Here is a 64,865-nt window from a genome sequence, read left to right as displayed (position 1 = left end):
TCGAAATTGAGCTCAGGTTCATCCTGTTTCCATTCATCATCCTTGAGATGTTTCTACAACTTGATTGGAGTCCCCTGTAATAAATTCAATTGATTGGACATGATTTGGAAAGGCACACACCTGTCTATAAAAGGTCCCACAGTTGACAGTGCATATCAGAGCATAAACCAAGCCATGAGGTTGAAGGATTTGTCCGTAGAGCTCCGAGACAGGATTGTGTCGAGGCACAGATCTGGGGAAGGGTACCAAAAAATGGAAGAAGTTTAGAACCAACAAGACTCTTCCTAGAGCCTAGGGTTTCAATGCCCCAATTACATGTTCATTATTGAACCCTCTGTTCCCCCATGTTTGTTTGTGAGTGGTTGTTTTTATGTAATATGGTCCGTTTATGTGGGCTCGCTTAGTTTGTATTGTGTTTGTTTATTTTGAGTAAAATACGTTTATTTACTCATGTCTACTGTCCTGCGCCTGACTCCTCTACACCAGCTACACACAGACCACATTACAGCTGGTTGACTTGACTAACATATAAGACGAACTGGCACAGAGAGACAGGGATAAATACACTGGGGAAAATAAGCGACACCTGAAGGGGGTGGAGATAATAACAGGAACAGGTGAAACAGATCAGGGCGTGACAGAAACAAGATTGCAAGAAACCAAGATTGCACTCTGGCCTGAATGCCAAGTGTTACTTCTGGAGGGAACCTGGCCCCATCCCTACGGTGAAGCATGGTGGTGGCAGCATCATGCTGTGGGGAAAATGTTCAGCAGCAGGGACTGGGAGACTAGTCAGGATCGAGGGAAAGATGTGCAGAGAGATCTGTGATGAAAACAAAGCTCTGAGTAAAGGGACTGAATACTTATGTAAATGTGATATTTCAGTTTTACATTTTTGTATAAAAACCTGTTTTTGCCCTGTCATTATGGGGTATTGTGTGTCGATTGATGAGGGGGGAAATGGTTTCATCCGTTTTACAATAAGGCTGTAATGTAACAAAATGTGGAAAAAGGTCAAGGGATCTGAATACTTTCCAAATGCACTGTATGAACCCTCCCTTTATCACCTCTCCACCTCCATGACCCTCTACCACCTCTCTCCCGCCAGGCGTGCTCCGATGCCCCTTGGGATGCGCTCAGGTCGCAGGGCGTTGGTGGATGATCTGTCGTGTGAGAACTCTGACTCGGAGGAGCCCCCCCCCTCCCCGACTCCTTCTTCTGGTACTGGCCCCGGAACTGGCCCCGGCACCCCCACACCCCCCTCTGAAAACAACAGTCTGGGCCCCCCCCCACCATACAGCCTCAACGACACTGAGTAACACACACACAAACACACACGCATACATACAGATACATACTCACACAGACGCATTGGCCTGCATACATGTATATGTACACATAGGCCTGCATACATGTATATGTACACATAGACCTGCATACATGTATATGTACACATAGGCCTGCATACATGTATATGTACATACAAATACACCCTCACATAGACTGACCTACTGATCCTGCACTTCTTTAAACTCTTTCCTCTGCAGTCCAAACTAGAACAGGGAGCAAACACACTCACACACACTCTCTCTCTCTCACACACACACACACACACACAATTTAAGGGGGGAAGAGGATTTGTTGATGATTCGTGAGCAAGAATATGGACTGTAATCTCACTGGGGGAAACTTCATCTCCCAGACATCTGAGGGAAAGTGAATTATATCAGCATAGCCATGTTCTATTATTATGATACTGTATTATGCTTCAAATGGCAGAAATAAGATGGCTACTGGCCACTCAATGTAAGGCCATGTTTAACCCTTTGAGGAACTCTGACAATATTCCACTTGTGTTTAGCATTCTAGTTGAGGACATCGCAAAGGGCTGCTAATTGTTCTAGAATGCTGTAGAATCCTGGAATAAAATGTTCCACTCCTCAAAGGGTTAATGACAATCTGCATGTTTGGGAAGACATTTTGCAAGACTAGAGAAACACACACACACACATGCACACACACACACACACACACACACACACACACACACACACACACACACACACACACACACAGGGGACTGATTCATGTTTCTATGTATGTAGTCCCTCTGTCAGTGTGTGTCTTGGAAAAGGTAATCGCTCATTGACTGCTAGTGTGAAAGACAGCTGATATGCTCTTCTGTCTTTTAACAAGCCTGGGAGAAGCTCCCATGAGTTGTTCATCTTTCTCTCTCTCACTTCAATTTCAATTTAAGGCCAAGTTGTTATTTTAAAATGTATTTTAGAAAACAAACACAGAATGTCTGTGAAGTATTTTAGGATATATTACTAATTTGTTTGTAGTTTGAATTAGGTCATTTATGGGGGAAATATCAATCAGGGAAGAGGGTTAATAAGTGAGAGAGAAATGAAAAATGAAAATCAACCTTGCTGTTGTATGCACAACGAAGAATGAAGCCAGCGTCAAGTTTCTATAGAAAAAGACTGATGATATTTCACTCCATCATCACACATACTGGTGAAACTGGCTAGGGCATAAACACCGGCATCATCGTAGACCTTATCAATCCATCTTATGATTGTCATAAGATGATGAAATGTTTCTATCTTTTGTCATGAGAAGCGATGACAACCAAACATGTTGTTGCAGTTGCATCAAACACTATTGCAAAACAAACCATGCAGTCTGTCTTCAGGTGCTGTGCTCTGATCTGGGTTATCTAGACATTCATTGACTTTTTTGGATTGAGACAGATAGGTAGTTACTGTAGTTAGGCCAATGGATTGCATAGGTAGGTATACAGTAGGTAGATAGATACTGTAGGTAGATATACAGTAAGTAGATAGTTTCTTTAAGTCTTTAACATATCGCTTCTTATAAATACAGGCAGTTGAATCTATGTCATTTATATCAGTCTGAATATGAGCAAAATCCTCCCATTATTTATTGCCGCTGGTTGTTTTTTGTATTGTTTCCAGTCTGTTCAGACATATCATTGGTAGATGACATACTGGTATGGTGTCACTGGCACTGATGGAAAGGAAGGCAGGGCCTCACACATACTGCAACCATGGCAATAGAGAGAGGTTAAGAACAGAATCACAATTACTAGGTAGATTGTGGTTAACAACATCTGTCTATCTATGTAGACTTGTGTTGTTGAATAATTCCTGGATGGGGTATTGGTTGTTCTATTTGACAGTGTATCAGGATGTTAGGGAAGTTTGTAGGTCTTGGTTAGTAGGGAATGCACTGGAAATATATTGGACAGAGAGATGACAGACATTTAAGACAGTAACCAACACTACATCAGAACTCACCTGTGGAGCAGGACACTGGAATCTCTTACACAGAACAGGAACATGTGAAAGTTGAAGACGTAATGTTGGTGTTTTAAGACTGCTAGTCATTCTCAACATATCATAAGCATCCATATCTTTTGTGTTTATCAAACAGACATATTGTACATTGTAATATTGTTTTTTTTTATTCATTCATTGTGTAATATATTTATGGAACAAAGCTTTTGTGTTTAACCAAATGGTGGGCGTATGGATGAGAAAAGGGACTTATTGTATACGTAGTAGAATAGAATAGATTCAAGTAGAGTAGTATGGCGGAGACGGGTGTTGGAGGAATTTCCACTGTCATCCATAGAATTACCCTCTGGAATAACAGACCAAAGTGGAGGACTTTTTCCAGCAACTTCCGTTGAGTTCATTGTCTTCAGATCTGTCGTATGAAGCACCAAGAAAACCCTGTTTCTACCCGGAATTTCTGTATAGATCATTCTAGAACAGTAACGCTCTAGGCTTCCCTCCCCTTGTATCATAATAGTGTTTTTGCGGAAGTCATAAGGGGTCGAATCTTCCAAAGTGTTGTCTTTTCTTTAAAGTGACAGACAGGGAGATTTCTAGCCAGTTAGAAGATATGGTTTTAGAGGATACATGCCCCGCCCCCTTTAATCTCCAACAACATTCACCATTCATTCAAGTTTAACAAGTGCAAAACCTTTTGTTAGTGTATATTGTTTATATTTGAACTCCTCTCAGCCCCAGAACCTCTCTGCCTGACACAGCAGAAGTCTGTACAGAGAATAAATATCCTGTCCACATACTGTTCTTACAGACACACGACACCTTGACATAGGGACGTTTCGCTGCTCAGTCTAGTTAAACACTATGTATTTGCATGGCGGTGCATTCCATTGATTATAGCATTGGCCGCATAGTCTCCCGGTTGTCTGCTCTTGTACAAGGAAGAGTATTTATCTCCCTCCACATAAGACTAGGACATTCCCATTGAAAAGCATGCAGGGTTGAACAACTAAAAGGTTGTTTAAAGAGCAAAGTTACAGTTCCCCATCATTATCTCATGTCAAGCTTGACACAGTGGAGAGCAAAGTTACAGTTCCCCATCATTATCTCATGTCAAGCTTGACACAGTGGAGAGCAAAGTTACAGTTCCCCATCATTATCTCATGTCAAGCTTGACGCAGTGGAGAGCAAAGTTACAGTTCCCCATCATTATCTCATGTCAAGCTTGACACAGTGGAGAGCAAAGTTACAGTTCCCCATCATTATCTCATGTCAAGCTTGACACAGTGGAGAGCAAAGTTACAGTTCCCCATCATTATCTCATGTCAAGCTTGACGCAGTGGAGAGCAAAGTTAGAGTTCCCCATCATTATCTCATGTCAAGCTTGACACAGTGGAGAGCAAAGCCAAGATCCCTTTGGATCATTTTCATGACAGTACTATAGAAACAGTCAGATCTTCAGAACTAGCAGCCTAATGAGGACATGGGATCTTTGAATTAACAATGAGTTCTATTAGTATTTTGATTACAGAAAAAATGACGACATGTATTTGGTCTTTTTTTTCTTCCTCTTCATGTGATTTATTTGGCAAAATGTACTTTTTTTGTAAGTTACTGTAAATGCTGCACTTTACATATGCACCAATAGAGGGCAGACTCCGGCAGTATCAGTGGCTGGCATTGGTTCACAGTCAGTCCCATCTCTCTGGAGATGATGCAGATTTTATATGTAAATCTAACTGATTTGTCAAAGATCTGAGCAGATGTTTTAAATGTTATTTGGATGCAAACTGTCACTTTAAAGTTGTGAAAATTAAGATCACTACATTTTAAACTATCTAGGTTTGGTCTTCAGGGGAAGTAGTAGGAAGGTTGGTTTGAGGTTAAAGGTTAAAGGCTGACCCCTGGAATGAAGTGTCTGTGCCGCTGTAGAGAGACCAGTGCTTTTTCAAAGGTGTTATAATTATTATATTATTTTGTTTTCTTTCTTTTATGGCTTCTGTGGAAATTGATCATTTTGGAAATGTGTTGTTTATTATCATTTTTTGTTGATGATGCTGTAATTATAAAACTTATCTGACTGGGGTGAACTTTAATATATGTTGTTGGTTTTGACATTTTGTGTGTTTCAATTTGTGAACACTCAGTTACATGTACACATTTACTGTAATTTAATGTAAGGAGAGACTAACACTGACTTATTTAATACGTTTCACCATTTATCAATAAGTTAACATGACACACATAAAGAAGTGAATACAGTAATACAGTCAAACCACAATATATCATTTATAAGGTGAAGTATCATTCCCCCTTGTTAGTGGCACTGCAGCGAATTTGGGCAGTAGCGCGACCCACTACTCACACTGATGGGCCCCCATGATATCAGTGAACAGCCAATCATCTTCCAGGAGCGGGGTCAGAACCTGATGTGGATGAAAGGTGTGAACTGGGGCCGGGAAGGATCTGGCCACTCCCTCAAAGGGAATACACCTCTGATTCATATCATCATTCACCAATGAGAAGGTACCATCTTGTTGGGGACAAGACCTCTGAAGGATGTTGGGGTCTGGGAAGTCACAAGGGTAGCCTACAGAGGTGGACAGTTGGTTTGGGTTCATATTTAAACAGGTGAACTGCCTATCTGTACCTTGTCTTCCCACAGCACTCTCCAACATACACTGTGAGCTGCCCTGGCCACTAATGAAGTCTCTTATGGCTGTTACTGGATCGATAGAACATCCGTATCCAGATCCGTATTCATACTGCCCTCCATCACAGTCAATCCTCTCCATCTCAGATCTACCGTCACTCCTACTGCTGCTGGTGTGGAGCATCAACTTCTCTATGAAACTTTCGGATTGGTTCAGAAACGTGATGTCATCAACGTGCGCCTTATCACCTAGGCTCCTCTCATCACCAGGATACCCCCAGATGGTCTCTAGATGGGCCAGAGGGTCCCCATCATTCTGTGGTTCAACCTCTGAGACCCACAGGCTCAACATGTCCATTCTCTGGCTCTCCACTGTGTCACTGTCTGACATATTGTTTTGGGACTGGGAGCAAGCGGAGTTGTCTGCGACCGTTGTGACCCCAAAGTCACAGGAATCTAGGGACAGAGGGGAGAGTCCGGGAGAGAGGGGTGTTGGGTTGAAAGTTGAGGTATCCAAGTTTAGAGGTAGGGCCCTCTGGTTTTGAGTTAGGGCCGTGATATTTGAATTTGAGTCGCGTCTGAGTTGTGTTTCATATTTCTCTCTAATGCTGTCTATCCAGCTATAAAGGCTCTCCTCTGAAGTGACATCACAACTGAAGGGTTCTTTGTGAAAGTGTTCCTCCTCTTGTTCTAAGACAATGGTTTTCTCTGATGTTATGGATGATCTATAGTCAGTTGGATTTTCTGTTCTGCCCCACTGTTTATGAGTCGTTTGGTATGTTCCTTTACTTGGAGTGTTGCTGTTGGGCTGGTCCATTTGGAGATGTTTGGGGTTGAGTCTCCTCCATTGGGCTCCAGGGTTTTTCTGTTCTGTTGCAAGGGCTTCAGTTTCATGTGAACAAAGGGAAAGGTTTGCTTCTGCACTTACAGGAGCTGGAGGGGAGTCTGAGTCAACATGGGGGTTCATTCAGAGGGAGGAGAAAGAACAAAAGGTGAAGATAAGTATAAACATCATAGGAGCCCAGTTTGCTTAATTTATGCATCAAGTCACCTGGATAATTAAAGAGAGAATACCTTCTTTAGAGGTGCTGTTAGATTGGTCAGTGGTAATTGGCTGTCGTGATGGGGAAGGTGTGTCGCTATTCGCTACCTCCGTTGAGAAGAGGACAGACACAAGCTGGTGATTGGCTGCCTCTATCTCTGCAAACTTCCTGTTTGAGAGAAGGGGCAGTATAACATTTCAGTTTAAGGCATCTTATAATGGCACTCACTCTCACCAGAAACACATACGGTACACACACACCTCTGGATCATGTTGTGTAGGAAGCGCCGGTGGTTGACTTGACGTTTGGATGGCCTGTTCTTCCTTGGTCTCTGGAGTGTCCGCATCATGTGGCCTGCTGCTGATGTTACAAAGGTAAAGAGGTCGCGACCCCAGGGAACACCTCGCTCCACCCTGGGTTCAAAGGTCACAGAGTTGGATGGACGCATGGCTGGAAGGAGGAGAAGGGAAGAGAGGAGTAACAGGTCTGGGGTGTTAATCGGGGATGTGGTGAGAGAGAAGGATGAGGTGGGAGGGGTAACAGAGGTATCAACATTAGGAGAGGGGGATCAAGTCAAATATGAGTTTCCCTAAGTCCAAAGACATCTCTTGTGAGCTTCCCACCATATGGGAGCATATACCACTAGAAGTGGCAGCAGATATGACTTGTAACAGAACCATTGAAATGTGGGAAACTCATTGTGTAATCTTGAAGGCCTATCTACAATGTCTAAGTTAGAATGATTCACTTTCACATTTTCAGAACACCAGAATGCAACAACAACAACAAAAATGTCAACCTGCAATGAGACATGAAATCTGTTGCCACAATTGTGAAACTACAACTTCACTGAGTCTTAAACTGAACCAACAGGACCTACAGAAACAAAACCCACACAAGTGGGCTGGGCACTCCTGTAACATATTAGGGTATCCCATAATTGTTCAGATATTACATTGGTTTAAAACAATAACCAAAACCCTCTAATAATTGGTCCAGCCGACTCTTTTCAGGGAAGATTCTGTCCAAGGTGTAATTGGAATGATGAAATAATGGTCATTTAGCAGACAGAATAACGGTCCATTCAAGAATCAAACCCATAACATTAGGGATGCCAGCGTCATGCTCCAACAAGCTGGACCATCAAAACCACTTATTAAACAAAAACTATTCTACAATATAGAACAATACAAAGAAAACTCACCTTGGCACTGCTGTGTCTATTTCTAGCTCTGTAGACTGACTCCCAATAATGTGTCAGAAAGACAGGTTGAGGTACAGATGGAGAGAGAGGTGGGGTTTCGTGGCTGATTGTGTGTGTGTATGTGTCTCAACGAGTCAATGCTGAACGTCACACATCAATCCCCTGCTCTGAGACAGAGCAGCCCGACAAATGAAGAGTGGCTGGGGAAGTGAGGGATGAGAGACAGAGACAAGAAAGAGGGCAATTATCTGAGAAGTCAACTGCTTGTAGAAGCGTAGGCGCACATCTCCATTGTGAGGAACACTAAAGGCAGCTTGTTAACTACTGAAAGACACAACGCACCAGTTGAGGTACTTAACAAGCTGTTCATTATCACATTTTCTGAGCTCAGAGCTGAGGTGGTTGCTAATGGCACATTGCCCTTGAGGGTCTGCAGAGGTCTGTCCTAGCACTCTATTTTACATATCTATGGCAGCACAGCGAATGAATAGACTATCCTCACCGCATAACTGAATAACGGGTAGTGTGTGTGTGTGTGTGTTATTTCAAATAGGAAAATCTATAGGCTTCCATCCCAAAGTGGGAGCGGAAATGATTGCCACCATCTTATTCCATGTAATTGGGAGTTTGGGGTGAACTATTCCTTTAAATATATACACTGTGCTTATCATTGTAAATTCAACTTACCACATGTAACCAAAGGAGGGAAGTGTGGTTTCAGGAGTGGCATCTATTTTTAGTGCAGCCACATGCGTGAGACCAGGGTCGACTCTGCCTTTGGGAAACGGCCTGTTGGTATAGATTTGCTGACTTATACTGTGGACCATTACTTTGGTAAGTGACATCACCCATAACCCTTTTCCAGCAGTAAAGAGTAGGAGTGTGGATCTTTGTTGTCACTATTGGCAGTTTTGCAGCAAGTAGCCACATACACATGGCTGTGGCAATGAATGGGAATGTGTTGAGAAACGTAATACCATTCTCCCACCAAAGTCAGTTATAAACACACACGATCTGAGTGCATCAGTCAAATGTCCTGCATTTAATAGGCTAGTACAGTAGGCTACTTTAGAAGAATAGTTGTAGTTGCACTGTAGTAATACTGTATTTAGGTTGATTGGTGGTATTGTACCAGTATGACAACACTTGCTATTCATCAGATCTGTCTAATTCATGTTCTGAACACTACATTCTGTATCCCTCTAGCTATTTTCCTCCATGTATCCATTCACTCTCCCTCCTGCTTTCCCCATCTGTGCTTTTCTCACATGCTTTCATTGCAAAAGAAGGCTACTAGGTAAAGCCTTATCACACTCCCTCTGACAGAACTTTGACCAGCCAAGCAGACCTCTCTGACCTCTGAGAACCTGCCTCTTATTGGCTGAGAATTCCATTGACCCCACCCTTCCTTGTCCTCCAGCAGCAAGCACTGTGAATCTTGTGCCTCTGCCACTGCTGTGTTCCAAGCGGTGGATGAGACAGCTAAGTTGTAAGGTAAGTTGTCTCTCTCTTTGCCTAAAGAAAGGAGTCAGAGCTCAATTTGACAAGGCAAAACGACAAGGTTATTTTGTTTAATTTATCTATCATAGCCCACTGGCTTTGAGGGTGGGACCTTATGGTGTAATGAAACTTTTATCCAAAATAAAATGATCATTGAATCTAGCTTGTGATGCTGATAGCCTATAAGTAAGTGAAATATAATTCATTAGTCATAAGGAATGTTTTCTTTCTTATTCCATAATGTTAACACTTTGTTTCTCCCCTGAATTCACCAGTAACCATGAGTCGAGCCTGGGCCTTGTTTAAGGCCCACCCCTACATCAGCAATGTGGTCGGATACACAACCCTGTTCGCATCCGCGGACCTCATACAGCAAAGCATGCTTGGAGGGAAACAGAGTGGAGGATTAAACACAGACAAGGGAACACACATCATCCATGACTCAGAGGGGGCCAAGCTTAACATGGAGGGAACCAATATTTCCACTGGTACTAAAAGTGTCACAACATGGGCTGATATTGACTGGTCCCAGACCGCACGAGTGGCCTTTGTTGGGTTCTGTTTCCATGCCAATTTCAACTACCATTGGCTGAAGGGGCTGGAGAGGATGTTGCCAGGGGGAGGGGCCAAAAGGGTGTCAGGGAAGGTAGTGCTGGATCAACTGGTTGCTGCCCCCGCTACTATCAGTGCCTTCTTCATAGGTGTGTGTGTGTGTGTGTGTGTGTGTGTGTGTGTGTGTGTGTGTGTGTGTGTGTGTGTGTGTGTGTGTGTGTGTGTGTGTGTGTGTGTGTGTGTGTGTGTGTGTGTGTGTGTGTGTGTGTGTGTGTGTGTGTGTGCGTGCGTGCGTGCGTGCGTGCATGTGTGGCTGAGGAGTAAGTTTCACACATCCCCAAGTGCTACACGTGCATGTATGTGTGTGTGTATCTGTTGGTGTGATATAACTTTCAATGTGTAAGACTTAAACATTGTTCTATAATATGAGTTACTCTTTTTAAGGTCTTAGTGTATTAGAAAACAAAGAGGACCCATTGGAAAACTGGAGGGAGAAATTCTGGACTTCATACAAGGTAAGGATGCAGAGCATGAATTAGTTGCTGAAGGAAGAGAGGAATGTCTAGGTCACCACAACCACATTAATGGTCTCTCTGTCTCCCTCTCTTTTGTTGTGTATGACAGACTGGAGTGGTGTACTGGTCAACAATGCAGGTAGAAACAATAACAACACATTATATGCATACACACACACACACACTGATCTCTCTCTCTCTCTCTCTCTCTCTCTCTCTCTCTCTCTCTCTCTCTCTCTCTCTCTCTCTCTCTCTCTCTCTCTCTCTCAGGCATTGAATTTCTCCCTGGTTCCCCCAGTTGCTCGTACAGTGTTTGTGGGTGGCATCACGCTGGTGTGGACAGTATTCCTGTGCCATTTCAGACAGCAGAAAGATGATACACAAACCAAACCCCCCTCTCACTGATATGGATGTTATTGGATGAGCTGTGTGATGACAAAATTGTGACTATTATTTAATTGAATAGCTTTTATGTGCTGCACGCTTATAACTTGATTAAAGTAGTTATTTTAAAGAATGTGTTTTTCATCTTTGCATGATGGCCTAGCAGTTAAGAGTGTTGGGCCACTAACTGGAAGGTCGCTGGTTCGAATCCCCGAGCCTACTAGGTGATGCACCTGTTGATGTGCCCTTGAGCAAGGCACTTAATTGCTCCTGTCCCTCTGGATGAGAGCATCTGCTAAATGAAAGCAAAAAATATATATATTTACACAGTTGAAGTCGGAGCCAAATACATTTAAAGTTTTTCACAGTTCCTGACATTTAATAAGAGTAAAAATTATCTGTCTTAGGTCAGTTAGGATCACCACTTTATTTTAAGAATGTGAAATGTCAGAATAATAGTAGAGATAATAATTTATTTCAGCTTTTATTTCTTTCATCACATTCCTAGTGATTCAGAAGTATACATACACTCAATTAGTATTTGGTAGCGTTGCCTTTAAATTGTTTAACTTGGGTCAAATGTTTTGGGTAGCCTTCCACAAGCTTCCCACAATAAGTTGGTGAATTTTGGCCCATTCCTCCTGACAGAGCTGGTGTCACTGAGTCAGGTTTGTAGGCCTCCTTGCTCGCACACGCTTTTTCAGTTCTGCCCACAAAGGTTCTATAGGATCGAGGTCAGGGCTTTGTAATGGCCACTCCAATACCTTGACTTTGTTGTCCTTAAGCCATTTTGCCACAACTTTGGAAGTATGCTTGGGGTCATTGTCCATTTGGAAGACCCATTTGCGACCAAGCTTTAACTTCCTGACTGATGTCTTGAGATGTTGCTTCAATATATCCACATACTTTTCCCCCTCATGATGCCATCTATTTTGTGAAGTGCACCACACCCTCCTGCAGCAAAGCACCCCCACAACATGATGCTGCCACCCCCGTGCTTCACAGTTGGGATGGTATTCTTCGGCTTGCAAGCCTCCCCCTTTTTCCTCCAAACATAAAGATTGTCATTATGGCCAAACAGTTATATTTTTGTTTCATCAGACCAGAGGACATTTCTCCAAAAGGTACGATGTTTGTCCCCACGTGCAGTTGCAAACCGTAGTCTAGCTTTTTTATTGTGGTTTTGGAGCAGTGGCTTATTCCTTGCTGATGTCGATATAGGACTTTTACAGTTGATATAGATACTTTTGTACCTGTTTCCTCCAGCATCTTCACAAGGTCCTTTGCTGTTGTTCTGGGATTGATTTGCACTTTTCGCACCAAAGTACTTTCATATCTAGGAGACAGAACGCGTCTCCTTCCTCAGCAGAAATACATCCACAGGTACACCTCCAATTGATGTAAATTAGCCTATCAGAAACTTCTAAAGCCATGACATAGTTTTCTGGAATTTTCCAAACTGTTTAAAGGCACAGTCAACTTAGTGTATGTAAACTTCTGACCCACTGGAATTGTGATACAGTGAATTATAAGTGAAATAATCTGTCTGTAAATTGTTGGAAATATTACTTGTGTCATGCCCAAAGTAGATGTCCTAACCGACTTGCCAAAACTATAGTTTGTTAACAAGAAATTTGTGGAGTGGTTGAAAAACGAGTTTTAATGACTCCAACCTAAGTCAAATCAAATCACCCCTATTACTAGCCTGTTCAACCTCTCTTTCGTGTCGTCTGAGATTCCCAAAGATTGGAAAGCAGCTGCGGTCATCCCCCTCTTCAAAGGGGGGGACACTCTTGACCCAAACTGCTACAGACCTATATCTATCCTACCGTGCCTTTCTAAGGTCTTCGAAAGCCAAGTCAACAAACAGATTACCGACCATTTCGAATCTCACCATACCTTCTCTGCTATGCAATCCGGTTTCAGAGCTGGTCATGGGTGCACCTCAGCCACGCTCAAGGTCCTAAACGATATCTTAACCGCCATCGATAAGAAACATTACTGTGCAGCCGTATTCATTGATCTGGCCAAGGCTTTCGACTCTGTCAATCACCATATCCTCATCGGCAGACTCGACAGCCTTGGTTTCTCAAATGATTGCCTCGCCTGGTTCACCAACTACTTCTCTGATAGAGTTCAGTGTGTCAAATCGGAGGGTCTGCTGTCCGGACCTCTGGCAGTCTCTATGGGGGTGCCACAGGGTTCAATTCTTGGACCGACTCTCTTCTCTGTATACATCAATGAGGTCGCTCTTGCTGCTGGTGAGTCCCTGATCCACCTCTACGCAGACGACACCATTCTGTATACTTCCGGCCCTTCTTTGGACACTGTGTTAACAACCCTCCAGGCAAGCTTCAATGCCATACAACTCTCCTTCCGTGGCCTCCAATTGCTCTTAAATACAAGTAAAACTAAATGCATGCTCTTCAACCGATCGCTACCTGCACCTACCCGCCTGTCCAACATCACTACTCTGGACGGCTCTGACTTAGAATACGTGGACAACTACAAATACTTAGGTGTCTGGTTAGACTGTAAACTCTCCTTCCAGACCCATATCAAACATCTCCAATCCAAAGTTAAATCTAGAATTGGCTTCCTATTTCGCAACAAAGCATCCTTCACTCATGCTGCCAAACATACCCTTGTAAAACTGACCATCCTACCAATCCTCGACTTTGGCGATGTCATTTACAAAATAGCCTCCAATACCCTACTCAACAAATTGGATGCAGTCTATCACAGTGCAATCCGTTTTATCACCAAAGCCCCATATACTACCCACCATTGCGACCTGTACGCTCTCGTTGGCTGGCCCTCGCTTCATACTCGTCGCCAAACCCACTGGCTCCATGTCATCTACAAGACCCTGCTAGGTAAAGTCCCCCCTTATCTCAGCTCGCTGGTCACCATAGCATCTCCCACCTGTAGCACACGCTCCAGCAGGTATATCTCTCTAGTCACCCCCAAAACCAATTCTTTCTTTGGCCGCCTCTCCTTCCAGTTCTCTGCTGCCAATGACTGGAACGAACTACAAAAATCTCTGAAACTGGAAACACTTATCTCCCTCACTAGCTTTAAGCACCAACTGTCAGAGCAGCTCACAGATTACTGCACCTGTACATAGCCCACCTATAATTTAGCCCAAACAACTACCTCTTTCCCAACTGTATTTAATTTTAATTTATTTATTTATTTTGCTCCTTTGCACCCCATTATTTTTTATTTCTACTTTGCACATTCTTCCATTGCAAAACTACCATTCCAGTATTTTACTTGCTATATTGTATTTACTTTGCCATCATGGCCTTTTTTGCCTTTACCTCCCTTCTCACCTCATTTGCTCACATTGTATATAGACTTGTTTATACTGCATTATTGACTGTATGTTTGTTTTTACTCCATGTGTAACTCTGTGTCGTTTTATCTGTCGAACTGCTTTGCTTTATCTTGGCCAGGTCGCAATTGTAAATGAGAACTTGTTCTCAACTTGCCTACCTGGTTAAATAAAGGTAAAATAAAAAAATAAAATAAAAATCAAAGTTTATTTGTCACGTGCGCCGAATACAACAGTGAAATGCTTACTTACAGGCTCTAACTAATGGTGCGGGGAAAAAAGGTATGTGTGTGTGTGTGTGTGTGCGTGTAGGTAAGTAAAGAAATAAAACAACAGTAAAAAGACATTTGAAAAAAGAGTAGCAAGGCTATATACAGACACCGGTTAGTCAGGCTTATTGAGGTAGTATGTTCATGTAGGTATCGTTAAAGTGACTATGCTAATATGATGAACAGAGAGTAGCAGAAGCGTAAAAAGAGGGGGTGGCGGGTGGTGGGACACAATGCAGATAGCCCGGTTAGCCAATGTGCGGGAGCACTGGTTGGTCGGGCCAATTTAGGTAGTATGTACATGAATGTATAGTTAAAGTGACTATGCATATAAGATAAACAGAGAGTAGCAGCAGCGTAAAAGAGGGATTGGGGGGGCACACAATGTAAATAGTCTGGGTAACCATTTGGTTACCTGTTCAGGAGTCTTATGGCTTGGGGGTAAAAACTGTTGAGAAGCCTTTTTGTCCTAGACTTGGCACTCCGGTACCGCTTGCCATGCGGTAGTAGAGAGAACAGTCTATGACTGTTTGGCTGGGGTCTTTGACAATTTTTATGGCCTTCCTCTGACACCACCTGGTGTAGAAGTCATGGATAGCAGGCAGCTTTGCCCCAGTGATGTACAGGGCCATACGCACTACCCTCTGAAGTGCCTTGCGGTCGGAGGCCAAGCAATTGCCGTACCAGGCAGTGATGCAACCGGTCAGGATGCTCTCAATGTTGCAGCTGTGGAACCTTTTGAGGATCTCAGGACCCATGCCAAATCTTTTCAGTCTTCACGACTGTCTTGGTTTGTTTGGACCAATCTAGTTTGTTGTTGATGTGGACACCAAGGAATTTGTAGCTCTCAACCTGCTCCACTACAGCCCCGTCGATGAGAATGAGAATGAGAATGTGCACGGTGCTCCTTTTCCTGTAGTCCACAATCATCTCCTTAGTCTTCGTTACGTTGAGGGATAGGTTGTTATTCTGGCACCACCCAGCCAGGTCTCTGACCTCCTCCCCTATAGGCTGTCTCGTCGTTGTCGGTGATCAGGCCTACCACTGTTGTGTCGTCAGCAAACGTAATGATGGTGTTGAGTCGTGCCTGGCCATGCATTCGTGGGTGAACAGGGAGTACAGGAGGGAATCTGAGCACGCATTCCTGGGGAACTCCAGTGTTGAGGATCAGCGTGGCAGATGTGTTGCTACCTACCCTCACCACCTGGGGGCGGCCTGACAGGAAGTCCAGGATCCAGTTGCAGAGGGAGGTGTTTAGTCCCAGGATCCTTAGCTTGGGGATGAGCTTTGAGGGTACTATGGTGTTGAACGCTGAGCTGTAGTCAATGAAAAGCATTCTCACATAGGTGTTCCTTTTGTCCAGGTGGGAAAGGGCAGTGTGGAGTGCAATAGAGATTGCATCATCTGTGGATCTGTTTGGCAAATTGGAGTGGGTCTAGGGTTTCTGGGATAATGGTATTGATGTGAGTGTATGTAAACTTCCGACTTCAACTGTATATATACAGTGTGTGTGTGTGTGTGTGTGTGTGTATATATATATATATATAAAGTACCAGTCAAAAGTTTGGACACACCTACTCATTCAAGGGTTTTTCTTAATTTTTACTATTTTCTACATTGTAGAATAAAAATGAAGACCTCAAAACTATGAATAACACATACGGAATCATGTAGTAACCAAAAAATGTTGAAAAATCCAAATATATTTTAGATTTTAGATTCTTCAAAGTAGCCACCCTTTGCCTTGATGACACATTCTCCCAACCAGCTTCACCTGGAATGCTTTTCCAGCTTGAAGGATTTCCCACATATGCTGAGCACTTGTTGACTGGTTTTTCTTCATTCTGTGGTCCAACTCATTCCAAACCCTCTCAATTGGGTTGAGGTTGGATGATTGTGGAGGCCAGGTCATCTGATGCAACACTCCATCACTCTCTCCCTTACATATCTGGAGGTGTGTTTTGGGTCCTGTTGAAAAAGAAATGATCGTCCCATTAAGGGCAAACCATATGGGATAGCGTATTGCTGCAGAATGTTGTGGTAAGCATGCTGGTACAGTGTGCCTTGAATTCTAAATAAATCCCTGAAAGTGTCACAAGCAAAGCACCACCACACCATGCCACCTCCTCCTCCATGCTTCACGGTGGGAACCACACATGCAGAGATCATCCGTTCACCTACTCTGTGTCTCACAAAGACACGGCGGTTGGACCCAAAAATCAGACCAAAGGACAATTTTCCACGTTACTTGCTTGTGCTCGTGTCTCTTGCTTAAACAAGTCTCTTCTTATTATTGGTGTCCTTTAGTAGTGGTTTCTTTGCAGCAAATCGATCATGAAGGGCTGATTCACTTAGTGTCCTCTGAACAGTTGATGTTGAGAAGGGTCTGTTACTTGAACTCTGTGAAGCATTTATTTGGGCTGCAATCTGAAGTTCAAATAATCATCTGCAGCAAATAATTGTCTGCAGCAGAGGTAACTCTGCGTCTTCCTTTCCTGTGGTGGTCCTCATGAGAACCAGTTTCATCATAGTTTATGGTTTTTGCGACTGCACTTGAAGAAACTTTCAAAGTTCTTGAAATGTTCCGCATTTACTGACCCTCATGTCTTAAAGTAATGATTGACTGTCATTTCTCTTTGCTTATTTGAGCTGTTCTTGTCATAATTTGGACTTTTACCAAATAGGGCTATCTTCTGTAAACCACCCCTACCTTGTCACAACACAACTGATTAGCTCAATGGCATTAAGAAGGACATAAATTCCAGAAATGAACTTTTAACATAGTTAAATAAAGGTTAAATAAATAAAAACAAGGCACACCTGTTCATTTAAATGCATTCCAGGTGACTACCTCATGAAGCTGGTTGAGAGAATGCCAAGCCTGTGCAAAGCTGTCATCAAGGAAAAGGTTGGCTACTTTGAAGAATCTCAAATATAAAATTTATTTTGATTTTTTCAACACTTTTTTGGCTACTACATGATTCCACATGTGTTTTTTCATAGTTGTGATGTTTTCACTATTATTCTACAGTGTAGAAAATAGTCAAAATAAAGAAAAACCCTTGAATTAGTAGGTGTGTCCAAACTTTTGACTGGTACTGTATATATGAGAAATGCAGCTGGAGCTATGAATTCTGACACAAAACATACTTATTTAAATATTTTATCAAGTTAAAAAATTAAGAGCCTGAGAAATTACAAGAAGAGAAGTGAGTTCACTTTTCTGTTTTGTTAAGAAAATTGATTATTAATTGTATGTAAATCACATGATAAAATATAATAGACTGTATTTTGAAATTAAATTTGTTTTCCACATAGTGTATTTATTGGTTAGAAAGTCACTTCACACTAGCCTATACACAAATTATGAATGGATTAAATTAATTAACGAATAGAATCATATAAAATAGAAATATAATGACTTTTTGACGACGTGATGATCACACAGGAAGTAATAGAAAAACAGCCAACGAAAACGCGTGTGACCTCCGCAATCGCGGAGAAGTCTTTATCGCGAGACAGCGACTCTTCCTTTTCCCTTTCCACTCTGAGTCCAAGATGGTAGGTACAGTTTATGAAAACATCGTTAACTGACTTGATAATCTGAGTCCATCCTCACTTTTACAGTAGCTTAACTCAACCATTTCCATGTATCTAATTGCCTTGATGTCTTTGGTTTGAATTCCGGATGGTATTGACATACTATTTGGCGTTTTAACGATACGGTTCAGTCCTTCACTACCGGTGGTTAGCGTCACAGTAGTTTTGCTACCGGGTATTCTCACTAATTCCCGAAAGACAGCGTGTAACTTAGACACAATATATTGAAATACTGGTACTGCTTTTCGAGAAATGTCGGTAACTTTTGTATCTTCGTTTTGAGACTTATCCAAAATAGATTGTATCGGCTACCTGACTAGGTAGATGGCCCTAATTGAAAACGTGCCATTTGACCAGTGTTGGTGAACTATGCTACTTATCGTTACTTCGCTGGATCGCTAGTTAGCCGCTGTGTATGAGACTGCAACGTTATGCTTCACGGTATGCTGCCAAATTCAAGTTTGGTATGAATGATTTGGGTGCTGTTTAGGTGTGAGTTACACTAACGTTAGTAGACGTGGTCTATCGTTTGAGGTCTAGCCTTAAAGCATAGGGTTCAGAAGCATGCAAAGGTACATTTTCATGGCACAGTGATCAGCAATGTCATTAACACTGTAACTAATAATTCTGTTTTTAATTGATGCGGTGCGTGAATGGCAAGTTCTCATGTATTTACCTGCACCATCTATTCCCAGGGAGTTGACATCCGACACAACAAGGACCGTAAGGTGCACAGAAAGGAGCCCAAGAGTCAGGATATCTACCTGAGGCTCCTGGTCAAGGTAAGTGTCGCTACCTTTATACATTAAGGCATTGTCATGTAAACAAGTAGTCCGACAACTAAGTTGTTGATTTTCCCATCTTGATGTTAGACCTTTTTTGGTTAATTGTAAAATCTATGCAGCACATAGCTTAGAGTAACCCTTGTGAACATTTTACATTGAGTAGTCAATACTTTATACTTAATAAATGTTTATGTTCTCGTCCCCACAGCTTTACAGATTCCTGGCCCGTCGCTCCACTGCTCCCTTCAACAAGGTGGTCCTCAGGAGGCTCTTCATGAGCAGGACCCACAGGCCTCCGATATCAGTGTCCCGCATGGTGAGTTACATCAATCCGTCCCTTTGCTGTGTTTGTAACCTGCTACAGAATCAAATTGCTACAATCAACTCAATTGAATGGCAGTCAAGTTCACAGATTCAAAGACCTAAGAGGGCAACAGTGCAAGTGGGAGGACAACTTCAGCTGGAACTCCTGCTTATGCCTGTTGCGCTACAATGCTTTATTTTTTATTTTATTTTTTACACTTCCTTGCTCAAACATTCTAGTTATGATTCTCTTTTGACCGTTGACTCCTATATCATGGTTAATTTCCCTTCTGATGATTTGGTACCTTTTCAGTGAGCTGGAGATCTTTGCACCTCTTACGTGGCTTCTTGAACATGTCCCAGTTGGGGTGGCAGGTAGCCTAGTAATTTAAGAGCATTGGGCCATTAACCGAAAAGTCGCTGGTTCCAAGCCCACTAGGTGAAAAGTCTGTCATGCACTTATTTCTCCTCTAAGTGTTTCTGAATAACAGCATCTGCTAAATGATTTAAATCTAATGGCCCAGTTTCCCAAATGCATCTTTAGACCCAAAACCGTCCTAACTAAAATTGGGCTTGAAACTGCTCGTTATTTACAGTGTCCGTTGTTGGATGCTTTTTTTTGCCCATCTGTGTCACTTTATACACACGATCTCCGCTAAACATGGAATCTAGATGTTTCTGACCGCAGATAACTTCAGAACAAAGTTGACTACAAATACAAAGTTGCAAATGTCTTTATTGTTACAAATGAGCAAAGGATTTTTTTAAATCCTTTGGGGATATAAGTGGAATCACTGAGTGGTCATGACTTCAAAACCAACTTAAACGCCGATGATATCATACTAATAACACTGTCAAATCCCAGCTGTACGATACCAAGGGTCCTACAGCTCATTAGGGATGATGTTAACCTGGTTCCACTAGTGGAACCCCTCGCCAACAGCCAATGAAATTGCAGGGCGCCAAACACAAATCAACAGAACTCTCATAAATCCAATTTCTCAAACATACAAGTATTAAGCACCATTTTAAAGATACAATTCCCGTTAATCCAGCCACAGTGTCTGGTTTCAAAAATGCTTTAAAGCGAAAGCTCCACAAACGATTGTTAGGTTACCACCAAGTCACAGAAAAACCCAGCCAAAGAGGAGGCACAAATAGAGATTAAATTAATCACTAACCTTTGATCTTCATCAGATGACACTCATAGGACTTCATGTTACACAATACATGTATGTTTTGTTCGGCACTCAGAGCCCAAAAACAACCCAAAAGAAATATCCGCCATGTTGCGCAGTCAACATTAGTCAGAAATGGCATTATAAATATTCACTTACCTCTGATCTTCATCAGAATGCACTCTCAGGAATCCCAGTTAAACAATAAATGTTTGATTTCTTGCGTTTGGTAAACAAATCCAAACGCGCGTTCAAGTCCAGACGAATGTCGGACAAAAGGTTAAAAAAGTTAGTTTGACAAGTTTCTACGACCTGTAATATAAGTATAGAATCAATCTTTAGGATGTTTTTAATCATAAATGTTCAATAATGTTCCAACTGGAGAATTCCATTGTCTGTAGAAAAGCAATGGAATGAGAGCTACCTCGTGTGAATGCACGTGACTGAGAACGAGGCTGCTGCCAGACCTCTGACTCAATCAGCTCTCATTCGGCCTCCCTTCACAATAGAAGCCTGAAACAACATTCTAAAGACTGTTGACATCTAGTGGAAGCCTTATGAAGTGCAAAATGGCCCATATCCCACTGTGTATTCGATAGGGGCTGAGTTCAAAAACGACAAACATCAAGAGTTCCCACTTCCTGTTTGGATATCTTCTCAGGTTTTTGCCTGCCATATGATTTCTGTTATACTCACAAACATCATTCAAACAGTTTTAGAAACTTCAGTGTTTTCTATACAATACTAATAACAATATGAATATATTAGCATCTGGGACTGCGTAGGAGGCAGTTTACTCTGGGCATGCTTTTCATCCAAAAGTGAAAATGCTGCTCCCCTTCAATTCCCTCAGTACTGGTTTAAAGAGATGTGTAGTTTATTTTTCTGGCTTATTATGGAAAGATAAGAAACCAATAATTAACCATAAACTGTCCATGTCAAGAAGCAAGTGTGGATTAGCTGTTCCTGTTTATTTGTATTAGTTGTCTTGTGACAGTAATTTGATCTCTATATCATCATTATGGTATTACCCCAAGTGCTACTGTAAGATAACCCACTTGAGTTTTCATGTGACGTGGCAAAGATACTTCATAAAGGTTATCTATGAAGCATCCCTCATGTCCAATATGGAACAACTCCTTGTTTACTACAGGGAGAAAGACATTGGCTAATATTACCTGGCTATGCCAAAACATCAGTCAGGTGGGGCAAGTCTTAAGGGATGGTGATGTCAAACCATTTTAAAGAGTTGATAGCAGAGTTTGGCTTGTGCATTTCTACCTTATTTGCAACTCAAATCAACAATCTAATTCCTCATGGTGTTGATGTGGGATCTAAAAGTGATGGACAACAAACTAAGGGGTGCTGCTAATGGGAAAGGAACGGTTTCCACCTTATACAAGCTGGTTGGTCTCTCCTCCCCAAACAGCAACATCCCTACTCCGTCACATTGGGAACAGGACTTGTGTGTATCTCTCGCTGCAGTAGGATGGGATGCGATATGGAAAAACATTGATATCCAACTGTAACATGCAGACCAGACTGGAACGTCGCATGCGTTCCAAATAAATTTAGAAATCCATGTTATTCAATTATTGCACCCACACTGCTCGCGCGGGCCAACAAGCATCTGCGATGCCAAGGGCTAAAATAGAACTCCTTTCTATTTCTGACGCAGGTCGTGCTGAAAGTCCTGCCTCTCCCATCTCATTGGTTTATAGAAGCAGGTGCCCATGTGCCATCTCCTTATTGGTTATACCCACGTGGGTGATTGAAAGACTAACTGTTTTGCCGGTAGTCGTGGTAATACTATGAAAGTTTAGATGCCAATCACCATATAAGTTCAAAGATGAAAAGGCCTGGAAGGAGTAGAAATGACTAGAAAAAATTTGGTTGGCCGTTTTATGTGGGAATTAATTGGCGGAGTAGAGGAGCTTGTGCATTTTGGGTAAAATAACAACTCAATGTTTAAATCCCAGGACAAATTAGCTAGCAAGTGCAAGCTAACTAGCTAAATTGCCATACATGTTTAATGCTTTTTGACCTGTCCCCAAATTAATGTCACTGGTTCAGAGTTTGTTTTGATATTTTTACCTGCGTGTTGTGATCGTATTTGGTTTAGGGGGACAAAATAAATGTATGCACGGTGGCGCACGCGCGCAGCCGGTTTGGGTTCCGTGTCAGGTATAAAATTAATTCCAATGGTCTTACATAGGCTTATATTACACCTCACAGGTTTTTAAAAAATGGATCAAAGCCTTTCAGAATTGTGTTGGCATGGCTGCGGTGAGGTTGGTACACAAATGCATATTTTATGGAAATGTCCAGCTGTCAAAAGATTTTGGACTGCGGTAGATATGTTATCTGTCCTTTAGTGTGACTGCTAGGAAGTAGGGTGGACAATATCCAATCTAGAACCACACAACATATCACTGTACTGGCCTTCCTATCAGTCAAACCAACAATACTTCTGAATTGGAGAGTAGAGGTCGACCGATTATGATTTTTCAACGCTGATGCCAATTATTGGAGGACAAAAAAAGCCAATACTGATTAATCGGACGATTTTTTAAAAATGTATTTGTAATAATGACCATTACAACAATGCTGAATGAACACTTATTTTAACTTAATATAATACATCAATAAAATCAATTTAGCATCAAATAAATAATGAAACATGTTCAATTTGGTTTAAATAATGCAAAAACAGTGGTGAAGTAAAAGTGCGATATGTGCCATGTATTTATAAAAATAAAAAAGCTAACGTTTAAGTTCCTTGCTCAACATGAGAACATGTGAAAGTTGGTGGTTCCTTTTAACATGAGACTTCAATGTTCCAAGGTAAGAGGTTTTAGGTTGTAGTTAATATAGTATTTATAGGACTATTTCTCTCTCTACCATTTGTATTTCATATACCTTTGACTATTGGATGTTCTTATAGGCACTATAGTATTGCCAGTGTAACAGTATAGCTTCCGTCCCTCTCCTCGCCCCTACCTGGGCTTGAACCAGGAACACATCGACAACAGCCACACTCGAAGCAGCGTTACCCATCGCTCCACAAAAGACACGGCCCTTGCAGAGCAAGGGGAATAACTACTCCAAGTCTCAGCGAGTGACGTTTGAAACACTATTAGCGAGCTCCCCGCTAACTAGCTAGCCATTTCACATCGGTTACACCAGCCATTAGGCTGATAGGCTTGAAGTCATGAAGAGCTGCTGGCAAAACGCACGAAAGTGCTGTTTGAATGAATCCTTACAAGCCTGCTGCTGCCTACCATCGCTCAGTCAGACTGCTCCATCAAATCATAGACTTAATTATAATAAACACATAGAAATACGAGCCTTTGGTCATTAATATGGTCGAATCTGGAAACTATCATTTCGAAAACATAACGTTTATTATTTCAGTTAAATACGGAACCGTTCTGTATTTTGTCTAACGGGTGGCATCCCTAAGTCTAGGCAGGCAGTCTCCTTGTGGAGTGCAACGAGAGGCAGGCGGTTATTGCGTTGGACTAGTTAAATGTAAGGTTGCAAGATTGGATCCCCTGAGCTGACAAGATGAAAATCTGTCGTTCTGCCCCTGAACAAGGAAGTTAACCCACCGTTCCTAGGCTGTCATTGAAAATAAGAATGTGTTCTTAATTAACTGACTTGCCTAGTTAAATAAAGGTATAAAAAAAATCGCAGCCCAAAAATACTGATTTCCAATTGTTATGTAAACTTTACATCGGCCCTAATTAATCGGCTGACCTCTATTGGAGAGAGTGTAAACCACAGTGCTTCAGCATGGAAGTCATGGATTTGTTGACTATGGAAAGCGTGTCATCGGCCCTCCAGGACTATGACAACGGGCTAGACTCTAGCAGGTCTCTGGGACATTATAAGTATATATGTAAATCAAAGAGCCATGCCTAATATATTAATACTCTGTATGTGTTTAAACTGTATACCCCCCCCCCCCCCCAGGCTTGAGTCTAACCGGTCACACAGGATAAGATTAAACACATATAAAACATATGCCTATTTCAGTCAGCTAAATGTATTAATTAGTTATATTTTTATAGTTGTAGGCTTTTGCCTCAATATTTCATGTGTAACGTGTGCAATGATGACATATTTGGCGCATTAGTATTGGGTTAGCATTAGACAAAACTGTCTAAATATTTGTAGTCAACGGTGGTAATATCCCACTAGGATCTGATCTGTCATCAGTATGATTTGAATGAAGAAAGTTGATCTGAGAGCTGCACTGCCTTTCTTTCGTTCCGATCAGTATTGAGGCAGCTCCAACCATGCACTTTGCAAACGTTCTCTCAGCGTGGTGTTTTTGGGATACTCGTGTTACATATTCGCCAGTTTGTAGGAACGATGCATCAATTAACCCTTGTTAGCCCAAGTTCCATTGCTATCGGGACAATGTCCTTCCAGGTTTATTGATATGAATACACAGCTAAGTGAAAGCATCTTAGTATTTATCTTTACCCTGTGGCGGTTGTCCCTCGTCTGAACTATTTGACGTCCTCTTCAGATCCGTAAGATGAAACTGCCTGGGCGTGAGAACAGAACCGCAGTTGTCGTGGGAACCGTCACTGATGATGTCAGAATTCAGGATATCCCCAAGCTCAAGGTAAGGGTTGTTTTAACTTACTGGATGCCTGTTTGGGTCAGGCTTTTGCTCTAGCACTAACACCTGGTTTAACCTGGGGTGTATTTTTTGCGGAAAATGTTTAAGAGAAATTGAAGCAAAACTAGCGTTTTTATTGGACAAGTCAGGTAGGTCCATTCCCTTTGTTGCAAAACATTTCTTAAAATGGAAGCAATCGGTGGAGTAAATACACCCTTGACTATTTTGACCTGGTGTTGGGCCCACCCTGTAACTGGGTAGCTCTTCCGCACTAGGGTTAGAGTACTTCACTGAAAATTAATCAAGTACTAACATGAGTTGCTAAACGTGTTCTGTTCTCCCTTCCCTCAGGTGTGCGCTCTGAAGGTGACTGACGGCGCTCGCCGCAGGATCCTGAAGGCCGGAGGCCAGGTCATGACCTTTGACCAGCTGGCTCTGGCTGCCCCCAAAGGACAGGGCACCGTGCTGCTGTCAGGTAAGAACACTACTAGTTTAACAATGTTCAAGTTTAAAGTTATGCTGGGAATATTCTGTTGTACCTTTGCTCTACAGTCCTGTTACTGTTATCACCGCCACAGTCAGATTATTGGGGCGGCAGCGTAGCCTAGTGGTTAGAGCTTTGGACTAGTAGCCGAAAGGTTGCAAGTTCAAATCCCCGAGCTGACAAGGTACAAAATCTGTCGTTCTGCCCTTGAACAGGCAGTTAACCCACTGTTCCTAGGCCGTCATTGAAAATAAGAATTTGTTCTTAACTGACTTGCCTAGTAAAATAAAGGTAAAAAATTGCTAAACCATGCCTATTTCTACAATTTCTCAACCTTAACTATACTGCTAACCTAAATCTGCCTAAATTAAGGCCATAAAGCTAATTTTGTGTTCATTCATTTTTACATCATAGGCAATTTTGGCTTTGTAGCTATTGAGTAGTGACAGTCCTGTTACTCTGGTCTGAAACTCACTTGTTTTCCTTCTTTCAGGACCCCGTAAGGGCAGAGAGGTGTACAGGCATTTTGGAAAAGCCTGTGGAACCCCACACAGTCACACCAAGTGAGTATTGTACCCCTTTTTTGAGATTGCTGCTCTCCTAGGGTTTCATTCAATATCTATAAATTTAGAGAATGTTTTCCAAATTGTTTGACAAGTTCGTCCCAGTTTGGTTTTCACTGAAAATCACCAATGTTTTTAAATGGAGGACACTTTCTGAATATTGAGAACTTCGATAAGATGTTTTGTTAGTACAGGGGCTTGTTGTGGAGAGCCCTACTTTAGAATGAGGATACTAGATGTGCATTGTGTAGAGAAGGACAACCATGTTTCTCTTGTCATGTAGAAACAATTGTCAGTTTGTCTGCCGTGTTCTAATCTACAGTGCCTTGCGAAAGTATTCGGCCCCCTTGAACTTTGCGACCTTTTGCCACATTTCAGGCTTCAAACATAAAGATATAGCGCCTATAGATTTGAAGCCTGAAATGTGGCAAAAGGTCGCAAAGTTCAAGGGGGCCGTATATGTTGAACCTGACTGAGTTAGCCCCTGAGCCCAGTGTTAAAAAACAGCAATCGGATTGAATTGTTAGAATTTAGTATTTCAAAACTGGTAAATGAGATGTGGGTCCTCTGTAGGGATTTGGATTTTGTAATCCAATCTGACCTTTAATCAGGATAATTAGTTTTTGCATTTTTCAAAATTCAAAAGGCAGTGATTAGGGTTGTTTTGGATGGCGATAATCCTGATCCCACTGGAAGAGTGCATTCGGGGTGGGTTTATAAAGGTGAAAGGCTTTACAACCAAGATATGTCAATATAACTAAGGTGAGGAGGTTTAAAATACTCTTACATCTGAATTAATTTGACTGCAGTACAGGTACTGAATGTGGCAATTTTGTTTGTATTGAGAAGTGTCAAATACAGGTATGATTTCAAAATAGGTCATCCATGTGAATCATGTAGATCTGAACTAAATTTGGGGGGGGGTGGGGGTGTACATGTTAGCTGTGATGGTGAGTTGCGGTGTGCAGACAGTGATGGTCCTTCTATTATGTTGGATTAATTCGTCTTTTAATTTCGCTTGTAAGAGCACAGGCCAGTCTGACTAGGCTTTGCGGTCAGGTAGACTGAGACACTACCATAAAGGAGAAAGTCACGCATGCGACTTTACATCGTTGAAAATCACAAGTAACAAAAATGTTGTCGTGTTTTTGGGCCCTCGCCAGTTTGCGTCCCTGCAAGTAAATGCATGTACCTTTTTTTGATTCCGTGTTTAATCGTCACCTACAGGGGTTGCAGGTGTAATTGCAGGATACAGTGAAAATCTTACAGTACAAATAGCACAAATCTTATATAAATACAAATGGCACTATATACATTAGTTTACTCCTCTCGTGTTCCCTATGACAGTTTAGTGGTAGTGCCATAACCTGTCCAGTAGATGGCGAGGGGTAGGTAGGCCTGTTCAAAGCACTGAACATCTGGATTCAGTGATCTTGAAGTTGTGGCGTCTTGAGCAGAATGATCCATCTGATTTATTTATTTTTCAAAAATGTCCAGATTGATCTTGAATTGCAAAACGGAGGATTCCAGAATCATTCTGATCCAAATAAAACATTTATTGGTGTAGAGAAATTTGTTGGTACTCTGTTTATTTACGAAATATTAAAGATGTATACGCCTGGGTTCCACTAGATTCACTTTCTCCAACCCAGTTATATCATATCAGTGATTACTTGAAGGAATGGAGAAGGAAAAATGCATAATTTAAATACATCAGGCCTAGCTGTATTTTGCTAGTTTTGTCCCCAGACTATTGCTTTGTTTTACATTGAGTTGGACAATGCACATAATCAACATTAATGCAAATCTGCCAGATTTGCATTATCTGCAGAATCTAGGAAGTTGTTTGAAACACTGAATTAATGGCATATCTCTTCTCTCCCTCAGGCCCTACATTCGTTCCAAGGGCAGGAAGTTTGAACGTGCTCGTGGGCGCAGATCCAGCCGTGGATACAAGGCCTAAAGTCTTTTTTGTTTTCCATGGAATCTGATACAAATAAAGATAGCAATACAAAATGAAGCAATGTCTCTGTCCATTTGTTTGTTTTTTTCAGAGCTTTGTTGCGCTTGAGTAGTAGTACTTCACTAGGTAGACATTTTCTTGTGCAAACCTGATGGACAACTTGAATCAAGCAACTATTACTATTCACTTCTAGACCTTTTACAACATGTAGTACTATTAATAATTGTTTTTCAATGTCTTGTGTAATATTTGTATTTAGACAGGTGATGAGTGCATTGGAAGCATGGACAGTCTAGCCTAGACCGTATTGACTAGACTGACTGATTGAGTCCAGTCTTGTCCTCAGTAACTTTCAGTCGATCATGACACTATCTGTGGCCTCCACAATGCGGTGCACTGGCGCCGTTAACTATTGGAGAATGTCGGTAGGTCCAGAATGTCTTTCCTTATCAGGATTGGACTTCCTCCCCGCCGCTCAAACTATCCAGTCCTCCGGTGTTTCATACACGCTTCCTGGAGGATAACCACAGGCGTCCTACCGAACAAGCAAGCCGGGGAGGTAGAATGAGGTAATTACGAGTTTAAGTCTATACAGTTCATAATCCCACGGTTATTATTTTACCAATTGAGTATTAAATAGCTACGTTACCTCCTAGCTAGCCAGCATATTTTTGCTAGCTGACGTTAGTGAAATGACATTGTTTAGCTAGCTAATGACAAAATGATGGCTAGCGCCTCGCTGCTAACGTTAGATATTGTGGCTAGACCGAGTTTTTAGCCAGGATAAACAACCAGTTGCGTTTATAACGTTATAGCTAGCCAATAAATGATTTTCAACAGCATTGTTGGCTAGCATGCTATCCACTACTGTAACAAGTTGGGATACCTTATATTGTCTAGCTTGCTGCTAACCCCAATTGAACGTTAACTGCTTTGTATACTGTATTCCCTGGCGATGGCTACTGTAGCGACCATTCAACACAACATTTTGAAACGTCCGAAGTAGCTAACTAGCTTGTAAGAGTTACAGACTGCTGAGCAATGATCAATATTCCTAACTAACGTTAACTAGCTAACTGTAGTTAACGCTTGTCATTTGCTAACGTTAGATCGCTACGAAACTAGTAGCTCGATGGCTTCATTCTAAGCCAACGTTATTTGTCAGTCACGCTATCATACTAGCTAGCCACCTGAGAACGGATCACACATTTCTAAACAATGTTGTGTGCAAGACTGCCAAATGGATCCTAAATGTTCCGAGCACGGTCATAGTAAAACCAAATTAGAGCGGCGATACCCGCCACCCTGCAAATGCACCAAGGTATCCGCACGAGCAAATGCGTTTTTCTTTAATCAGAGGCTGCATATCTGCTAAGTCTTGATTGTGCCAGCACCTTAGATAAAGGTTATCGACTGAACGTAACAGTTAATACTTAAAGGGAAGCCTCTTATGGGTCCGTTTTGTTTAAATAGCCTATGATGGCTGAATCTGAATGATAGACACTTTCCTCGAATTAAGGTTTTCCAGGTTACATGTTAACCAGCACATTGTGTTTTCAGTCCATAGTATTTCACTAGTAACAATGTAAAGAAGCAATTGGTGATGACTGAGTAAACTATATTTGAAGGTCACTACAAGTTATGCCTGCCTGCCGAAACCAGTCCTGGGCAAGAATCTGTCTAGTAGGCTAATCCGTCAATGAATCATACTTCCACCGGTTACAAATTGTGAAAGAGAGTAAGTAGTAGACTCGAGACTGTCTGGATAAACGCCGTCCGTCAATGTGTCCACCAAACTCTGTTAATTTCATTCGGCATATGTGGTAATAAACCAGTTCATTTACCCAAATTAGGTTGTCGCATCAGTGAGCACAGATGTCAGGAACGTGTGATTCTAAATCAGCGTGGTTTAGCCATCATGACATGACTTCAAGGAATCTTGGACATGGGGATAATGCATGCACACAGATTGCCTAATCCAGTTTGAACCACAATCTCTCACGAGTTTGCTGCCCTGCTTTCACTTCTGCAACTGGCCAAAGAGTCACTCACCTTTTGGAACAATATAAAACTGTATCGACTGTGAAACACGCATACGCACCACTCTAAACTTAGAAGCAGGACATGTGGAGAGGACATGGTGAGGGAGCCTGTCTCAGTCACTCGGCTGGATTGTTGGAAAAGTTGATTTGAAAGTAATTTCCTCGTTTTCTACTGTTCTATTGTTTTCATAATGACTGTCTTACAAGGTGCTGCTGCACATGTTTTTGTCAACGAAACATGAAGGTACCTTTGGGTAGAGTGCCATTGATACTAGAGCTGGGACGATAAACTGATTTTCTTTTTATTTCACCTTTATTTAACCAGGCAGGCTAGTTGAGAACAAGTTCTAATTTCCAATTGCGATCTGGCCAAGATAAAGCAAAGCAGTTCGACACATACAACAACACAGAGCTACACATGGAATAAACAAACACAAACAGTCAATAATACGGTAGAAAAATCTATATACAGCATGTGCAAATGAGGTAGGATAAGGGAGGTAAGGCAATAAATAGGCCATGGTGGCAAATGAATTACAATATAGCAATTAAACACTGGAATGGTAGGATGTGCAAGTTGAGATACTGGGGTGCAAAGGAGCAAGATAAATAAATACAGTATGGGGATGAGGTAGATTGGATGGGCTATTTACAGATGAGTTATGTACAGGTGCAGTGATCTGTGAGCTGCTCTGTGAGCTGGTGCTTAAAGCTAGTGAGGGAGGTAAGAGTCTCCAGCTTCAGAGATTTTTGCAGTTCGTTCCAGTCATTGGCAGCAGAGAACTGGAAGGAGAGGCGGCCATAGTAGGAATTGGCTTTGGGGGTGACCAGTGAGATATACCCGCTGGAGCGCGTGCTATGGGTGGGTGCTGCTATGGTGACCAGTGAGCTGAGATTAGGCAGGTCTTTCCCTAGCAGAGACTTGTAGATGACCTGGAGCCAGTGGGTTTGGCAACGAGTATGAAGCGAGGGCCAGCCAACAAGAATGTACAGGTTGCAGTGGTGGGTAGTATATGGGACTTTGGTGACAAAACGGATGGCACTGTGATAAACTGCATCCAATTTGTTGAGTATAGTGTTGGAGACTATTTTATAGATGACATCGCCAAAGTCGAGGATCGATAGGATAGTCAGTTTTATGGGGGTATGTTTGGCAGTGAAGGATGCTTTGTTGTGAAATAGGAAGCCGATTCTAGATTTAATTTTGTTTTGGAGATGATTAATGTGAGTCTGGAAGGTGAGTTTAAAGTCTAACCAGACACCTAGGTATTTGTAGTTGTCCACATATTCTAAGTCAGAACTGTCCAGGGTAGTGAGGCTGGATGGGCGGGCAGGTGCGGGCAGCGATCGGTTGAAGAGCATGCATTTAGTTTTACTTGCATTTAAGAGCAGTTGGAAGCCACGGAAGGAGTTGTATGGCATTGAAGCTCATTCATACAGAATCGTGGCGTCTGCGTTGAGGTGGATCAAAGAATCACCAGCAGAAGAGAGTCGGGCTGAGAATTGAACCCTGTGGCAACCCCATAGAGACTGCCAGAGGTCCGGACAACAGGCCCTCCGATTTGACACACTGAACTCTATCGGAGAAGTAGTTGGTGAACTAAGCGAGGCAATCATTTGAGAAACCAAGGCTGTTGAGTCTGCCAATAAGAATGTTGTGACTGACAGAGCTGAAAGCCTTAGCCAGGTCAATGAATACGGCTGCACAGTAATGTCTCTTATCGATGGCGGTTATGCTATCGTTTAGGACCTTGAGCGTGGCTGAGGTGCTCTGAAACCAGATTACATAGCGGAGAAGGTACGGTGAGATTCGAAATGTTCGGTAATCTGTTTGTTAACTTGGCTTTCAAAAACCTTAGAAAGGCAGAGTAGAATAGATATAGGTCTAGTGTCTCCCCATTTGAAGAGGGGGATGACTGCGGCAGCTTTCCAATCTATGGGGATCTCAGATGATACGAAAGAGGTTGAACAGGCTAGTAATAGGGGTTGCAACAATTTCAACAGATCATTTTAGAGAGGGTCCAGACAGTCTAGCCCAGCTGATTTGTAGGGGTCCAGATTCTGCAGCTGTTTCAGAACATCAGCTATCTGGACTTGGGTGAAGGAGAAGTGGTGGAGGTTTGGGCGAGTTGCTGTGGGGAGCGCAGGGCTGTTGACCGGGGTAGGGGTAGCCAGGTGGAAAGCATAGCCAGCCGTAGAAAAATGCTTATAGAAATTCTCAATTATTGTGGATTTATTGGTAGTGACAGTGTTTCCTAGCCTCAGTGCAGTGGGCAGCTGTGAGGAGGTGCTCTTATTCTCCAATAACTTTACAGTGTGCCAAAACTTTTTTGAGTTAGGACTACAGGATGCAAAGTTCTGTTTGATAAAGATAGCCTTAGCTTTCCTAACTGCCTGTGTATATTGGTTCCTAACTTCCCTGAAAAGTTGCATATCACGATGCTAATGCAGAACACCACAGGATGTTTTTGTGCTGGTCAAGGGCAGACAGGTCTGGAGTGAACCAAGGGCTATATCTATTCCTAGTTCTACATTTTTGAATGGAGCATGCTTATTTAAGATGGTGAGGAAGGCACTTTTAAAGAATAACCAGGCATCCTCTACTGACGGGATGAGGTCAATGTCATTCCAGGATGATTAGAAAGGCCTGTTCACTGAAGTGTTTTAGGGAGAGGTTGACAGTGATGAGGGGTGGTCGTTTGACCGCAGACCCATTGCGGATGCAGGCAGTGATCGCTGAGATCTTGGTTGAAAACAGCGGAGGTGTATTTGGAGTTAGTTAGGATGATATCTATGAGGGTGCCCGTGTTTACAGATTTGGGGTTGTACCTGGTAGGTTCATTGATAATTTGTGAGAGATTGAGGGCATCAAGCTTAGATTGTAGGCTGGCCGGGGTGTTAACATCTTATGGTATAGGGGACGCTTGCGTCCCACTTGGCCAAAAGCCAGGGAAAATGCAGCGTGGCAAATTCAAATAAAATGATATAAAAATCAAACTTTCATTAAATCACACATGTAAGATACTAAATTAAAGCTACACTCCTTGTGAATCCAGCCAACATGTCAGATTTTAAAAAGGCTTTTCGGCGAAAGCATAAGAAGCTATTATCTGATGATAGCACAACAGTAAACAAAGAGTAGCATATTTCAACCCTGCAGGCGCTACACAAAACGCAGAAATAAAACATGCCTTACCTTTGACGAGCTTCTTTTGTTGGCACTCCAATATGTCCCATAAACATCACAATTGGTCCTTTTGTTCGATTAATTCCATCCATATATATCCTAAATGTCCATTTATTTGGTGTGTTTGATCCAGGAAAAAACAGCTTCCAAAGTGCGCAACGTCACTACAAAATATCTCAAGTTGCCTGTAAACTTTGCCAAAACATTTCAAACTACTTTTGTAATACAACTTTAGGTATTTTTAAACGTTAATAATCGATCAAATTGAAGACGGGTGTATCTGTTTTCAATAGAGGACGAGAGGAAACTAATGCTACTTTTCAAGTATTTCTCAATGAGAACTCACTGAACAGGCAGAGACTTAAAAAAAAAATAAAAAAAATCTGAACGCTTAGTCCTCAGGGTTTTGCCTGCAACATAAGTTCTGTTCTCCTCACAGACATGATTCAAACAGTTTTAGAAACTTCAGAGTGCTTTCTATCCAAATCTACTAATAATATGCATATCTTATATTCTTGGGATGAGTAGCAGGAAGTTGAAATTGGGCATGCTATTTATCCAAAAGTGAAAATGCTGCTAAGCATGTCCCAGTTTAGGTCATCTAGCAGCACGAGCTCAGAAGATAGATGGGGGCAATCAATTCACATATGGTGTCCAGGGCACAGCTGGGGGCAGAGGGTAGCCTATAGCGAGGGGCAATGGTGAGTGACTTGCTTCTGGAACGGGGACTTTTAGAAGTAGAAGCTCAAATTGTTTTGGTACTGACGTGGATAGTAAGACAGAACTCTGCAGGCTATCTCTGCAGTAGATTGCAACCCCGTCCCCTTTGGCAGTTCCAACTTGGCGGAAAATGTTATAGTTAGGGATGGAAATTTCAGGGTTAGGGATAATTATTACAATTATTGACACCAATCACTTATCGCAGGCATTTTACTGATTTTATTCATTATGATTAGTACTAGCCTATGCTAGAGAAATGTGGAGTTTGAAATGAAATAAGTTTGCTAATATGGGTGATTGTTAATCGGACAATTGATGGCTACAACCATCAAACTACTAGTACTATTTTTAAAGGGACCTTTTTAATGGAGGAAGGCAGGTAGCCTAGTGGTTAGTGTTGGACTTGTAACCGAGCAAGATCCAAGCTGACAAGGTAAAAATCTGTCGTTCTGCCCCTGAACAAGGCAGTTAACCCACTGTTCCTAGGCCGTCATTGAAAATAAGAATTTGTTCTTAACTGACTTGCCTAGTTAGATAAAGGTAAAATTATATTGATACTAGTCCCTTCCTTTATGCTTCTTCAAAACTTGAATACATAGACGTGAGTATTTTCTGCTGGGACACATTGGAAACTAATAGATTACTAATACCAGTGTTTCTCTTTAGGTATACTTATCAATGTGAAGGAACATGAACATGGACCCTTGAACTCAAGGAATGACAACCCCCTCCCCCCTGGCACAATCTAGTAAAATTAGAGTTTTTTTCTGTTTGGTTTTCCATTTCTCTTTGATGGAAATTAACTATGATTACGTGGCATTTTTCATTCGGATGACACTTAGAATTGGACATTGATCGCGTAGCTATCTCACTACTGTAAAGCCTGCTTGTCTCTTGAAGAGTGATATTTAAATTCTACCTTGACACTACTGCCTCCACATATCTCTCATTTCTGTGGAAGACCGGGACGCGTGACGTCAGCACTTACCACACAATATTCCACTGCAATCTAGTGTTAATTAAATTGCTATAGCCTCCTTGCAAGACCAAGGTGTGTTCATTTTTGTCTGATTCATAGTTTTAGGATTTGTTTTATTTTATGTTATTTAAACTCTTGTTTGACATGTAGCCGTCTTTTCTAAGCTGCACTTTATTGATAAATATCATCACTACGATATTTCAAACTGTAATTTAAGCATATCTGTGAGTTATATATATTTTTTTAATCTTTAGGGGTATATATATTCTGTTTTAATTTTAAACTGGAAAAGTATATCGTTTTTGTTTACAAGCCTTTTCTGTCGATCATTCCGAAATGGACAAATCTAGAATCTGATAGCGTTTAAGGACAAGGCAGACATAATCTTTAATTGACAGATCTAAGATCGATCCTTGTCTTCTGCCATTTGCGTTGTGAAGGCTGGTGTTTTCATTGTTTTTATGTTCCTCTGTTGGATTGACACACTAAAGAGAAGAATCTCCATCTGAAGACCAGTGGGAGTTATTTTTCTTGGATCGTACAATACTCCTTTGAGTGCAGATGGATTTCACACGTCAAACTCAGAGGTGCTTTTGTGGCGTTGCCTTTGCAATTCAAGCACTGAAGTGGAAGAATGATTTTAAGGAGGTTTCAGGGATAAATAACTTGTGTTTTTAAGAAAGACTGACAGGTCTATAGTTATATTTTCGTCTTCCTAGCAGATCCTAAGGAGAGGTGCTTCCATTTGATTCTCCTTTTTAAGGTGGCCATCAGTGGCCAAATTAACTGACATGTTGTATCACTACCTGAATTTAAACTAACTTATTCCATCCAACAAACTGCCAACTGCATGAAACACTCACACACCGTCCACCTGTCAGGAAACAGACCTTACCTACCTTAAACCTGAGGGTTGGAAGTCCGCTCCCCGTCAAGCCCCCCACACTAAGGATGCGTTCCCCAGAGCCCCCCATCCCATCCCCAGCTGAGGCCCTACTCCACTGCCAGTTCGGGGGCTGGGGAACGGGCAGCAGCTGCAACAACAGCTGCCCCAACAGCCCTGGAGGTCCTGGGGGTCTGTCGTCCCCTTCTCCCTCCCCCAGCCCCTCTCCTGCCTCCAGCTATGCCTTGACCCTCACCCCTTCCCACATCCACGTCCAGCGCCTGGCCCCCCGCCCTGGTAAAGAGGCACGTCTAATACTACCCCTGTCAGAGCTGGCAGGGTGCAGCTGTCCCCGCGCCCCTGCTCCCCCCTTGCTGGTTCTATACTGGTATCCCCCGGGGAGGCGGAGGAAGGGGGTGTCCAGGAGGAGGCAGGTGAGGGTGTACCTGGCTGAGGCCAGGGTGGAGGCTGAGAGGTGGTCCACTGCTATACAATGTCTGCTCAGGGGAGTCGCCATCACTGCTGACACGGGTGAGTGTGTGTTCCACTAACACAGCTACAAGCAGTTATCTTGTCTGTTTGTATGCTATGTTACAGTCCAGGCACAATATGTGTAGGTTCTGAGGTTATTGTAACATCCCAGTTGTTGGAATCAGTCTGATGTTCCCTAATGCCCATCATAAAGACTGGCACAGTGTCACCGTGAGAGAGAATGAAACCAAATCAGCACTTGTTATGGCGTTTGGCGTCGACTACTTCCTATCCTGTGTACAGACTTTAACTCTGCCTTCATTAACTTTATGAGCACCATTCACTCCCTAAAGTTTGTTTCCATTACTGGGAGCGTTTATGTTAGTTATTGTTAACTGGAGTCATACTGGGTGATCTGAGGTCCTTTTGATGTAGGAGGCCAGAGGTACAAGGGAATATAGGCCTAGGCTACTGTATGAATACCATACCATGCATGTTCTAACAGATACAGGCTAGTTCAGTTCATTTCTGACCATGCTAGATATAGGCTACCACATAATGGCTGTAGGAAACTGTATAATGGCCATGTGATAAGGAATGAATGGCTATAGGCCAATGCTGTTGTACGTACAGCATGCTATTTTCAGTCAGGAGGCCTGACTATTAAACGGCTAAAGTATTGTTTAAGGGTTCATTCATGTTTGTGAACAAACATGTTATTTAATCTTTCTTGGCTGTGTGTGTGTGTGTGTGTGTGTGTGTGTGTGTGTGTGTGTGTGTGTGTGTGTGTGTGTGTGCGCGCGCGTGTGTGTGGGCTAGGTTATCCCTTTAACACTTAATTTCCTCTACTTTCTCTGTCTCTGCTCTTATCTGTCCTGCACACACGGTCTGTATCATTCAGCGTCTAACCAACACAGCATCCCTCCCTTCCCACTAACTCCCACCCCTCACCAACACGGCCTTCCTCCCTTCCAACTAACTCCCACCCCTCACCAACACGGCCTCCCTCCCTTCCAACTAACTCCCACCCCTCACCAACACGGCCTCCCTCCCTTCCAACTAACTCCCACCCCTCACCAACACAGTCTCCCTCCCTTCCAACTAACTCCCACCCCTCACTCACCAACACGGGCTCCCTCCCTTCCTACTAACTCCCACCCCCCTCCCTTCCAACTAACTCCCACCCCCCTCCCTTCCAACTAACTCCCACTCCTCACTCACCAACACTGCCTCCCTCCCTTCCCACTAACTCCCACCCCTCACCAACACGGCCTCCCTCTCTTCTCACTCCCACCCCTCACCAACACGGCATCCCTCTCTTCCCACTAACTCCCACCCCTCAACAACACAGCATCCCTCTCTTCCCACTAACTCCCACCCCTCACCAACACTGCCCCCCTCTCTTCCCACTAACTCCCACACCTCACTAACACGGTTTCCCTCCCTTCCCACTAGCTCCCGTTCTGCCCAAATAGCAACACCACTGTTTACCCACGGCCTGTGTGGTCCTTTCTATCTATATACAGTACAGTGCCTTGCGAAAGTATTCGGCCCCCTTGAACTTTGCGACCTTTTGCCACATTTCAGGCTTCAAACATAAAGATATAAAACTGTATTTTTTTGTGAAGAATCAACAACAAGTGGGACACAATCATGAAGTGGAATGACATTTATTGGATATTTCAAACTTTTTTAACAAATCAAAAACTGAAAAATTGGGCGTGCAAAATTATTCAGCCCCCTTAAGTTAATACTTTGTAGCGCCACCTTTTGCTGCGATTACAGCTGTAAGTCGCTTGGGGTATGTCTCTATCAGTTTTGCACATCGAGAGACTGACATTTTTTCCCATTCCTCCTTGCAAAACAGCTCGAGCTCAGTGAGGTTGGATGGAGAGCATTTGTGAACAGCAGTTTTCAGTTCTTTCCACAGATTCTCGATTGGATTCAGGTCTGGACTTTGACTTGGCCATTCTAACACCTGGATATGTTTATTTTTGAACCATTCCATTGTAGATTTTGCTTTATGTTTTGGATCATTGTCTTGTTGGAAGACAAATCTCCGTCCCAGTCTCAGGTCTTTTGCAGACTCCATCAGGTTTTCTTCCAGAATGGTCCTGTATTTGGCTCCATCCATCTTCCCATCAATTTTAACCATCTTCCCTGTCCCTGCTGAAGAAAAGCAGGTCCAAACCATGATGCTGCCACCACCATGTTTGACAGTGGGGATATGGTGTTCAGGGTGATGAGCTGTGTTGCTTTTACGCCAAACATAACGTTTTGCATTGTTGCCAAAAAGTTCAATTTTGGTTTCATCTGACCAGAGCACCTTCTTCCACATGTTTGGTGTGTCTCCCAGGTGGCTTGTGGCAAACTTTAAACAACACTTTTTATGGATATCTTTAAGAAATGGCTTTCTTCTTGCCACTCTTCCATAAAGGCCAGATTTGTGCAATATACGACTGATTGTTGTCCTATGGACAGAGTCTCCCACCTCAGCTGTAGATCTCTGCAGTTCATCCAGAGTGATCATGGGCCTCTTGGCTGCATCTCTGATCAGTCTTCTCCTTGTATGAGCTAAAAGTTTAGAGGGACGGCCAGGTCTTGGTAGATTTGCAGTGGTCTGATACTCCTTCCATTTCAATATTATCGCTTGCACAGTGCTCCTTGGGATGTTTAAAGCTTGGGAAATCTTTTTGTTTGCTTTAAACTTCTTCACAACAGTATCTCGGACCTGCCTGGTGTGTTCCTTGTTCTTCATGATGCTCTCTGGGCTTTTAACGGACCTCTGAGACTATCACAGTGCAGGTGCATTTATACGGAGACTTGATTACACACAGGTGGATTGTATTTATCATCATTAGTCATTTAGGTCAACATTGGATCATTCAGAGATCCTCACTGAACTTCTGGAGAGAGTTTGCTGCACTGAAAGTAAAGGGGCTGAATAATTTTGCACGCCCAATTTTTCAGTTTTTGATTTGTTAAAAAAGTTTGAAATATCCAATAAATGTTGTTCCACTTCATGATTGTGTCCCACTTGTTGTTGATTCTTCACAAAAAAAATACAGTTTTCTATCTTTATGTTTGAAGCCTGAAATGTGGCAAAAGGTCGCAAAGTTCAAGGGGGCCAAATACTTTCGCAAGGCACTGTATATGCTCTCCTTCTTTCTCTCTCTCTGTCCCTCTGTCTTGCACTCTCCTTTTTGCTTTTTCCATCATCAGCCTTTCTCACATCGCTGTCTTGTTTTAGCACTGAGGACCTGGAAGATCCCCAAGGCCTACGTAAAGCCCATCTATTATCCATTTCAACATTCCCTTTTCTTACATTTGTTTTGACTCTTCCTCGCTCATTATCTCTCTCTGTCTTGTCTCCTTCCTCTCTCCCAAACACTCTTCTTTTCTCACTGTCTCTGTGCATTAGTCTACACCCTCAGTGTCTGTCTGTGCATCTTCCCCCCATAGTCTTTCATCCTTGGTGTCTTTACACCTTTTTCAGTCTCCTCTCCTCCTCCTGTCTCCTCTCATCCATCTATCTGCCCTCTGTCCTCTTTTGTTTTGTACCTCCTTCCTTCCCGCTGTCTGCATTTCTTTATCTTCCTCTTTCAATGTCCTCCCTCTTTCTCCTTTCCCAGTTACTACCCCTTTCTCACTCTGTCCCCTCTCTCCTGCTCGCTCTCTCTTTCTCTCTCTCCTGCGCTCTCTCACTCTCCTGCTCTATTTATCACACACTCTGTCTGTAACTGTCTCCACTCTGTATGTCTGTCTAACTCTGTCTACTCTCTCTCTGTCGAACTCTTTCTCCACTCTGTCTGTAACTCTGTCTCCTCTCTTATCTCTCTCCTTATCTCTCTAACTCCTTGTACTCTGTCTAGTCTGTTGCTCTCCTCTGCAGTGTGAATTAGACAACCTCCTAGCTGCTGGTTCTGCTTCTATAATGGCTTTAGTCAGAGATGTGTGCAGTTAGTGTTTGGTCCACTTCAACCCTATACAGTAGGTGCTGCTGTGTAGATAGGGCTCTGCTTGTTATTACCAGGTGTTTTGTGGAAGACTAAACACTGTAGTGTTCAGTTAAGTACCTTGTTTCCTGTCCTGGGCCTTTAGGGCCTTTTCATTCTACAAGATTTAATTATATAGAGCCATTAGTCAAATGGAATCATTATTACTTATCTGGTCAGAGATAGTCCCTTTGAGATGAGCTGAAAGAGGTTTGCCTTGTCACAGATACACTCAAGGTCTAAGGGTGGGAAACACTGTGCTTTATGGCAGGGTTTCCCAAACTCGGTCCTCCCCAAATAATCAAAGCTTGAGTTGGTTATTTGAATCAGCTGTGTAGTGCTAGGACAAAACTAAAACATGCACCCGGAGGGGGTCCCAGGACTGAGTTTGGGAAACCCTGCTTTATGGCATCACGTACGTTTGTTGTTCTCTTGTACACTGAAGATGAAGCCTTGTATTTTTGATAGAACAATCAATCAATTTGTTTCTAATGATTGGCTGCTTTCCCTCAGAAATTGGCAAACGTCTACTGCCCCGTCCCCGAAGGCTGCTGCTATTGGTGAACCCCTTCAGTGGGAGAGGCCAGGCTATGCAGTGGTGTCAGACACACATACTGCCAATGATCAGGGAGGCTAACATCAGCTACAACCTGATACAGACAGGTAACACACACCGTAATGTCATCTACAACCTCATACAGACAGGTAACACACTGTAACATCAGCTACAACCTGATACAGACAGGTAACACACACCGTAATGTCAGCTACAACCTGATACAGACAGGTAACACACACCGTAACATCAGCTACAACCTGATACAAACAGGTAACACACACTGTAACATCAGCTCTACAACCTGATACAGACAGGTAACACACACCGTAACATCAGCTACAACCTGATAGACAGGTAACACACACCGTAACATCAGCTCTGCAACCTTGGTCGTTAACCGGTATCACACACACACGGGTACAACCTCCCAACAACACGTCTCCTTTTCTTCTCAGAGCGACAGAACCATGCCAGAGAGTTGATCAAAGAGATCTCCCTGCCACAGTGGGACGGCATCATCATCGTCTCTGGAGATGGCCTGCTGCACGAGGTGTGGGGGTGTGTGTGTGTGTGTGTGTGTGTGTGGGGGGGGGGGGGGGGGGGGGGGGGGGGGGGGGGGGGGGGGGGGGGGGGGGGTGTGTCTGACTCTGCTCTGCTTTTCTCTCTTCAGGTGATCAATGGTTTGATGGAGCGTCCAGACTGGGAACTAGCAATAAAGACCCCTGTAGGTATCCTTCCCTGTGGCTCTGGAAATGCCCTGGCGGGCTCCATCAACCACCATGCAGGGTGGGTCACACACACACATCCAACCAGCTATATGACACATGTGATGACTTGACCAGAGATATGAGACTGATTCAAACATAAACATGCAATATTTTAGAATGTCTTGTTCGATCAATGGTGAGAATGCTGGAGATACTAGTAGAAGCATTGAAATGAATGAATAGGTTATTCCAGTTCAGAGTTCTGGTCCCATGGTGTGTCTGGATTTAATTAATAATTTCCCTCAGCCTCAAATTCATTCCTCTACCACTTGATACATTTCTCAATGCTGATGTAGATAAACACACACCTTTACAGTCACACACACACCCACAGTAGTTTTCATTGGAAATAAAAGGTGTGCAGTCTAATTAGCATGGTGCCTTTATATAATTCTATCGAATATCGGGATGTTTGACATTGCCGAATATGTGAAGTCCAAGATGGTAGGTATATTGTGAAGTCCAAGATGGTAGGTATATTGTGAAGTCCAAGATGGTAGGTATATTGTGAAGTCCAAGGTGGTAGGTATATCGTGAAGTCCAAGGTGGTAGGTATATCGTGAAGTCCAAGGTGGTAGGTATATCGTGAAGTCCAAGGTGGTAGGTATATCGTGAAGTCCAAGGTGGTAGGTATATCGTGAAGTCCAAGGTGGTAGGTATATCGTGAAGTCCAAGGTGGTAGGTATATCGTGAAGTCCAAGGTGGTAGGTATATCGTGAAGTCCAAGGTGGTAGGTATATCGTGAAGTCCAAGGTGGTAGGTATATCGGGATATGCAAGACTTCTGTATTTGAACTTTAAAAATCAAACGGTGCAGTCTTATAAGTTAGGCTGCAACAATATGTTGATAATGAAGTCTAAATAAATGAAGATTTTTTTTTGCCTTAAGGTTATTTCATGAGAATGTGACTAGAAAATCATATAAGGACACAACTTGCACAGTCGGGAATTATCTAGTCAATATTGGTGGCTCCCAAGTGGTTCGATTCCAGGCTGTATCACAACCGGCCGTGATCGGAAGTCCCATAGGGCGGCGCACAATAGCCCAGTGTCGTCCGGATTGGGAGGATTTGTCCAGGGTAGACCGTCATTGTAAGTAAGAATTTGTTCTTAACTGACTTGACACATTTTTTAAATGAACCTTTATTTAACTAGGCAAGTCAGTTAAGAACAAATTCTTATTTACAATGATGGCCTACCAGGGAACAGTGGGTTAACTGCCTTGGTCAGGGGCAGAACGACAGACTTTTACCGTGTCAGCTCGGGGATTCGATCCAGCAACCTTTCGGTTACTGGCCCAACACTAACCACTAGGCTACCTGCCGCCCCAAAAGTTAAAGGTTAAATAAAAAAGAGGAAATTTAAAAAATAAAGTCGCCAAACGATTATATTGGATATCACAATATTTGGAGTTGCATATCGTAGAAGAGGTCTCCCCAAATATCACCCAACCTTAATTCTAATCACGGTCAACCTTTAGACTTTAGTTTCTTGATGTACAGCCCATTGGCCCTATTACATTGCAGTAGTAGACTTCAGTTTCTTGATGTTGGCCTTATTAAAGTACTGTAGACTTTAGCATCTTCAACTAATCCTTATGCCTCTCATTGTCTCATACTGAGACTGATAGAGAAATTCTCTCTTCCCTCCCTTTCTCTCCTGCCCCCCACTCCCTCCCTCTTTCTCCTACCCCCACTTTTCCCTCCCTCTCTTCATGTCCTGTTATTTCTAGATTTCTCTCCTTTGTCTCTGGAAGACACATCGATAAATGAGTCCAGTCGATATAGTTCAGTCTGTTCTTTCATCTCTCTCTCCTTATCTCTTGTGTTTTCTTTATGATGTTTTTTTGGCCACCTATGTAACATTCACTGATAGTGTATGTCATAAACATTATGTTAACTTATTTCACACAGTATTAATTTCCTCTCTCCTCTCACCTTTCCTCTCTGTATTTTCCATTCCTCTCCCTCTCCACATTCTCACCCTTTCTCCATTCTCTTCCATCCACTGTTTCCCTCTTACTTTTCTCTTCATCCTAGTTATGACATGTGCCTTCGGGAGCCTCTCCTCCTCAACTGCTGTTTTCAGCTCTGCCGTGGCGGAGTCAAGCCCATGGATTTGGTGTCTGTGACAACCAGCCCCGCCCCTTCTCAAAATGGCCGCCCGGGTCTTCCCAGAAGGATGTTCTCCTTCCTATCTGTGGCCTGGGGCTTTGTGTCTGACGTGGACATCGAGAGTGAGAGGTGTGTGTGTTTAAGTTAATAGCGTGGTTGCGGTGCCGAGTAATCTGGAGCCCTCTTCCCGATAGCTAAACAGCCGAAGCTTCTGCACATGTGCGGGATTCTCTATTTTACTGCTCCCTCTGCTGACACAGCTTATCAAACACAAGCAGTACACTGAAGGGCAGTTTTTTTCCATCATCATTGCGAACATTGGCTAAGCAGGAGGCAGTCAACGTAGTAGTTGAATGGTCGGCTGCCCAGAAGTGGAACAGGCTACTCAGGCAAATTTCAGTCATTGTCAAATCGTGCAGTACTTGCATGATCATTGAGAAGCGAAATTACACTTGTACGTGATTTGTGGATTGAAATGCAGATTTGTTTTTGCCCCAATACAATGTGTAGACAGCTTCCTACATGTGCTACTGCAATATCCTTAGTTACAACAGACAAAGTTGTAGCCTATATCCTAAATTAACATACTATAAATATTTATATTTTTTGGGAATGTTGGTTTCAAATAGCTGCAGGTTTTACATCAGCTGTTCAGAAATTTGAGGCAGAGATGTAGGCTCCGTCATTTCTATCAAAAAGGTTGATAGGAAGGGTTCAGAAGAGGCTGCATAAAGTGAGAAATGTGAAGGGAGGTGGATGTGTGTAAACTAACACATGGGCAGAACGTGATTCGGTTCTTTAACTCTGGGGAAGAGGCTTCCAGGGTGACTGGACAGGGCGCTTGCCTTCGGTCACTCATCCTTAAACTAAGTACATGCAATCTTTCACTGTACCTCCTTGATCACTCTTATTCCTAATTAATAAGTATTGTGTTATGTTCTCTGTTGTTGCCCTGGTAACTAAATGCTGTAATGGTGTGATGTTGCAGGTACCGGGGTCTGGGGTCGGCACGGTTCACCCTGGGCACTCTGGTCCGCCTGGCCTCCCTGCGCTCCTATAAGGGCCGTCTGTCCTACCTGCCCCCCTCCATAGTCGCCACATCCCCAGACGCCATCCCTCCGCCCCTGCGCAGACCCCTGTCCCGCAGCATCACTGAGGGCCTGGAGGGCTTCTGCCACACCCCCATCCAACGCACCAGCTCTGACATGGGCCTCAGCGAACAGAGGAGTCTGAGGAGGGTAGACACGGAGAGGGAGAGGGAGAGAGAGATGGAGAGGCAGAGAGAGAGGGAGAGGAGGAGGGAGAGGGCCAGGGGAGGGGGAACGGGGGTGGTCAGGGCGAGTAGCTTGGCAGAAGATAGAGAGAGAGAGATGGAGGGTGAGGCGGGGAGGTCAGGGACAAGTTCGGAGAGATCTGGGACGAGTTCGGAGTCGAATGAAAGGGAAGATTGCAGGATGGGAAGGGAGGATGGGATGACGGGGAACATGGAAGAAACGCCAGATGAGGAAAGAGAAGACGGAACGATGGAGCAGGACTCAGGGGTGATAGAGGATATAGAGGAGAGAGTGAGGAATGGGGAAGGTAGCAGTGGCTCAATGGATGGAGTGATGGAAGCGAAGGAGGTTGGAGAGGGGTACGGGGGGGACATGGGGCAAGAGGCCAACGAGGACCCAGAGGGGTGTTACTCATACCCTGACAACCTCCAGCAGACCAGACTGGCTCTAAGGAAGAACTCTGCCCCTTCCAGCCAGATAGCTAACGCCTTCTTTAGCCAGCCCCTCAGCCAGGAGGCTGACCCCATGTCTGGAGCCTCGTACAGGGCAGAAGAGGTGGATCTGAACGAAACATACTTCCAGAAAGAAGCTTACCCACTGGACATCGCCCGGGAGAGAGCCCTCACCATATCCTCTCCCTTCAGACACTCTCCTTTCTCCTTCAAGCCCAAATCTCTGGACCAGAACACATCCCGCCCCAGACCCCTATCCCTCCTCCACCACCCCCACTCCAACTCCCTACCCCCTAAACTCCCCTCCCTGTCCCTCTCCCTCTCTCCCACGCCCCCTTCCTCCCCGTCCTGTGCCTCCCCCCACTCCTCCTCCTACCTCGTTCCGCGCCCCAACACCCCCAACTCCACCTCCCCTTCCCTCCAGTCCCCCTCCTTTACCTTTGACATTGCAGAGCCTGCTGGACCCCTCAAGAACCGCCCCCCCGTCTCACTCCCTTTCAACCCCCCCAGGGATGACCTCCTGCCCCCCTTAGACCAGGCCCTGCCGACCCGGGACTGGGTGACCATCGAGGGGGACTTTGTGCTTGTGCTGGCCATCTACCAGTCCCATCTCGGGGCAGACCTCCACGCTGCCCCCCAAGCCAGGTTTGACGATGGGCTGATCCACCTGACGTTTGTGCGGGCAGGGATCTCCAGAGCCACCCTGCTTCGTCTGTTCCTGGCCATGGAGAGGGGGGCACACCTGTCTCTCAGCTCCCCCTATGTAAGCCACGTTCCAGCCAGGGCCTTCAGGCTGCAGCCCCTCTCCCCACGAGGAACACTCACTGTGGACGGGGAACTGGTGCCATACGGCCCGCTGCAGGCACAGGTAGAGAGAGCGATGGAGTAGGAGAAAGTGGAGTGGGGAGGGCTGGAGGGAGTGTGTAAAGTGTATGTACACTGGATAATAAAAGCAGTTGCTAAGATTTTAAAACTGATTTCGAAAGCTTTTTTAAAATAAATATTTTCACTAACAATCCCAGCTCGTAAGTGCATGTAAATCCACTCCACATCTATAGTACTGAACTGGTGTATTGTCTTTGGTACGATGTTACCCTCTGTATTCTGCCTGTATTATATTAAACCCTTGATGATGGCCTATCACTTCAGTGCAACAAAAGCTGTTAGACTTTTCTCTGGTATATTAATAACCACATTATACACTTCTAATACCTATCTTTAGTTCCCTTCTCTAAAGTATAATACTAATCACTCTATCGGTTTGTCTCCCTCAGGTCCATCCCTCCATGTCCCGGCTCATTGTCGGCGACTCTGGAGTGAAGATCACCCGATTCTGACAAGGGATTGGCTGACCAGATCAGCTGATACGGCGCTCTCTCCAATTATATAATCTCTGTTGCCATCTATGTTCACAGAGAAAGAGGAGAAAAAAGCCTCAGACTGAAAAAAGCCAAAATAATTTCTGGTGTTTAATGGAAGGGATCACCTGCTGAGCAGAGCGGCGGTGCAGGACGCAAGCCGAGGGATTAATAGAGGATTTTAAAAACGGATGAAAACGAGCTTTGTTGCACAGCTGTTGGATTACACTCCGTTTATCCTGAGAAGCCTGTACCTGCATAGCCATGGGAACAAAATAAAGGGGGGGAAACAAGTTGAATGTGTATGGGGGAGTGTGTATTCGGTGCATGTGTGTAGTGTATACATTCTAGTATGCACAAATGGCATGCAGAGATGCACATTTCAGATGTCTTTGTTCTCTATCAAAGCTGTCCTAGAACAGTTCTAGTTCTAGAACTATTTCAGAGGGAGCCACACCCTCATGCAAATGTAGATCCCCTTCCGTATTGGAACCTCTGTCCTTCCCTGTAATGCCTTAAAGTACAACACCTGTGACTTTGCCCTTTCTGTCTTATATAAGAAGCCTAAACCTGCGACTCCACAAATATCCATTCACCAGAGGCTGGTGGGAGGAGCTATAGGAGGACGGGCTCATTGTAAAGACTGGAATAGAATTAATGGAACGGTATCAAACCCATACAAAACCACATGTTTGACTCCGTTCTATTTATTCCATTCCAGCCATGAGCCCGTCCTCCTATAGCTCCTCCCACCAGCCTCCTCTGCCATCCAGGTATATCAGAAGGAACCGTCCACTACAGGCAAAACAAAGCAAAGCTGATGAGCATACTGTGGTGTTAAGTTTGTATTGGTGTGTATGAAATATCTGTGAACAAATTAATTTTATTAGCAATCCCATGGAGACGATTACTCCTAGAATAAACCAGTAAAGTTAGATCAACACTGAAATAAATATAAATCTCATTGAGTCCTTTTACACGGGTATTCCACAACAGAAGGATAGACGGGACTGTTGAACATTAGTCATCATGGTGTATAGTGCATTTGCCTGTTTTTCTTCGCAAAAAGGGTGCATGATGATGATGCTAGATTATGAAGTTGCCACAGAGTGAACACGAGACTGTTGCTTGATCAAGTTTCATGTATGTTGTCACGGAATCCTCAGTCTCACAAAGACCCAGAATGCTGGTTGTTTTCAGCAAATAGTCACTAGTTCCACATGTGTAAACTGCCTTTTTACATACCTCTGTTGTAGTCGATTCTGAGTAGATTCTGAAGTGTTATGCAGCTGCAGAAAATCAACACTCGATTGTATTCTATCTCTTAGATAAAGGTTGCTGTTGAAAGGAACAAGATGTACTTGTCTTGCTGGTGTTATTTACCACATGACAAGCAGATCGTTTCCATAGGAGACAGTTATAATCTTAAACAGACAACATAAACTCAGTAAATGATGGATTACCATCTTGAGGATTTAGCTAATCACAGATGAGGCTGTGCCTCCCAACTCAAATCATAGCTTACATTTCAGAAATGGATTTCTCAATGGGATGTAGCCTATACAGTTGAAGTCGGAAGTTTACATACACTTAGGTTGGAGTCATTAAAATGAGTTTTTCAACCACTCCACAAATTTCTTGTTAACAAACTATAGTTTTCCAACAATTGTTTACAGACGGATTATTTCACTTATAATTCACTGTATCACAATTCCAGTGGGTCAGAAGTTTACATACACTAAGTTGACTACCTTTAAACAGCTTGGAAAATTCCAGAAAATAATGTCATGGCTTTAGAAGCTTCTAATAGGCTAATTGACATAATTTGAGTCAAGTGGAAGTGTACCTTTGGATGTATTTCAAGTCCTACCTTCAAACTCAGTGCCTCTTTTCTTGACAGCATGGGAAAATCAAAAGAAATCAGCCAAGACCTCATAAATAAAAAATGTAGACCTCCACAAGTCTGGTTCATCCTTGGGAGTACCACGTTCATCTGTACAAACAATACTATGCAAGTATAAACACTATTGGACCACGCAGCCATCATACCGCTCAGGAAGGTGGGAAAAGTGCAAATCAATCCCAGAACAGAAGCAAAGGACCATGTGAAGATGCTGGAGGAAACCGGTACAAAAGTATCTATATCCACAGTAGAACGAGTCCTAAAAGGGGAGGTTTGGGATGCTTGCAAGCCGAAGAACACCATCCCAACCGTGAAGCATGGGGTGGCAGCATCATGTTGTGGGGGTGCTTTGCTGCAGGAGGGACAGGTGCACTTCACAAAATAGATGGCATCATGAGAATAGAAAATTATGTGGATATATTGAAGCAACAAATGGGCCTTCCAAGTGGACAATGACCCCAAGCATACTTCCAAAGTTGTGGCAGCTCTGTCAGGAGGAATGGGCCAAAATTCACCCAACTTATTGTGGGAAGCTTGTGGAAGGCTACCCAAAACGTTTTGACCCAAGTTCCCAAATTTAAAGGCAATGCTACCAAATACTAATTGAGTATGTAAACTTCTGACCATTGGGAATGTGATGAAAGAAATAAAAGCTGAAATAAATCATTCTCTCTACTATTTTTATGACATTTCACATTCTTAAAATAAAGTGGTGATCCTAACTGACCTAAAACCAGGGAATTTTTACTAGGATTCAATGTCAGGAATTGTGAAAATCTGAGTTTAAATGTATGGCTAAGGTGTACGTAAACTTCCGACTTCAACTGTACCTAGTATGTCTATGTTGAACAGGTGTTTTTGTTAACCTCAAAAACATGATTCTTATGTATTTGTGACTGGAACAAATTTAATATGTCTGGAATTTAATCTCATGAGCATGTATCAATCAGTTATGCCATGTTTGACTGCTTGGGGCTGTTTGGTCCACAGTACCCCTGCTGCTTGATATGGATTAGTCATGTCTGAGTAATTCAAGGCCTCTGTGTTCTCTTGTCTGGTAATTTTGGGCCCTGTTCAAATACTTTCAGATGCAGCCTTTCCTTAATTTTTTTATTTAACCTTTACTCCTTCTTAGTAATCCCTGATATCACAAGACTTGATAGGTGAAGGCTATGTGATATAATCCTTGCTGATGCAGTGTCGCTAATCAGTTAGTTTATCAGTGATTACTTTAAGGAAAATATTTCATTTCAAACGGGGCCTTGGTCCCTAGACCAAAGCTGTCCATCTCTGGTCATGCAAAGTAAATTGACAGGATATACACCAAGCTTCCTTCTATGGCCTGAGGATAAAACATTTCACATGACTAGATGGTGGTTCTCGGGCTGGTGTCTGTGCATTATGACAAATAATTACAAAATATTCACTCTCAATTTTAAGAGACTCGCTGTGACAATTGAAACCTGATGTACTGCTCAGTGTCTGTGACCAGGGTCCTACAACTGGGATTTCGGGAAAACTTTCAATAAATTCCCTGGTTAACTGAATTTTGCAACCCGAGGTGTGACCCCTTGCTAATGCCAGTAAGATGGATTGTCTCTAGATGGATTGGCCTGTAATAAACTTGTAATTATTACTAAAATGAAAATATATACATATAATGTACAGTTCATAGTTATATTGTTTTTAAAATGTTTTTTCCTTAAAATAATAAATGTATCTTGTAAGCTTGTCTACCTCTACAAAATGTTTTTTTCTTTGCATCGACCCCCCCCCCCCCCCTCCTCAGGAGTAACCAACATGTTTTTATTGTTTATGGAAAGACTGTGTATCTGTTTAGTACAAGTGGCATTGATTTGCTTCAACAGAGGAAAAATAACATTACCGACAACATTCTTAGCATATTTATCTGGAAGACCATTGTTTGAAACGTGACTTAATAACAAAGTCTAGCCCTGGTGCCTGTCCTCTGATTTAATAAGTCTCAGTCCGCTGATAAACAAGGAAGCTGATGTCTCAGAACCTTTTCCTCCGTCCCCCTCTCTCCCTCTCCTCTGACTAATCTACCCCTGCCACAGTGTCTTGTTATTGCCACCCCATGGCTCCTCCTCCTCTTCCAATGGCCTCCCTCCTTCCTCTCTTCTTTGAAGTAGGCTGTCCTTCATTTTGATATCTGATCCCTGAACCAGCCAGAAACTCATATGTCTGTCTTTGTTGCATCTCAGAGAGCCTGATCAAATATATTGAAATGCTACCTTCCTTAGGTAATCACTGAATTGACAAGTTTGGATTGCAAACACGTGACAGGGAGCGAACCTTGCCTTCTCACAATACGATCATTTCTGGATCACCTGAAGAAAGGGAGGAGAAAGGATGCATTTTCCCTTCCTTGACACTCATCCATGGTGGGGGTCTTTATAAAGACCAATGTCTCATCCTTTTGTGTTGGACATTTGTCAGGCAAAAACCTGGCATATGTTTTCCCTAGGTCCAAATTCTATTAGGAGTTATTTGACACTCCAGAGTACATTACATAATCATGTAGCTGCCCATGTGATCTCCAGGTCTGCCCTGTAAGAGGTCACCTCTCCTGACCTTTTCTCAGTGATGATAAGGAAGTAAGTGCTGAACATTGTCCCTCACCTAATCATTAAAGGCAGAGTGCAGTCAAAAGCTAGATCTTTCGGTGTTTTACATATATTTCCACGCTGAAGTTGGAATAGTACTGTCAAAATTTGGATAATGCCCTTTTAGTGAAAGCTGTTTGAAAATAGGGCAAAACAATTGAGCCTGTTTTGGTGGGATGGAGCTTTGGCCTTTCCATGGTGACGTCACCATGTGGTAAATTAGTTAATAGACAAATCAAAATCAAACTTTATTTGTCACATGCACCGAATACAACAAGTGTAGACCTTACCGTGAAATTCTTACTTACAAGCCCTTAACCAATAGTAGTTCAAGAAAGAATTAAGAAAATATTTGCCAAATAAACTAAAGTAATAAAAAAATAATAACAACAGCGAGGCTATATACAGGGGGTACCGGTACCGAGTCTATGTGCGGGGGTACAGGTTAGTTGAGGTAATTTGTACATGTAGGGAGGGGTGAAGTGACTATGCATAGATAATAAACAGCGAGAAGCAACAGTGTACAAAACAATTGTTGGGGGTCAGAACTTTTTGAGGATCTGGGGACCCCATGCCAAATCTTTTCAGTCTCGTGAGAGGGAAAAGGTGTTGTCGTGCCCTCTTCACAACTGTCTTGGTGTGTTTGGACCATGATAGTTTGTTGGTGATGTGGACACCAAGGAACTTGAAACTCTCGACCCGCTCCACTACAGCTCCGTCGATGTTAATGGGGGCCTATTTGGCCAGCCTTTTCCTGTAGTCCACGATCATCTCCTTTGTCTTGCTCACATTGAGGGAGAGGTTGTTGTCCTGGCACCACACTGCCAGGTCTCTGACCTCCTTATAGGCTGTCTCATCGTTGTCGGTGATCAGGCCTGCCACTGTTGTGTCGTCAGCAAACTTAATGATGGTGTTGGAGTCGTGCTTGGCCAAGCAGTCGTGGGTGAACAGGGAGTACAGGAGGGGACTAAGTACACACCCCTGAGGGGCCCCAGTGTTGAGGATCAGTGTGGCAGAGGGAGATGTTTAGTCCCAGGGTCCTTAGCTTAGTGATGAGCTTTGTGGGCACTATGGTGTTGAACACTGAGCTGTAGTCAATGAACAGCATTCTCAAATAGGTGTTCCTTTTGTCCAGGTGGGAAAGGGCATTGTGGAGTGCAATTGGGGCGGTATGCGAATTGGAGTAGGTCTTGGGTATCCGGGAGGATGCTGTTGATGTGAGCTATGACCAGCCTTTTAAAACACTTCATGGCTACTAATGTGGGTGCTATGGGGTGGTAATCATTTAGGCAGGTTACCTTCTCTTCCTGGGCACAGGGACTATGGTGGTCTGCTTGAAACATGTAGGTATTACAGACAGGGAGAGGTTGAAAATGTCAGTGAAGACACTTGCCAGTTGGTCTGCGCATGCTATGAGTACACGTCCTAGTAATCCGTCTGGCCCCGTGGCTTTGAGAATGTTGACCTGTTTAAAGGTCTTGCTCACATCGACTATCGAGAGCGTTATCATACAGTCGTCCAGAACAGCTGGTGCTCTCGTGCTTGCTTCAGTGTTGCTTGCCTTGAAGCGAGCATAAAAGGCATTTAGCTCGTCTGGTAGTCTTGCGTCACTGGGCAGCTCGCGTCTGGGTTTACCTTTGTAGTCCGTAATAGTTTTCAAGTCCTACCACATCCGACGAGCGGTGTAGTAGGATTCAATCTTAACAAGAAAGATCAATAAGAAAGAGAGTTCCAAACTTTTTTGCCAATAACAGCAAAAAAAAAAAATATTCTGCCCCACTCAGACCCCTCCCAGACAGTCCAAGCAAAATTCTTGTTTGTGAAATGACTCTTTGCTAAAAGGTTATTTTAGTTTGTTTTCAATTAAAATGATCGAAAATAATCACAGTAAACCACTTAATATACCAATCTCATATGTATATACTGTATTCTATTCTACTGTAATTTAGTCAATGCCACTCCAATATTGCTCAATCAAATATTTATATATTTCTTAATTTCATTATTTTACTTTAATATTTGAGTGTATTGTTGTGAATTGTTAGATACTACTGCACTGTTGGAGCTAGGAACACAAGCATTTCGCTACATCCACAATAAAATCTGCTACAAATGTGTATGTGACCAATAAAATTGGATTTGATTTAAATTTGATATTGAGATAAAATCGGCTGCATGGAACCTTTAATAAAAAACATACAGTGACCCCTTTTCCAGGCAGTTATTGGGAAAGAAACCAAGTTCTACTATATTGGCCAAACAACCTCAGATGTTTGTGTCACAGATGAAAATGCCTTGTTATCCGTGTCTTTGGATGTGTGGCTTCTTTCTGGGTTCAAAAGTTCCTTACAAACATGGTCGAAAGTGAGGACGTGTTTATTTATAACAAAAAGTTAGCGTCACTTCCTGTACCACCACCTCCTTTGTCTGTGCCCCAGGTTTCGGTACGCAAGGCTGGTTATTTATTTATTTCCTTTTTATTTGGAGGATATATTTTCATATATATCCATTACTTTTTCATTTATTGAATGACAGTCGACTCTGAAATATTTATGCCTAAAAGCAAAGCGCCAAAAATGGATGACCTGGACTACAGTAAGTATCGCTACGCTAACGCTTCGCTTATAATAAACACACTCAGCTAGCCAGCTAGTTATAACAGCAGGTATTACACTACACAATTAGAGCACAGTTGTCACTAAACAATATTAACGTTGTATGCATTATAATGTACTACATGGTTGTCATCTTTGTTTGTTATACAATGTTTCTCATACGAGAGTCCCATACAACCGCAGTCGACGTAAGCTAATAATACAGAACTGGCTAACGTTAGCTCGCAAGCTAGCTAACTCTTTTTAGGCTTACTGGGTAACTAGTTGTAGCTAACTACTTCTTGTAGTTTGACCACTCATCCAAATAGCTAGATAACGTTATTCATTACAGTATTGGTTACTATTTCACGTTAAACCTACCCACTGTCCGTCAAGAATCAAAACATTGAATAACTTAGCTAGCTCGTTAGTTATTCACCTCATTCGGAGGGACGGGATTGTTGACTTGCAGATGTCATTTAGCATCCTAAACACATTAACCTAATCGTGGCACTGTAGTGGCTAGTACTGTGGTTTGCAGCGATACTGTCGCCTCTATTTGTTTAACTCCAGTCCAGGCTGGGGACCCAGAGGTCTGCACATCGTTGTTCCAGCACTAACACACCTGACCTGATACAACTAATTAGATAGTGGCTTGATAATTAGTCTAAACAGGTGTGTTAGTGAGTGCTGTGTTAGAAAAAAAAAAAATCCTCTGAGCGAAGAGGCTACAAAAATCAATGCAGCACTGATAACACGCCTAATCCATTTAGTTACTTTAGTTGAAAACATCTGAGGATTGACAGTAGCTAGAGAGAAGTGTCATTTGAAATTAATGTTTTTTTTCCACAAATTGTCTTGCATAGTTCACATATGCAGCGCCAACAGTAAACAACTTTTTTTTTAATGCAGATCTCTTATCTCTGTCCCCAACTAGTATTTGTCATGTCTAACCACTCCCGCTGTCACATTAGAGATTGTCAGGATTCCATGGAATGTTTCGGAATGAAAGCCCTGAAGCCAGTTTTTCGTCTTATTTGATTTTAAACTTGTTTTTCCTCTTATCTACAGTACTTCTGTTCCGTGTGGATAGGCTACTTCTGTGCAATACTAGTTGGTTTTCTGAGCTCTGTGAACTGTTCTTTATCAATGAATAGGCTGTAAGGTTGAGTGCTCCAGTATATCAAGGCTGCAATGAGACGCACGTCATCAACCGCCTGATTTTCCACACGTTTCCATTTGACTAGACAAGAAAAATGGAGGAATTAGGTACAGGTCAGTGAATGGAGAAACAAGCAAGAATAGAGAGGGGAGAGACAGAGGAAATTGAACAATGGTTTGGAACATGGGATTGGATATGATTCGTTTTGTGTTTTAGAAAACACGTCTTTTTCTCAAACTTCTTATTGTTTTCAGTAAGAAACTCAAAGCGTCTTGGAAATGCACAGTAGCAAACAGACTTTGAATACTGTCATGTTTCAGGTCAATTTTAACTTGTTCCCTCTGTCCCCACCATTTTCCCATTGTCTCTCATTTCCATGCTCCCTTTTTTTCTATCCCCATCCATCTCTTTATTCTCTCACCCCTCTTCTCCCTACTTCCCTACAGTCCCGGTAGACCTGAGTCCAGAGGAGCGCTCTGAGCTGGAGGACATCCGTCGGAGGAAGGGAGCTCTGCTGCAGGAGATCCAGAGGCTCAGAGACGAGCTCAGAGAGGCCATCATAGAGGTGGAAGGACTGGAGACCAGCACAGAGGGCAGGTGAGAAAAACACACAGATGGTCCCCTGAATATTTCAGTTCTATTATTCAGTGTGTAGCACAGTCCCTCCCCCCTGGTGTATCTGAAGTTGAATTATAATGGGATGATTAGAGAGAGTCCATGTGACAGCCGTGTTTCCCAAAATAACTTCCTATGCATTCAGGTTACCTCTGCATTTACTCAATATTGCATCTATGGCAATTTCACTTTGAAGTTTATGTAAATATATATAGCTTCCTATTGGCTTCTTCGACTATTCTCCTCTCCCCGGTAACTTCCCCAGGTTCATATTTTTTTATTTCACCTTTATTTAACCAGGTAGGCTAGTTGAGAACAAGTTCTCATTTGCAACTGCGACCTGGCCAAGATAAAGCATAGCAGTGTGAGCAGAAAACAAAGAGTTACACATGGAGTAAACAATTAACAAGTCAATAACACAGTAGAAAACAAAGGGGGAGTCTATATACAATGTGTGCAAAAGGCATGAGGAGGTAGGCAAATAATTACAATTTTGCAGATTAACACTGGAGTGATGAATGATCAGATGGTCATGTACAGGTAGAGATATTGGTGTGCAAAAGAGCAGAAAAGTAAATAAATAAAAACAGTATGGGGATGAGGTAGGTGAAAAAGGGTGGGCTATTTACCAATAGACTATGTACAGCTGCAGCGATCGGTTAGCTGCTCAGATAGCTGATGTTTGAAGTTGGTGAGGGAGATAAAAGTCTCCAACTTCAGCGATTTTTGCAATTCGTTCCAGTCACAGGCAGCAGAGTACTGGAACGAAAGGCGGCCAAATGAGGTGTTGGCTTTAGGGATGATCAGTGAGATACACCTGCTGGAGCGCGTGCTACGGATGGGTGTTGCCATCGTGACCAGTGAGCTGAGATAAGGCGGAGCTTTACCTAGCATGGACTTGTAGATGACTTGGAGCCAGTGGGTCTGGCGACGAATATGTAGCGAGGGCCAGCCGACTAGAGCATACAAGTCGCAGTGGTGGGTGGTATAAGGTGCTTTAGTGACAAAACGGATGGCACTGTGATAGACTGCATCCAGTTTGCTGAGTAGAGTGTTGGAAGCCATTTTGTAGATGACATCGCCGAAGTCGAGGATCGGTAGGATAGTCAGTTTTACTAGGGTAAGCTTGGCGGCGTGAGTGAAGGAGGCTTTGTTGCGGAATAGAAAGCCGACTCTTGATTTGATTTTCGATTGGAGATGTTTGATATGAGTCTGGAAGGAGAGTTTGCAGTCTAGCCAGACACCTAGGTACTTATAGACGTCCACATATTCTAGGTTGGAACCATCCAGGGTGGTGATGCTAGTCGGGCATGCGGGTGCAGGCAGCGACCGGTTGAAAAGCATGCATTTGGTTTTACTAGCGTTTAAGAGCAGTTGGAGGCCACGGAAGGAGTGTTGTATGGCATTGAAGCTTGTTTGGAGGTTAGATAGCACAGTGTCCAAAGACGGGCCGAAAGTATATAGAATGGTGTCCAAAGACGGGCCGAAAGTATATAGAATGGTGTCGTCTGCGTAGAGGTGGATCAGGGAATCGCCCGCAGCAAGAGCATAGCTGAAAATGAGATTGTGTTTTCAGTCAATATAGCATTTCTAAGAGCTATTTTAGTTTGTCTTCCCAACCCTGTCCTCTCCATTACCCTCTAACTGTATGTATAATTGATGGAGAGGTATTGTGTTGAATGAGATCCACTCCTTGTCTTTCCTCCCTGCAGTAAAACTTTACAGAAGAACAGGCATGTGGCCATGGGAAGGAAGAAGTTTAACATGGACCCCAAAAAGGTGAAAAGGGGACATGGAATGGATACATAAATCTGATCTTCACTCTACACCCAGCCCCTCTCTTTTACTGTCTGTCTTCTCATCAATCTCTTGAGCGTTTACTCTCTTTTGATTGTAGTTACCCTCTCTCTCTGTCTGTGTGTGTGTGTGTGTGTAGGGTATTGTGTTCCTGGTGGAGAATGAGTTGCTCAGACACACTCAAGAGGATGTTGCCCAGTTCCTGTACAAAGGAGAGGGACTCAACAAGACTGCTATAGGAGACTACCTGGGAGAGAGGTAACCATTCCCTCTCTCTACCTTGCTATTGTCTTTGTTATTGTTGGGCTGAACAGCATCAGAAGTCTACGTTCCTCTTCTCTCCTGTAGGGAGGACTTTAATCTCAAGGTCCTGCAGGCGTTTGTTGACCTTCATGAGTTCACTGATCTCAACCTGGTCCAGGCTCTCAGGTAAGCTGGGGTGTCCTCTATGATAAGCTCTGACATTTAATAAAAAACAGTACATCAATTTCAAATTCTAGAGGATAAAAACACTACATCAGCGTCTTTGTTACCATGGCAGCCAGTGCTCTCTCTGACCTTTGTGTGACCCCTGCAGGCAGTTCCTGTGGAGTTTCCGTCTGCCTGGCGAGGCTCAAAAGATTGACAGGATGATGGAGGCCTTTGCCCAGAGATACTGTCACTGCAACCCTGGGGTCTTCCAGAGCACTGGTACACACACTTACCATTGTTACAACACAGAGGTCTACTAGCCACTTCTCATCCTATGGTTCCGCTCTCTCCTCAGATACGTGCTATGTGCTGTCATTTGCTATCATCATGCTGAACACCAGCCTCCACAACCCCAACGTGAGAGACAAGCCTGGATTGGACCGCTTCATCTCCATGAACAGAGGCATCAATGAGGGTGGAGACCTGCCAGAGGACCTGCTCAGAGTGAGTGAGGGTGGGGAACCTAGGAGCTATGGGGAGGGGCTAGGGGAGTTTCTGTGGAAGTGAGGTGTCGTTGACTGAGTGATTGTTCATCTTTTTTTCATCAGTTTGGAGGGGTTCAGAATGAAGCTCTAGTTCAGATAAAATATCAGTGTGTTATAGTGAATCTCCCTGCTGTTTGTCTCTCCTCAAAGGAAAGGGGGATACCTAATCAGTTGTACAACTGAATGCATTCAACTGAAATCTGTCTTTTGCATTTAACCCAACCCCTCTGGAATGTCTCTGTCTACCATAGAATCTTTATGACAGCATCAAGAACGAGCCCTTCAAGATCCCTGAGGATGATGGGAACGACCTGACACACACCTTCTTCAACCCTGACAGAGAGGGCTGGCTCCTCAAACTAGGTGAGTTGGCCGTGGCGACGCCGGGTGGTGGGAGGGGGTACTGCAGCTTCTCTCTGCCGATCACCTCAAGGTAGTTTCAAAACCAAATATGGATTATTTGGATGGCTTAAAAACATATTAACATTCTGTAATGTCTGTAACGGTCCTGATCAGCCCCAGGGTTTTTGGATAGTGAGCGTAAACGTGTGTGCTCTCTCTCCTAAGGCTTTGTGCTGTTATATGCCTGCTTCCTTTTCTCTCAAGTTTACACTACAGATAATGATACACCGCCAATGTTCTGAGGCAATATTGCCAGACTTGTCCAGCAATGTTGCCTAAAACATCGTCCATGTGTTATGATCTCAAGACTGCCATTGCATGATGGGTAAATAGACAGAATTGTCCATACTGAGGGAGCTGCCCTTGGATTCTCATATGATCAGTTTGTGTTTTCTCCGCTATGTTAAGATTAGGATTTGGGCACAGTAAACTGATCCTAGATATGTGTTTGTGAGCGACTTCTACATGGAGCTTCCCTCAGTACCTCACCCTCTTGCATCATGGCAGTCTGAACCGTCTCTTCTCGCATGGTGGGGTCTGTGATCTGTTTGTCACTAATATCTCTGCCGTCTTCTCCCTCCCGGCCCTTCTCTCCCTCCCGACCCCAAAACCTCTGGTCCCTGTTGTCTCTGCTTCTCCCTGTGATTTCCACACTCTGCTGCTGCCACTTGTTTCTCAGGAGGTATGTACTGGGAGAATGGGTCCATGAGAAACACTATCATTCTTATGGAACCAAAATGGCCAACAGGCATATAGAAGAAAAGTTATTGTCCACATATGCCTTTTCTCAGACATTAGACATCACATATTACCGTGTGAGATGAATTGGCATACAAAGGCATTGGACATGTAAGGCTATACAAGCTGTCTGAATAACTGTAATATCCTGAAGGTGTTGTGTAGTAATGGAATATTTACTTCAGTATGTGGAGCAGTCAAGTGGAATGAGTTTCTCCAGTCCAGTTGGTATTCTGCTGACCTCCAGATACCACCCTGTCTCATGCCTCTATTGGTCTGTTCGTATTTCAGGAGGACGGGTGAAGACCTGGAAAAGAAGATGGTTCATTCTCACAGACAACTGCCTTTACTACTTTGAGTATACTACAGTAAGTCAACATTATAGCTGCCAAAGTGCCACTGTAGAGCAATGTGATGGAAATGTAATCCATTACAGAGAGGGTAAAGAGCTATCTAACAGAACATTGTAACGTGGATCAGTGTTCTGTACTACAGTGTGTATAATGTGTGTGTTCAGGATAAGGAGCCCAGAGGTATCATTCCCCTAGAGAACCTGAGTATCCGGGAGGTTGAAGACCCCAGGAAACCTGTGAGTTTGTTATCAATACATTTAGAATGTCAACATAGGACATGATCACTGTACCATTTCTCCTGACTCCCACTCTTCCCTCCCAGAACTGCTTTGAGCTGTACATCCCCAACAACCGTGGTCAGCTGATCAAGGCCTGTAAGACGGAGGCAGACGGCAGAGTGGTGGAGGGGAACCACAACGTGTACCGCATCTCTGCCCCCACACCTGAGGAGAAAGACGAATGGATCCACCACATCAAGTACGTAGGGAGGGAGGCAGGCAGGCATGAAGGGAGAGTAGGGTGTATGGATGGATACATTTAGAAATGCATCAGACTAACATTCTTCTTTTCTGTTTCTTCCATCCCTCTCTCTAGCTCTGCGGTCAGCGTGGACCCCTTCTATGAGATGCTGGCTGCCAGGAAGAAACGCATATCGTTAAAGAAGAATGAGGAACAACCGTAGAACATTCCCTTCTTCCTCTTTCCTCTTCATCCCCTCCTCCACCTCTTCATCTCTCATTCAAACATGGGACACAAGCCTTTCTTTCCTCCCTAGATTCATTCCATTCCTCACTTTTTTCCCTCTTTCTTTGTGAGGAGGATTTGTTGCTATCCTGTTTAAGAGACTGGCCAGCACAAACAGGCAGTTCAGAAGTGAACTGTGAAATAAATATGTATTTTATTCAGGGTAGCAAGCAGGGCCACTGAACCTTCCATCACAAACAGGCTGCAACTCATCAGTCTGAAGTGACTTCCTCTCCATCTGTAACTGATCTAACATTGGGGCAACGGTCCAGTTCTAACCGGTCACTGTGTGAAGGACAGAATGCCCGGCGGCTGAGGAAGCCACTTTAACCTGTTAAGATGCAGCCCTAGTTGTCTGCTGTGCTTTACTCTAACATCTTGGCTCCAGGTTAGCATGTCTATATCAGCATTATCAAAGTGCCACTTTAATACTGTAGCCTCTGTGAAGGAGATGACACTGGTCCTTACTGCTTAGACCATAAAAATGTCATTCTCATGTTAAATTTGTTACGATCAACCATCTACGGGAAATGTTCCCAGAAAAACTGACCAATACGGCAACAATTGAGCAGTGAACACTAAAGACGACGACTCTTGTCAATGACCACTGGCGTTTCCTTCACAAGACTGTTAATAAACTCCCTCATACAGACACGTAAACTGTTAAAACCCACTGTAGCGTATTATAGAATTGGGTTTAAGAAGTTACAACGGCAGCTTATTACAACGTATACTTCATTTTTTTGTAAGTACTTGTTAGAATATTGTTTACAACACAGATTTAATTTATTGTTTATTTTTGTTTGTTACATCTTTTGTTTTGTAAGAGCTACTGTAGAACTGCATGTGGAGATGAGTGTTATCCTTCATACACACAGATGGACCAGACTTGTGTTAGTGTTGGGTACATTTGAGAAAGATTGTTAGTGTTCCTTGTTGACACAATAGAATCAACCTCCAATTGGAACATTTAGAATATTCAGGACAGGAGAGTGATGACATCACAAAACATTTTGGATAGAAATGTATAGTATAGAAAAGGCATGGTTCTGTGTGGTATGGAACAGGTAATCCTGTCAGTTCTATACATTCCATTTCTATCTGTACTGTTGATAATGTTGCACTGTCCTGAAGGAACCTCTATTACCCTCTAAGAGCCTGAATGAATGAGGCTCACTGAAGCACAAACAGGTGTCCCAGATGCCTGTAATGGCTTTCTTTCAGCCATAACCATCATGGATATGTGAAAGGGCTGGTTAGGTGTCCTTCATAATACTGATGCCCATCCAATCCTGTCAGATCTGTGACCTAAAAGGAAAGCAAGCTATGGGGGGTTATTGGGACATCACCCTATGATAAGTCTGAAACGACCTGTCTAATATGAGAACTGAAATCTGAAATGATGGTGCTGAAGTTGAATCATCAGTCAAGCCAGGAAAAGGCATCAGATTCCTCTTAATGTGATTGAATTGAAAAGGACAACAAACATGGAGCACTAATATATCTTTCAATATTATGTAATCGCTGAAATATTCAAATGTATTGAATGAATAACAATGTTAAGGATACATGTCTAATGATACATTATGCCTGAATTGACTCGTAGATAATTTCATTTGTCATTGGATTAACATTTCATTAGACTGAATATGGAAAATGCAGGATTAGGATTGTCTGCTGCACTTTATCAATATTTAAGCATTATACAGGCTTTAAAGAGCTGTACCTTTTAGATTGGCAATACTAACTGCATCTGTAGTAGCCTCCAGTGGTGGCCAGGCTCTCCTGCATCATCCTCACTGGTTGTGATGAAGGCTTCACAAGTCCATATTTTGATCACTTCCAGCTCTGACAACTAGAGAAGTTTTACTCTCAATGTTGTTTACATAGGGAAGTCTAGGTACAAAAAAAATGATCTCTTAGTCTTCTCTAGTTATTCTCTGAGTGTGTGGTGTGACAGACACACAGCAGTGAGCCAACCTACAGGCAGGCCTGCTGTACACTACACGACACTGAAACACAGTAGACCTGTCTGGGTATTCTTGAAGTGCAAAGTTGCCAAAATGGAGTTGGGACGTCACGCTGTTCCAACTCAACAAAGAGACAGACTTTTGTGAGAAAGGACACTAATGAATATTTCTGTCCCCCAGACCCCAACACTACTACTTCTGTCCCCCAGACCCCAACACTACTACTTCTGTCCCCCAGACCCCACCACCACTACTTCCTGGGATAGTGTTTGATTTATTATTTATTTTTGTTTTACAGCAATGTAGAGATGGATAGGTCATCTGTGCTATATGTAGCAAAAACAAAACCACGGTACACGGGTGCCAGTCAACTGTTGTGAAACAATAAGAAGTGAACTGAGACAATACTCCTGTGTGTTTGAGTGATTATTATTAGACTTAGTTTACAGATGTCTGCAGATCAAATTGTAAATGTGTTTATTACAGTGAACAGTATTACCCAGACCTTTTTTCCATTGTGACTAGGGTTGCAAAATTCTGGGAACTTTCAATAAATTGAGATTCCGGTTGGAGATTTCCCAGAATAAGCAGGAAATCCAATAAGGATTTATGGAACACCAAGGAATTTATTGAAAGTTCCTGGAATTTTGCAACCCTAATTGTTACCCACTTATAGCCCAAGTGTTTGCGTGACCCATAGAGAATGACTCTAGGGCCCTAAAGGTCGTTTTAGCATGGGTGGCACCTTTTTGATACTGTCGCAAAGCTAACTAAAAAGCAGCATTCCCCAAGAGAAGATGACTTTCACATTAGCAGTGATAAATTCATTAACTTCTTTGAGGAAAAAATGATGATTAGAAAAAAAAAAAAGATTATTAGAAAGCAAATTACGGACTCCTCTTTAAATCTGCGTATTCCTTCAAAGCTCAGTTGTCCTGAGTCTGCACAACTCTCCCAGGACCTAGGATCAAGAGAGCCGCTCAAGTGTTTTAGTACTATATCTCTTGACACAATGATGAAAATAATCATGGCCTCTAAACCTTCAAGCTGCATACTGGACCCTATTCCAACTAAACTACTGAAAGAGCTGCTTCCTGTGCTTGGCCCTCCTATGTTGAACATAATAAACGGCTCTCTATCCACCGGATGTGTACCAAACTCACTAAAAGTGGCAGTAATAAAGCCTCTCTTGAAAAAGCCAAACCTTGACCCAGAAAATATAAAAAACTATCGGCCTATATCGAATCTTCCATTCCTCTCAAAATCTTTAGAAAAGGCTGTTGCGCAGCAACTTACTGCCTTCATGAAGACAATGTATACGAAATTCTTCAGTCTGGTTTTAGACCCCATCATAGCACTGAGACGGCACTTGTGAAGGTGGTAAATGACATTTTAATGGCATCGGACCGAGGCTCTGCATCTGTCCTCGTGCTCCTAGACCTTAGTGCTGCTTTTGATACCATCGATCACCACATTCTTTTGGAGAGATTGGAAACCCAAATTGGTCTACACGGACAAGTTCTGGCCTGTTTTAGATCTTATCTGTCGGAAAGATATCAGTTTGTCTCTGTGAATGGTTTGTCCTCTGACAAATCAACTGTAAATTTCGGTGTTCCTCAAGGTTCTGTTTTAGGACCACTATTGTTTTCACTATATATTTTACCTCTTGGGGATGTTATTCGAAAACATAATGTTAACTTTCACTGCTATGCGGATGACACACAGCTGTACATTTCAATGAAACATGGTGAAGCCCCAAAATTGCCCTTGCTAGAAGCATGTGTTTCAGACATAAGGAAGTGGATGGCTGCAAACTTTCTACTTTTAAACTCGGACAAAACAGAGATGCTTGTTCTAGGTCCCAAGAAACAAAGAGATCTGTTGAATCTGACAATTAATCTTAATGGTTGTACAGTCG

General features: G+C 43.0%; 5 protein-coding genes across 12 annotated transcripts in view; all 5 read left to right on the top strand.

The window, feature by feature from the left end:
• The window catches only part of myh14 (myosin, heavy chain 14, non-muscle), a 75,827-nt gene extending 70,392 nt beyond the window's left edge, over window positions 1-5,435 (top strand). For all 3 annotated transcript variants that reach the window (XM_031787333.1, XM_031787335.1, XM_031787334.1), the window contains one exon: window positions 1,109-5,435. In XM_031787333.1, the coding sequence (XP_031643193.1) occupies window positions 1,109-1,319 (211 nt within the window). In that variant the 3' untranslated portion in view covers window positions 1,320-5,435. The remainder of the gene's footprint in view (window positions 1-1,108) is intronic.
• Window positions 5,436-8,969: 3,534 nt separating this feature from the next.
• LOC109883200 (mpv17-like protein) lies at window positions 8,970-11,301 on the top strand. Of its 3 annotated transcripts, none has more exons than XM_031787332.1 (6): window positions 8,970-9,054; window positions 9,641-9,714; window positions 9,996-10,421; window positions 10,717-10,787; window positions 10,897-10,926; window positions 11,058-11,291. In XM_031787332.1, exons 3-6 carry the CDS (start codon window positions 10,001-10,003, stop codon window positions 11,190-11,192), a joined length of 657 nt encoding a protein of 218 aa, XP_031643192.1. In that variant the 5' UTR covers window positions 8,970-9,054; window positions 9,641-9,714; window positions 9,996-10,000; the 3' UTR covers window positions 11,193-11,291. The 3 variants fall into 3 exon arrangements, with proteins under 3 accessions (XP_031643192.1, XP_031643191.1, XP_031643190.1); XM_031787331.1 differs by having other exon boundaries at window positions 8,971-9,054; window positions 9,644-9,714; window positions 11,058-11,301; XM_031787330.1 differs by having other exon boundaries at window positions 8,980-9,054; window positions 9,547-9,714.
• Window positions 11,302-18,228: 6,927 nt separating this feature from the next.
• LOC109883196 (60S ribosomal protein L18) lies at window positions 18,229-28,343 on the top strand. The gene is made up of 7 exons (XM_020475233.2): window positions 18,229-18,338; window positions 19,073-19,159; window positions 19,371-19,478; window positions 25,181-25,279; window positions 25,628-25,751; window positions 26,254-26,323; window positions 28,211-28,343. Exons 1-7 carry the CDS (start codon window positions 18,336-18,338, stop codon window positions 28,284-28,286), a joined length of 567 nt encoding a protein of 188 aa, XP_020330822.1. The 5' UTR covers window positions 18,229-18,335; the 3' UTR covers window positions 28,287-28,343.
• A 294-nt stretch (window positions 28,344-28,637) lies between these two features.
• LOC109883204 (sphingosine kinase 2) lies at window positions 28,638-48,054 on the top strand. The gene is made up of 9 exons (XM_031787324.1): window positions 28,638-28,855; window positions 34,902-35,286; window positions 35,706-36,628; window positions 41,077-41,226; window positions 41,578-41,672; window positions 41,793-41,908; window positions 43,928-44,131; window positions 44,991-46,596; window positions 47,003-48,054. The coding sequence occupies exons 3-9, from the start codon at window positions 36,166-36,168 to the stop codon at window positions 47,063-47,065; spliced, it is 2,697 nt and encodes an 898-aa protein (XP_031643184.1). The 5' UTR covers window positions 28,638-28,855; window positions 34,902-35,286; window positions 35,706-36,165; the 3' UTR covers window positions 47,066-48,054.
• Window positions 48,055-53,987: 5,933 nt separating this feature from the next.
• On the top strand, window positions 53,988-63,354 carry LOC109883201 (cytohesin-2). Of its 4 annotated transcripts, none has more exons than XM_031787328.1 (13): window positions 54,018-54,211; window positions 55,368-55,485; window positions 55,819-55,969; window positions 57,700-57,766; window positions 57,924-58,042; window positions 58,133-58,213; window positions 58,362-58,474; window positions 58,551-58,699; window positions 58,992-59,104; window positions 60,170-60,248; window positions 60,398-60,469; window positions 60,556-60,710; window positions 60,828-63,354. In XM_031787328.1, the coding sequence occupies exons 2-13, from the start codon at window positions 55,467-55,469 to the stop codon at window positions 60,913-60,915; spliced, it is 1,206 nt and encodes a 401-aa protein (XP_031643188.1). In that variant the 5' UTR covers window positions 54,018-54,211; window positions 55,368-55,466; the 3' UTR covers window positions 60,916-63,354. The 4 variants fall into 4 exon arrangements, with proteins under 4 accessions (XP_031643185.1, XP_031643188.1, XP_031643186.1 ...); XM_031787327.1 differs by lacking the exon at window positions 54,018-54,211 and adding an exon at window positions 54,903-55,097; XM_031787325.1 differs by lacking the exon at window positions 55,368-55,485 and having other exon boundaries at window positions 53,988-54,211; window positions 58,992-59,103; window positions 60,172-60,248.
• Window positions 63,355-64,865: the final 1,511 nt, after the last annotated feature.

Source organism: Oncorhynchus kisutch, linkage group LG13 (genome assembly GCF_002021735.2).
Source record: "Oncorhynchus kisutch isolate 150728-3 linkage group LG13, Okis_V2, whole genome shotgun sequence".
NCBI classification, from domain to species: Eukaryota; Metazoa; Chordata; class Actinopteri; order Salmoniformes; family Salmonidae; genus Oncorhynchus; species Oncorhynchus kisutch.
This window is presented reverse-complemented; position numbering and strand designations above follow the sequence as displayed.

Bases quoted from the DNA above. Each gene is read 5' to 3' on its own strand.
- LOC109883201 (XM_031787325.1), top strand. From the start codon at position 54,145: ATGACAGTCGACTCTGAAATATTTATGCCTAAAAGCAAAGCGCCAAAA. The intron at 57,767-57,923 runs GTGAAAAGGGGA...GTGTGTGTGTAG, and splicing joins TTAACATGGACCCCAAAAAG to GGTATTGTGTTCCTGGTGGA. The intron at 58,475-58,550 runs GTACACACACTT...CTCTCTCCTCAG, and splicing joins TGGGGTCTTCCAGAGCACTG to ATACGTGCTATGTGCTGTCA.
- LOC109883204 (XM_031787324.1), top strand. From the start codon at position 36,166: ATGCGTTCCCCAGAGCCCCCCATCCCATCCCCAGCTGAGGCCCTACTC. The intron at 36,629-41,076 runs GTGAGTGTGTGT...GCTTTCCCTCAG, and splicing joins CGCCATCACTGCTGACACGG to AAATTGGCAAACGTCTACTG. The intron at 41,673-41,792 runs GTGTGGGGGTGT...TTCTCTCTTCAG, and splicing joins GAGATGGCCTGCTGCACGAG to GTGATCAATGGTTTGATGGA.
- LOC109883196 (XM_020475233.2), top strand. The intron at 25,280-25,627 runs GTAAGGGTTGTT...CCCTTCCCTCAG, and splicing joins AGGATATCCCCAAGCTCAAG to GTGTGCGCTCTGAAGGTGAC. The intron at 26,324-28,210 runs GTGAGTATTGTA...TCTCTCCCTCAG, and splicing joins ACCCCACACAGTCACACCAA to GCCCTACATTCGTTCCAAGG.
- LOC109883200 (XM_031787331.1), top strand. From the start codon at position 10,001: ATGAGTCGAGCCTGGGCCTTGTTTAAGGCCCACCCCTACATCAGCAAT. The intron at 10,422-10,716 runs GTGTGTGTGTGT...ACTCTTTTTAAG, and splicing joins TATCAGTGCCTTCTTCATAG to GTCTTAGTGTATTAGAAAAC. The intron at 10,788-10,896 runs GTAAGGATGCAG...TGTGTATGACAG, and splicing joins AATTCTGGACTTCATACAAG to ACTGGAGTGGTGTACTGGTC.